Below are 56,145 nucleotides of genomic sequence, written 5' to 3' on the forward strand. Positions count from 1 at the left end.
CTTGCCCTTATGATGATGTAGCTGCTGTTTGACCTACTGTGAGTGACACTATAGTAACTCGCCTCCTTCAGGTATATACTGCTGGTCAGATATGAGATTTTCAGTTTGAGCTAGAAAAAAATAGAAGAGGAAGGATAATCCATTGTTAATAGTTGTGATAGACTATGAGAACTGTTATACATTGTTTCAGGATTCTCTGGTGAATAATGTTCAAAAGAACAGAATTTATTTTAAAATAGAGGTATTTTGTCACCCTATAAATGTCTTTACTGACAGTTTCGATCAATTTAGTGCATCCTTGCAGAATAAAAGTATTATTTTTAAACATTTTTTTTCTCCCAAAAAAATATTAGGCAAACCAACCATTTTCCAACTTTGATAAGAAAATACATTTTTACAGAGCAGAAAATTTGAATTAATTCTGCAGGATTACTGGCTGTAAGACCTGCCAAGAAAGCATTGCAATAGTCCAGCCTGGACAGAACAAGAGCTTGAACAAGGAGCTGTGCAGCATGTTCCGAAAGAAAGAGCCTGATCTTCTTGTTTAATGACAAATCTGCAGGATCGGACAGTTTTAGCAGTGCGGTCTGAGAAAGTCAGCTGATCATCAATCACAACTCCAAGGTTCTGGCTGTTTTTGGAAGAGTTATGGTTGATGTGCCTAACTGGATGGTGAAATTGTGATGAAACAAAGGTTTTGATGAAACCACAAGCAGTTCTGTCTTGCCAAGGTTGAGTTGAAGGTGATGGTCTTTCATCCAGCAAGAAATGTCTGTTAGACAAGTTGAGATGCGAGCAGCTACTCTCGGATCGTCAGGATGGAATGAGAGGTAGAGTTGCCTGTCCTCAACATAGCAGTGTTATGAAAAGCCATGTTTATGAATGACAGAACCTAATGATGCCATGAAAACAGAGAAGAGAATTGGTCCAAGAACTGAGCCCTAAGGCACCACAGTAGATAAATGTTGCGACTTGGATGCCTCACCTCTCCAAAATACTTTGAAGGACCTATCTGCCAGTAGGGTTGATCATAATCATTAAAGACTTCTTTCAAAAACATTAAAAAACGTATTTATTAAGTAAAATCTAATTTCATATAAATTAAGCATAACAAAACCTTTATTAAATGTACAAATGACAACGTTATGCACAAAATTCCAAGACCTGGATGCAAATAAAATGTTAGTTTTTGCAATAAGGCATTTGATTCCTTATGTTGTTCTAAATATTACTCTCACCTGTTGATTAAGAAATTGCAGCTCATTGACTCTTAAAGAAAGGGTGGCACCTTCATCCGGGCTTCTGGAGCTTCCATTATCTTTGGAATGGAGTAAAATATGACACAAAACAAAGCACACTTAAATTGAAATGTATAGCAAGTACATATACCATGAAATCAAGAAATCAAATCAGTACTAGAATAGATGTCAAGTTCTGTTTGTCTTACCTTCATGTGTCCATGTCTTACCAGAGTTTCATGTGAAAGGCTAGCATCTCCTCTAGCCTGGACATCGTCAGAGCATCCAGCCATTACTGAAACAATTCTGATAGCTTGTGTCTCTCTGTACATTTGTAATGAAACTCACCCTTTTCAAAGAGGCCAAAGAAAGAATCTCTCCTACAGTCTCTGAGAAACGTCTCTGCCAGCACGTGACTCTTCCATAATTCCATGTTCTGTGGTGACAATTCACCACCTCTTCACAATTAATATCACGGGCGGTCCCAGAGAACTCATTTCTGTCCAGATGTGGCGCAAATGGCATTAATTTCAAGTTATCCATAACCCATGATTTGTTTCCACTAATGTAGTCAGCGGGGTCGCGTTCTATTAATTTGTTCCGCTGCGGCTTCCGTAGTTAGCTACACACTGAGAGCGCTTACTAGGTTACATTGAGCATCTCGTCAAGTTTACCCTACAGTGAACGAACGTAAGTAGCCTTAAAAATTAACTATTAAACATGGATTTCTGGGTTGCATTATTAATATTTTAACAAATCGACGTTCGTTGTTTAGCTAGCGTGTGTGTTTGTTTGTTTTTTTCTGTTGTTGCTCATTCTCTTCGTCTCGTCTTTCGTCTTCTCTCTTTTTTTCAGTAGGCTGTGTTCTGAATGGCGAATGACAGGCTGAGAGCGTTAGAAGATGTGGAGAAGGAGATTGCTTTAGTGCTGCAGAGCGCCGGTTTGTCACTAAATGTGTACATGGGTTTAATTTCAGTAATGCTTAATATTAATTCAGACACTGGGATGTGGATTCTGAATGCGTTAGCTTAGAAATCCTGACATAATCGCATTCGCTATATGATAAAACGTACAGAACTGACGTCCCTGCCGACAAAAAGAAGCTTAAACCAGCTTAAGATAGTTTGTTGCTTATGGCCAAACTTGTATACGGTAAGCTGGTCTTACAAGGAAAAGCCAGTAAACCAGGGGTCACCAGACTCGAACCTGAAGGGATCCTGCAGAGTTTAGCTCCAGCTCTAATCAAAGACACCTGAATAAACTAATCAAGCTCTTACTAGGGATACTTGAAGCTTCCGGTCAGGTGTGTTGAGGTAAGTTGGAGCTAAGGCCCTCCAGGACTGAGTTTGGTGGCCCCTGCAGTAAACAGACCATCTGGGCCAGACCGGGAGACCAGCTTAATGATGTTGTTTTATTTAAAATTAAGGGTTTTGTATGTTTTGACATTACAAAACATGCATATTTAAATGTATCTAATCTACAAGTATTCAAGTAGACAAATTGAATAGTAACAATACGTCTTTCAGGAACGATCGTGCTGGAGCTTTCTAAAGAAAAGGCCAATGCCAGTTTATTAGACCGACAGCTGAACCAGTTCCAGACCTCCATCAACAGAGTGGAGAGTGAACTGAGTTCACAGATCCGATATCTGACACAGGTCTGTATGTGTTCACATCTATCTATCTATCTATCTATCTATCTAATCTTTCTGTCATTATATATATTGTTCTGTCATTCAATCTGTTGATCATTTTATCAATCTATCTATCTATGTGGTATATATGTATAAAACATAGAATTGGGGGAAACCTTTGATTATACATCTATGGTGTGATGCACTAACTTTCTTTTTTCTTTCTCTCATCCTTTGTTTTGAGTAAAGGTAGCAACAGGTCAGCCTCATGAGGGATCGACATACTCTGCCAGAAAGGATTGTCAGATGGCCCTAAACCGTTCAGAGTATGCCCGCGTCAAACTGGGAGAGCTGGGACGCACCTGTGAGATAATGCTTGATCCGCAGACGTAAAGACACATTAAATGGACCGTTGCAATATCTGCCAGCTGACTTCATAAGTATGAACATGCATCAAAAGCTTTTTGAATACTGTCTACAAGCCAACAACATTTTTTTTATTATTATTATTATACACAAAACTAGTGATTTCGCTTACAATATCACCAAAGCTTTTGTCTTATTAAGAATTGTTACATGTTTTCTTATTTTCTGTAATCACTTTTTTTATAGTTATGACGTAAGAACAATAAAATATTTTGTCACTAGTATTTTATTGAAGGAAATGTAAGACTTCTCCATTCACATATCTTGTTGATCACAGTTGTGATAATATCAAGTGTACAGCACAAGGGTTGCAGGATTTACTTCAATAAAACAACAGACATTTATTTTACCAAACAAACATTTAAACAATGAGAAAAAAAAAAAAAAGTCAAACAGTCACATTCTACATGAACACCAGCTACTATCATATGGACTCCTAGTGTTTAATAGTGTCTTTTAGGTTCATCAGAAGACAGCTGTTAAAGTAAAGACTTTCTGCTCATTTTGTTTATTTATATAATAGAGAATGTGGAGCCAAAGATCTGAATATTTGTGGAAAATATAATACATAGCATGCATATATATGCACATCGTGTGTCTATGTGCATATATATATATATATATATATATATATATATATTGATTTTCACTTTTTATTCATAATATCTTGTTTAGATTTTGACCCGAAGATGAACTACCAAATATATCCAATTCAGACAATCTGCATAAATCATGGAGAAGTCTTTTAGAAATAAATAATTCTGACTAATTGCAGTTGAATATGAAATTGTTTGGGTTTACGTGACCATGTACTCCTGGCGCTTGTTAAGGCGAACCTGACAGAGAGACACTGCGCCGACACCTACATAGATGGCAGCAGCAATGAAGCAGTTGATGCCAACTTGGTTGTAGAGTCCGTAAATAGTCTGCGGTGGATTCTTGCTGTTGAAGATAAGAAAATTAACCATTAAATATTTGCACATAGAAATGTCATACCTGCCATGTCTATTCAAAATAGGAGACTTCATTATACTTCAATTAATACAAATAAATATTCACTACCATTTAAAAGTTGGGTTTGGTAAAATGGTTTAAATGTTTTTTTTTTTTAAATAAGTATCTTGGGATTACAAAGGTTGCATTTATAGCAAAAAAATACGGTAAAACAGCAATATTGTGAAATATTACAATTGTTTTCCATTTGAATGCATTTCAAAAGTACAAGTGCATCTCAAAAATTAGAATATCATGGAAAACTTCTTCAAAAAAAGCTACTTATATTCTAGATTCGTTGCACACAAACTGACATATTTCAAGAGTTTTTTGTTACAATTCTGAAGGTCTGATGGCTTTTAAAAATCAGTATCAAATTTAAAAAAAAAAAAAAAATTCTCAAAGATCAATCAATAAAAGATTTACAAAACAGAAATGTTCAAGATGTCCAAAGCAGGTTTAATTATGCACTCAGTATTTGGTTTTGGCTCCTTTTGCACAAATTACTGCTTCAGTGCATCATGGCATGAAGGTGATCAACCTGTGGCACTGCTGAGGTGTTACTGAAGCCCAGGTTGCTTTGATAGCAGCCTTCAGCTCTTCTGTATTGTTTGTAAGATGTTACTTCACAATACCCCATAGATTCTCTGTGAGGTTCAGGTCAGGTGAGTTGGCTGGCCAATCAAGCTCATTAATATGGCGTTTATTTAAAACATTTGTTTAAACATTATAAATGCCTTTACAGTCACGTTAAAACGTTAATTGAATGTTTCCTTACTGAGAGAGAGAGAGAGAGAGAACCTTACTGACCCCAAAAAGGTAAATTATCTTAAAATATTTGATCAGATGAACTCACTCATCACGGATGTCTTCCTCAGTAAATGGAACATCTTCGATCAGCACAGCAGATTTTGCACTGAAGAAAATTCCTAGCATTGACTGAAAATAACAATAATAAATCGTATTAAGACATTAGGTGGAATTAAATATGGATAGAAGCTCAAAACACATACAGTATATGAACACACACACAAAGAAAAGAAAAGTAACGTTACTTAAAAACTTTTGAATTGTAAAGAATAGCTATGTGGCATTAACATCCCATTACCGTTACCCTAACACCTGCTGTTTTATACCTCATTTAAAGTTCCTTCTATATTCAGCTGATATATATATAAATAGGTGACTGAACAGATCTATTTATGCACATTTATTATAAATAGATGCATTTTCTAACAGTGAAGACCAAAAAAAAAAAAACTGCAATATTTACAATTATTATATCGGTAAAATATTCCTATCGTTTGGGGTGAATTCCATTAGCTACAGCTAGCAAGCAATGTCACGAAGACTCAAATCCTTACCAGCATAATGACACCCCAGATGCTTAACACGATTCCACATGCGGCCAATTTTGGCCCACAGAATAAAAGCGACGGCATTTTATCCGATTCTTCCTCTCAAAACTGGGGAAATGATTCTACATCCAGTCCGTATGACAGCCTGCCTCTAGCTTTCTCTCGACCCAATCGACGAGTCGAGATGTATATCGGCAGTACTCGGGTTTGTTCGACTAGTTCCGTAAGCCCATTCGACAGCGCTCGGCTATTTTCGTATGGATGTTGCGCAGATCGTGTAATGTCATTTGATTGGCTATTCACTGACCAACCACATGCTTCAGTTTCGAAGCGCATTGTACTCTGGGAATTTTTAGTTCATGTTGTTTATAGAGACTTACTATTAAAAAATAACACAGATAAAGATATTTTCATACAAAAGGTCACTGAATGACTGCAACCGTAATTTTAAACCGGATTGTTGACTGATACTCGACTGGGTTATTTCTGTGTTCGTGTAAGGTCAGCTCATCACTCCAGGATGACTTCAGCTTCCACGAAGGTAAACATTGGAATTTAGTTTTTTTGCATTATAAATATTTTAAGTAATTGGTAAATAAAAAAGCACACGTATAAATGTCAATCAGGTGGGCGAGATCTTCTCGGCTGCAGGCGCTGCTTTCTCTAAACTGGGAGAACTGACCATGCAGCTGCATCCCGTGGCGGACTCCTCTCCTGCGGGGTGAGTGAGACCTCCTTCCTGCTGAAACTGCGTCTCTGCAGTATTCCAGATGAACTGGTCTTGTTCAAGTGCAGTGGATGTTTTATAACTGACTCTCACTGCCTCTCTCAGTGCCAAATGGACCGACACGGAGATCGAGATGCTGCGCTCTGCAGTTCGTCGCTTCGGTGAAGATTTGAACAGCATCAGCTCCGTCATAAAGGAGCGAACGGTGTAAGTGTTTATGAAGCTGTTGGTGTGATAGGTATAGCTGGATAATTGTCAGCTTTTTGTTTTCAAACAAAAATACCAAAATTCTCTAATATTAGATTATTGTAACCTAATTTTGTGGATTATAAAATGCTGTTTTAAATTGTTTTGTGTGTGTGTGTGACAGGATCAGTTTAAGCATTGATATTTTACATTGTCATTCATTGTAACAATAGTTTATATCCCAAAAAATCTTGCCAGCATGTTTAGAATAAGATGACATTATTTAAGGATCACAGTTTGAGAGCTAATTAATTGTAATTTTAAATATTTACCAATCTTTGCCACTGTCCTTCAAATCGCTAGGTTTATCAGCAAGAAGCTTTTAATCATTTAATATATAGTACAGTTTTATATGATCATTTTTTATTTTATACATTTTATTGAATACAGTTTAGAATAAGTGTTTCAATTTTACAATGAATGGCCATGGAACATTATTTGACGCATTTTGAAATTTTATTTTCACAAAAGTTATTTGAAATATTGAACTAGACACTTTATTTGCATTTAATATGCTTTCTTCTATGTATATTATACATTTAATTTAATGTGGACCCCAAATTGTCCTTTGTGTCTTTTGAACCATATATAAAATGAATAAAAATGAAATCAGAAGTCATTTATACATTCTGTAAAAGTCGGGGCTTCTTTCCCAAGGTATGGGGCCAATTTACCACAGTAGTGGGACATTTTGTGCTCTAATAACTATATTAGCTAATGTTTCCGTTTATTTTCTATGATAACGTCTATGATGCATCATCACATGCTAAACTATATAAATATGTTATGAATTAAAAGCAAATGCACTTTTGCAATGTTCTTAACGAGTGCATCTTCTCTTATCTAACCCTAATGCACCACAAATCTGTTTCCTCATCATCTTGTAGTGCCCAGATTAAGACCACAGTGAAAAGGAAGCTGTATGAGGACAGCAGGGTTCCTCTCACCGCAGAGTCACCTAAAAAAATGATGAAGAAAACCACAGTGGCGCTACCGCCCCCTCCTGCATCAGTCGCCCCCACCGTTATCACTGTGCCAACCTCTCAGGTTGTCGTGACAACTGGATTGCAGAGTTCATCATCTTTACAACCAGCAATAAAGAACCCTAAACCAGCAGGTGACTCCGTTTGAATGAAAATTGATAAAAAATGAAACAAAAGAGCAATATTAGTATACAAGTGGTCTTTCAGCACACTTACACAGTTTGGCTGTCTATTATTAGATGTGACTCTGAGTGCTCTGAATGACTCTGATGTGAACAGTGATTTGGTGGATATTGAGGGGCTTGGAGAGGGTTCCACTAAAAAACCCAACTTTGACCAAGGTGAGTCACATTTTAAATGAAGTGAGGCATTTAATTGACCCAAAATTGAGAATTCTGTCATCATTTACCCTTGTGTCATTTATTTTTATTCTGAAGTTAGAAAACAGGGTTTCTGCAGGTCTTAAAAAGTATAAATGCATCCTTTCATAAATTTAGGACTTAAAGTTCTTAAATTGGAACAGAAAGTCTTAAATTCATAAAGAAATGGCATCAGATCATGCATGGGAATAATTTCCTCTGTATTTTGTGTTGTTTTCCAATACAATTATCTAAACATCCAGAAAGCAAGACATATTTACTTTATATGCAAAATGAAGATAGCTGAAGATTTGTTTTCTGAAAATGTGAACATTAATTGAATTTATTCTGAAAACAAGAACAAACATGTCATTGGGATCAGAAAATGTGTTTTCCCTTTAAATTTAGTGTTGTTTTTTTTATCTGAGCCCATTGGCAAGTATTTGTGTTTGTTTTAATCATAAACTCAATTCACGTTGATCGATTTCACAGAAAACAAGACTTCCTATCTTATGTGATATTGCTTTTCAGTGTATGTTGATTTAAGAATCTTTGTATATTTGCTCAAAAAAAAAAAAAAAAAGACGACCATACTGAGGAATAACATCCCTTTTTATGATCAGAAGGTGCAGTAGAAGTTATTGTATTAGTGTATTATTCAGAATTGTTCTACAGACTGTGATATCACAAATGACATGACAGAATTTTCATTTTTGGGTAAATTAATCCATATAGAAAAAGTGGGTTGAATTTTCTTGTGCGTTTTCTCTTGCAGAGAGCTTGAATCTGGACTCCAGTCTTATAATGAACTCCAGTGATCTGCCTCTGCTGTCCCGCTGATCTTCTCTTGTCAGTCAAAGTGTTATTCAGGGGTCTGCAGTTTGATCATTGCTGTAACCCCTTATACTTTTCCCACTGTGGGTTCAAGCAGCACCAGATAAAACCATCCATTTTCTACCCATGTCAGTGTAGATGAAGTACTCCATGAAAAATAACTGCATCCTTGCCTCTTGAAATGCAGCAAAAATCAATAATGGAATCAAATCACTTTTTTAGTGATCACGTTGTGTTGCCCACAGCTGAAAAGGGGTTTACAGGACTGTGTTGCAAGAGTCAAACTGTACTTCCTTTATTATTATTAATATTATTATTAGGCCCTTTTGGCTGAAGTAAAGCTTTGTGAAGTAAGATGCTTGTAATGAAAATGTGGCAGCACAATATCAAAAATAGTTTGAGAAAACCATTTTCTTTCACTGCCACTGTATGTTAGGTGCAGCTTCTATTGTATGTACATAGATATCATTTTTTACCATTACAGAATACTTAAACAGGTCATTTCAGTCATGCCTGCTTGAATTTTATATGAACAAAAGCTTTCGTCATGCAATTTCTTTGCTCTGCATAAAAAGACAGCATACAGATCAATGAAATGAGTTTTTAATTATGACTTTTTTCATAAGAATATATGGTATAATATACTTTTTTTTTTCTCGGATAATTGGACATTCATCTTGAGCAACTGAGAGGGAATAAATGTACTTTTGCTACCAATTTCAAAACAATATCCGTCTTTCCCTTAATTTTTCTGGATTCCAGAATATATTTACAATTTATGAACAACGGCTTTGGCATTTCTTTACAATGTTTTTCGTATGCTCACAACCCATTTAGTTTCTTCACAACACCACTCAGTCATTTAAGGAGAACAAGGGAAAAATCATGATTCTGTGTCTGACACACAGATACAACAGATCCCGTCATAGTAAGCATATGGCAAATCTGAAAAATAAATGACATCTAGATTATACAAATGATTCAGAACAAACAGCTGACAAGTCTTCCATTCAGGTTCTTAATAAATACCTGGTATCCCATTGATATGAACTGATTATCCAGATGAACTTGACATACTAATTCCAGCAACTTTAATGCATATTGCACATTTGTAATCACTTTTAAAGACCCATAAACATTGGTATCCATCTTTGAAATCCAAAGGACCCCAATAACTGGAAATCGCAGATGACACTGCAAAGTAACTTTGGAATGAAAACTTCAAGACTCAAAACCTGTAAAGCATTATCATTGAGTTTAAAACGAAATGATAATTTCAATAAACGAAGAATGAGCTGTATTCCTTCAGATACATGAATATGGAAACAGAGGAACGGCTTCAAATGTCTGTTGTGCAACTTTAGAGACCGACAAGCTGCCGGTGGGGATTCAATAAAGATTTTGGGAATCAAGAATTGTGATATATTTTAACATTGACACTGAAGTACATACGGCAACCAGAGCTTTTACACATTCATAAATAACAATGCAAAATGCGCCACAATCTAATAATTAGCATAATGCTGTGATGTATAATGGTAAATTTACTTTAGAAGGGCTTCCAGTTCAGTTAACTGCAGCATGTCACTTTTTGGATAATACATTTTCAATGAGCTTCATAAAATCCATCCAGCTCAGATGCCACAATTATAGCCGCAATCCAGAGTAAATATGTAAAGTAAAAGTAAATATGATCACACTCATGTTACCGCAACATTGACATCTAACACTGTGCAAATAGTACAAGAGGAGGAGTATGACATCTGCTGAAACGGTGATTGTAGAAACGTTTATCTTGTTTTGTAATGCAACAGCTCATCCCTTGCAAGTATTTTAACTCCTCAATTTCTGTACATAGTTCACAATATAAAAGTCTTGTTTAGGGTTTCATTAGGAAGGAAAAACAGTTTGACTAATGATTTTTCACCCTGCGGCGTTACTCAAAAGCATCTTCTTGCCTCAGACGGGATACATTGTAAGGCTCTTGGTCAGTTTTTGATATGGACATTTCACTGAAAGTGCTTTGTGTATACTCCAACATTGGATTGTAGATGTCAGGTGGGACATCTAGTCTTTACAGTACTTGTTTTAAAGGAATAGTTCACTCAAAAATAACATTTGCTGGAAATGTACTCACTCTCAGCCCATCCAAGATGTAGATGAGTTTTTCTTCATTAGAATAGATATGGCATTACATTTAGCTTTAGATCACTTACTCACCAATGGATCCTCTGCAGTGAATGGGTGCCGCCAGAATGAGAAACAAACTCATCTACATCTTGCATTCCTTTAGGGTAGATAAATTGTCAGCAAATTAAAATTTTTGGGTGGACTATTCCTTCAAGTAAGCGACAAGCGAATCAAAATGTGGGCGTTGCCTGAATTCGCTGGTAGCCTTTCCAATGATTTAAGGAATATTTTTCAAACTCAAAAGGTTCAGTCCAAACTTAAAGTTATATGGAAAAATAAACATATTTACAAACAACAGAATCCTCGGATAAACGCAAGAAAAAAACATGATTAATACCTACCAAAATAATATTCGATCATACACATTTTTATACACATTTATACAAAGAATTGACATCTATGGCCAACTGATTTTAATACTCGCAATCTATGCATTCTGGATGTCTTCCCAGACCGTTGGACCCTGTTAATGGAAGCTGAAGATGTGCCAAAATACAAAATACAAAGTTGAGGAAAACAAAGAAGAGCAAAACTGGTCTTTCTCTTGAACACTTCTGTACAATGAGGAAAGAGTCTTTGTGTCAATATTCGCCAGGTTTCAAACCTGAACACTTTCATTGCAATGTGCTATTGCAGATATTGTTTCATATCTATAACACACTATTCCATAGGCACTCAAGATCCATATTTATTCACACATCACATGATAGCCGGCAGCGTTCATGTTGTCATGTCAGATACATCCAGAACATTTTGTCTTCTTCTATTGCATCTTGATTTTTTCTTTGAGATCAAAGTCGCAACTAGGTCGAATTTCCTTCAGAAGTGATAGAGCTGAAATACTCTATTCAAAGCACCAAATTAAAAACAGGCAAACAAACAGGGACAGAACCGAGTTTAGGTCGAAGTTTGGTCTTCATTTTACAACACCTTGAGTCCGAAGCTCTACAAGGTGATGAATACTGGGGTTTAGATGCTGGGGTGGTGAGAGGTGAAGGGGGACGGAGAGGAGAGGCACAGGGGGGTGGCCTGGGGGATTGAATCGACAGGAGCAGTCCCAGAGGAAGAGTCCACTGACTGGGAAACACTGTATGTATGAAGAGATTCATTAAGCTCTCAACAAGATCCTAATGCGGCATGAGATTCTGTTGAGTTTATTATTTAAGCATCATTATAGGACTCACCTGACTGTGTAACTGGTTATGTGAGCAGGGTCTGTGACTCCAGCAACAAAGAGCTTTTTGGGAGGACCGTCCGATTCCACTCCTCCTGAGTGGAGAAGATGGGAAGAAAGACAAAATTATATGACAACAAAGTCACAGGAGAAACTGATTAAAAGATGAACATTTTAATATTGGAACTGAAGTACGCTGCGTGCAACAAACAAACAGCATCAACAGTTAAGCTCGATTCACAAACTAGTTGATTCTTTTGAATAAATCAGTCAAAATGACTCACCCAAGTTTCCAATGACATATTTTCACCATGTTACTAAAAAATTTACCAAGAACTTTTACTATGTAATATATTGCTTAAAAATTATAATAATATAGAAACATATATATAGAAAGCTAAATATTAGAATTACATACACTAACATTTAAAAGTTTGAGGTAAGATTCATTTTAAACAATTCAATACTTTTATTCAGCAAGAATGCATTAAATTGATAAAACATTTTTTTTACATTTTTACAAAAGATTTCTATTTTAAATAATTGCTGTTCATTCCAGCTTTCTATTCATGGAAGAGTCCTAAAAAACACTTGTCACTGTTTCAACAAAAACATTTGTTTTTTAACATAGCTAATAATAAATGTTTCTTTGCACCAAATTACAATGCATATTTTCATATAAGAATGGTTTCTGGGGGACCATGCGACACTGAAGACTTCAGTTAATTCAGCTTCGCCATCACATGAATAAATTACATTTTATTTTAAAGTGTTATATTTCAAAATGTTAGTTTTACTGTTTTTAATCAAATAAATACAGAAACATACTCGATAAGCATATGTTTTTCCCCCCAGTGCTGTTTAAAATTCTTACCAGCCCAAATGTTTGAATGGCAGTGTATTTTTACAACATACAAAAAAAAGATGCTACCAATAAAATATTAAAACCTGCTAGTAATAATAATTCTTTCATTGTATTCATTAGGATTCCTAAACTTTCTGATAATTTTCTAGTATTATTTTGCAAAAGCATTTAGAATAACGAACCAGAGTATCATTACCTTTCCTTTTCAAAGGTGCAACTGATGGCCATCTCACTCCAGAGCTCACAGATCCTCTGTTCAGTCAAAACCACACCAAAAGCTTCGTTCAGAATAGATATTTGTATCTCTTGTATTTTGAAACAACTAAATATTAGACCAAATTCCTGCTACTATCCACATTTGAAGGATATACATTCAAATACTGTAGTTTTATTCATGAACTTACCCTCGAAACCTTCGAATTGGACTGGGTGAGGAATTAGGAGTGACACCGCTGTCCTGGGAATGGAATCCCTGCATGGGACGTGCAGACAAGGGTGAATAACAAGAAAGAAAATGGATTGAAACTGATGACCTGAAACATGAACAGAGAGTGATAGCCTACTCACTGGAGACAGATGGTCATGCCAATGACTCGCAGGAGGGAAGGGAACAGCAGGCGAGGCGCTTAAATTAAAGTGAAAAAAAACAGCCCAGAAAATTAAGTTAAAATAAGTTAATATTTTGATAACATATACCTTTCATTTATGCATAATTCTGTATCAGGTTACCTTAGTCTCTGCAAGCTCCCCCTCAAGGTGAGCTCCATATTCTCAACCTGGAAGACAAACATTGTACAATAAAACATCACTTGACTGAATCAATGTTTTGAACTAGAAATATGAATTGTGCCTAAAATTAAATCTCTTGCTAGAAGTACAATGGCTTCTCTATGTCTTATAATTTTGATATATAAATTGTGCCTACTAATAAACGTATTGGCAAAACTACAATGGCTTCTCTATCTCTTCTAATTTTGAAGTCAAAGGCCACAAGTGCTCAACACGTTTGAGAACTCCTTCGCTGAAGTTCAGAAGCATCACTGAATCGATTCTTTAGTTCTCACCTGTCTCTTGTGTTCGGATCTTTCACATGGCAGGGAGAACGGGGACAGAGGAAGGATCTGTAACACAAACAAATTGCTTCAGATTTTGGAACACTAAACGTCCAAAACTGATATTCACAGGCCCTCTGAACAAACACTCACCCGTGAGGGACAGCTCGGGTTTACAGAAACGCTGCTTCGACGATACCGAGCCGAACTATTAGGGCTGAATACTGTCGTCCCGTCGCTGCAGTGCCAGCAATCAACAGTTGGGAGTTTAAAATAATATTCTGGTATTAAAATCATTCATCTATTTGATTTTTTAGTGTATATATCACTGTTTTAAATGAATCCACAAGGTAGTATTCCGTTCCAGTCACTCAGCAGAGTGCAGTTCTCTCACCTGACGTTCGTGATCATGGGGGCGCTGTTCGACCTTCGGAGGGCTCCTCCTGCGCCTGCGCACTGGTCCACCTCCATCCGCTCCATAGCTCTTCTTCTGGCAGCGAGACTGCGCGTCACTCACGGCCGGCCTGAAGGCGACCTGACGCGGCCTTACCCCCAAATCTCACCCGGCAAAAGCCCGACCAGCAGGCCTTACGCCAAAATACCCGGTCCAATTTAACAGAATGAACCGTTTTCTCGTGTCTATCGCATTTTGTTAAATTTTCTAAGCGAAACAGTGTCAGCTTGATACACTTATTTATTTAACAGCTGTGAGCTCGAGCTACAGCTGGTTTATCGGATAGCACACAAACTTAATATAAACTCCTCAGGTTGCTTTCGTCGGCGTAAACAGGAAGCAAATACAGTTATTTCTGAGCATTAAACATATTTTTCGTTTTCAGAGCACAAGTTATGTTTAGTCAGCACAATTTCCAAAGCAAAGCCACCAACTTGACAAGGTTCTTTGGCTTTTTAATCCAATCCAATTTATCCAAACAGAGCAAATAAAACATCGAAAAGCAAAAACAGCACATAAGCGAATAAATACCAATAAAATTGTTCATAAAATACGCTTTCGGATATTTTCGGTCAAATGTCGTGATAAAAGTGAAGCTTTCTGCCACGGCTTATTATATATATTTTTTTCAAGTTTACCTGCTAGTTTGTAAAGCAGTCGGAAAAATGACATAACACCATCCCGATCAAACATATGATCGTCGGCTCTGTCGGCGAAAACATCTTCATTTAAAAGTGTCTGCTGATACAGTCTGAAACACGGGATACATTAAAAGTTTTCGGTCATTTCTTAATTTAGAAAATAAAACATATTTCCCGCAACCAAATAGAGTATGCATCCCCTTGTACAACAGCGCCTCGTTCTGGTAGACAAGAGAACTGCACGCAGAGATAAAGCACAGTGCTCAAGAGACGTGAATATGTGGCGTACAGCTCCAGTATTTACTGCTTATTCTTCTCCCAATTACTCTGGCATTATTGCAGGATATATAAAGTTTGCTTTTCAGTTTAATCTGATTAAAAGGACGTAATACGATCAATGAAATAAAAAGGGTAAATATTTAGGTTTATTTTCATTGAGGATTAATTCAAGAGTCACCTTGGGATGATGACTCATACTAATACTAAACCATCATACATCATCAATGCACTACGAAACTGTGTTTGATCAAAGTAAATGTATTATAACAAATTGTAAATGTATAAGATGTAAAAAAAAAAAAACTTAAAAACAATTGCTGTAAAAGTATTGTTCATTTTTCATTCATGATTGCTAATGCATGACCTTCTTTTAACAAATCAAACCTCATTGTAAAATACTGCCAAATAAACTATGTCAATGCAAATTACATTCATATAACAAATACATTGAACATATTTTGCTTGAATTCTGAATTTGTATAAATTTTACACCATTACATATTCAAGATTAAACATTTACCAGTCGTATCTATAACTGTGTATATATTTAAGGTAAACATTTAACAAAAAATTAAAAAGGTAAGTTAATTCTATTATAGCATTCATTAAACAAATATCTACAGCTGTTTATGAATTCGTCATTTCTCTCGAATTTTAATCTCTTATACAGGTGCTGGTCATATAATTAGAATATAATCAAAAAGTTGATTTATTTCACTAATTACATTCAAAAAGTTAAACTTGTATATTATATTCATTCATTACACACAGACTGATATATTTCAAACATTTATTTCTTTTCATATGGATGATTATAACTGACAACTAAGGAAAATCCCAAATTCAGTATCTCAGAAAATTTGAATATTACTTAAGACCAATACAAAGAAAGGATTTTTATAAATCTTGAACAACTGAAAAGTATGAGCATGTACAGCACTCAATACTTAGTTGGGGCTCCTTTTTCCTGATTTACTGCAGCAATGTGGCGTGGCATGGAGTCGATCAGTCTGTGGCACTGCTCAGGTGTTATGAGAGCCCAGGTTGCTCTGATAGTGGCCTTCAGCTCTTCTGCATTCTAGGGTCTGGCATATCACATCTTCCTCTTACCAATACCCCTGGCCAATTAAGAAGAGGGACACCTTAAACCAGGTACTGGTAGCTTTGGCACTGCGTGCAGGTGACATGTCATAAAGTTGGTCAGCAGCAGGAAGCATGAAGTGTTATAAAACTTCCTGGTACGGCTGTGTTGACCTTGGACCTCAGAAAACACAATGGACCAACACCAGCAGATGACATGGCACCCAAAACCATCACTTACTGTGGATTGTGTGCCTCTCCTCTCTACCTCCAGACTCGGGGACCCTGATTTCCAAAGAAAATGCAAAATTGACTTTCATCAGAAAAGATAACTTTGGACCACTCAGCAGTCCAGTCCTTTGTGTCTTTAGCCCAGGCGAGACACTTCTGACGCTGTCTGTCGTTCAAGAGTGGTTTGACACAAGGAGTGCGACAGCTGAAACCCATGTCTTGCGTACGTCTGTTCATGGTGGTTCTTGAAGCACTGACTCCAGCTGCAGTCCACTCTTTGTGAATCTTTGTGAACCACATTTTTGAATGTTTTTTTTTTTTCACAGTCATCTCCAGGGTGCGGTTATCTCTACGGCTTATACACTTTTTTTCTACCACATCCTTTCCTTCCCTTCGCCTCTCTATTAATTTGCTTGGACACAGAGCTCTGTGAACAGCCAGCCTCTTTTGAAATGACCTTTTGTGTCTTGCCCTCCCTGTGTAAGGTGTCAATGGTCGTCTTTTGGACAACTGTCAAGTCAGCAGTCTTCCCCATGATTGTGTAGCCAACAAAACTAGACTGAGAGACCATTTAAAAGCTTTGCACCAGGTGTCTTCAATATTTAACCTTTTCACAATATTCACATTTTTTGAGATAATGAATTTGGGATATTCCTTAGTTGTCAGTTATAATCATGAAAATGAAAAGAAATAAACATCTGAAATATATCAGTCTGTGTGTAATGAATGAATATAATATACAAGTTTCACTTTTTGAATGGAATTAGTGAAATAAACTTTTTGATGATATTCTAATTATATGACCAGCACCTGTATATCCAAGCATGACCTCAGAGGTAGTCTGAACGTGTGTGTGTGTGTATTACTTCCAAAACCGTGTTTAACAAGGTAAACAATTTAAACAAAATAAAATTAAGTTATTGATAAAGTTAATTCTATCAGTTTGAACAATATTTATAAAAACAAATGTCTGGTGTTGCTTCTGAATTAGGGAATGCTTAGGAATTACAATTCAAGCATAAATAAAGCATGATCATTTACAATGAGCTGAAAGTGTGTGTGTTTCTGAGTTTCATTTGGAAAAAGTTTGTGCTTCAAAAAGTGTGATAGTATTACTCGAAAAAGTATGTATAGGTCATCTTTATTTTAAGCAATTTTTTATAGTATTAAAGCAAGGTTTGTTCTGATAAATCCACTGAAAATAGATCTAAATGAAATATCTTACCTGCTTAAAGGCCAAGAAAAAATGTAACTTCAATGTGCAGCCAAAATGGATTCATTTCTTCACGCATTTGATAAAAGGTCAGGTTGAAAAGGTCAGTGCCGGGTACTTTTTGCTGCACTTCTTGAACTACAGTCTCTGTTTACAAATTACTTTTTTAGTTCGGTATCCAGATCTGTTTGGTTTTACTAATCAGTTCTCAATCAGTAATTCTTTGTGGTTTCTTCTTTTCTCTCTGGTCTCTGTGTCCTCTTTCACTCCCTCGCCGTTCACTATGCATTACCCTTACCAGCAATACTCAGTAAATCCATAATGACACTTCTCCAAATATAAAAGATCATCCTATGTTGTCCTCATACATCCAAATTCATCAACATATTTGTTTTATAAACCGGGCTTGATCTGTGCATTTTTCTCTTCTGATTCATACAAGAAAATGTTTTCATTGAAGAAAGCAATATTATGGAATTAGTATTTTAGCTGGAAGCAACAGTGTGAATTTTGTGTGGATTATTGTGATGCTTTTATCAGCTGTTTCAACGCTCATTCTGACGGCACCCATTCACTGCAGAGGTTCCATTAGTGAGCAAGTAATGTGTTGCTAAAATCTCCAAATGTGTTCAGATGAAGAAACGACGGCCTGAGGGCGAGTACATTTTCAGTAAATTAACATTATTGGGTGAACTATTCCTGTAATATAATTAAAGAAAGTCAGCAAATTACACATTTATTCTGCTAAGTGTCATTCATAAAAATGCATAACATATAATATATACAATACACATAATATACAATGTGCATTATATCTTATTTATTATTTCTTTAAAAAGAAAAACCACAACATTAATTATGGCTTTAATCTAGAATTCCTTTCTGGGATATTTGAGGCACCTTCAAGAGGGTGTCTAGCAGTCCAAGGAAACACAAAAGCTTAAGTATCTTTTAATGCAGAGTATGCCATAACTGCTTTTCCAGTTCCACAAAAAGGCTAATGACTGTGTATAAGATAGAAAATAAATGATTTATTAAATCATTGTGAATATTTAGCACTGAGATATACTTCAGTCGCATGTTTAAGTTTGATACACAGGAACGTTGTAAGGCACATTCATAAGAATGCACACGTTTATATTTTCATGACGATTACATATAATGTATTTCAATGGAATGCTTAAAGTAGCCTAAATGATGATTAATACATCACAGTTATATCACAAATGGCTTTGACAGCAGCTTAATATATTCTCTATTTACAAAAGTAAAATTAAACCTTAAGTGACATATGAATCAGAGCCATTAGGGTTCGTTATAAGGCACTTTTTCCACAATAAAACTTGTGACTATAATCAATGTGACTCACATTTTAACAAAAGTTTCTGAGAGGGCTACATTTCTTCAAGAATAAACAGGACATTCTGGCCTTTGTTAGTCCACAGGATGAGTAACAGTAAATTACTGCTTTCAGAAAGGGCCAACGTTAAACTGCAGTGTTCAAAACAAAAATCGTTCATAGTGATGTCATATCCTGTACATCCAGGAGCAAAGCATCTTGCTTAGTCTGAAGGTGGTCCCGTACGACGAGATGTTTCACCAGCTCTGAGCTCAAATCTAAAAGCATGAATCGAATTAGTACATGAGTAAAACATTTTTTGGAAAACCGTTTAAAGCATGAAAATTGCAAGACATTAGCGAGTTGTATTACTTATTGAAAACGTGGTTGCTGCAGTTCAGTGGCTGCAAATTGTATCACTGAGGAAAGAGATACCTTGAATGTCCTCATTCAGCGAGGCCCTGAGCGCTCTCAGCTGCAGTAAAGAGCATGTCTGCAGATCATTGAGGCTAAGAATCTTTCTCCTTATGCTCATGTTACTGTGGGGGGCTTGCTGAAAATAAAATAAAAATATGCAAAAAATAAATACCAGAGAAATGACCACCACGAGAGTCACACACACATATGGGATTACATTCAGATAACGCTGAAATCTTACACTCCTTTGCCTTAAAGGCACAGAGTACATCACTAACATTCCAGAAGTAAAACCCCCTTTGAAATTGTAATATTTAACAATATTAGTTTTTACTGTAATTTTGATCAAACGAACCCAGCCTTGATGAGCATAATATAATTATTTTACATATTATAGATATGTTATTTTATACTTTAAACTAAAGTTTGTAATGTTGTGAATCATCCCAGAAGTTGGTTGAACTTTTTAGTGAAGAATTTTTTTAAATCCCTGAGGAGAAAATGAAAGGGAAAAGTACCGGAAACAAGTCCACTTTTCTGTCATCATTTACTCACCCTTATGTGATCTTGTCTAACTTCATTCTGTGGAACACAAAAGTAGATATCTTGAATTACACTTCCATGGTGTTTTATAATCCATTCTGAAACCTGAAAGCTTCAGTCCCCATTACAAGCTCCAATTCGGTTTTTTTTTGTAAATTGCATGTATAGACCACCAAATGCATTCTCCTTTTGTGGTCCAGAGAAGAAAGACTGCTGAGTGAACTATGTCTTTGAAACCGCTCACCTCTTTCTCCTTCTGTTCGGCCCATAGCTTGTCTCTGAGAGCCCTGAGTGCTGCTTTTACTTCCTGTTTTAGCCCCCGAGAGCAACTTCCACGTACCTCTGCCTCACATGAGCTCTGAGGATGACGAAAAACCTAATGCCTTTTGCAACCACATAAATCATGACCTGAGATACAACTGCGCCCACCTCTTTGCTAGATGCTCCTTCGTCATCCTCATCCTCACTCTCGCTGTTGTTGATGAAACACAGCTGAAGATTTTTAGGACTATTAAACCTGAAGGATGGAAACACACAGCACACATAAAAAAGAACATCAGAACAAAGTAGCTAAAAATGATGAACCTGCACATGCAGAATACCGTGACGTTATGACAGGGACACGGCAGGGACCGTAGTCATCCTCATCCGCCCCTGGAGCCCGGCGAAGTGAATGGTGTTTTGACTCTGTCCAGCATCTGTCAAGTATTCGGTCTCGCTCTGATAAACCCAGCCTCTGAAACATAAGGAGGTCTTTACTGCATTTTGAATATTTAAAATGTATTTTTTAATAAATACATGTATATAAAGTCTTGATAAAATGTTACCTCTGCTTTCTTCCTTCTTTCCTCTTCCTGCCTTTCTAACTCTGCAATTCGCAAACTTAAATCTTCCCATTGCATGATGGGTAGGTCGTGATCGCCCAGGGGGGACTCCTCACTCTGCTGTTTGGTCCCCTGGCCAGAGGGTGAGGGGTCATCAGTGGTCCCATCATAATGCCTGTCGCTGTCTGGATTCTCCTCCATCCGTTGGAGAGTGATGCTAGTCCAGCATAGACAGGCCACAAGTATTTAAGCCAGAAGTCAAAACATGTTAAGTATTTATAAAATATATAAAGACTTTAAACAACTTTTAAAACCTTTCATTATATGACATATATATATATATATATATATATATATATATATATATATATAAATATGTGTGTGTGTGTGTGTGTGTGTGTGTGTATACACGAATAAAATCCAGGGTGACTCAAGAAAATGAGTGATTTCTAGTCTGAGAAAGTGATTATTTTGAGCAAATGTTTTTTTGATTCTATTAGAATGTATTTAAGTGATAATAAAATGTTTTGGGGCAATCAAAATAATTTTGAAATGTAACTTACTATCATTCAAAATTTGGGGGTTGGTAAGACTTGTTTAAATATTTTATGCTCACCAAGTCTGCAGATCAAAATGCAGTAAACATTTTCAACATATTGTGAAACATTATAACAATTTAAAACAAGTTTTTTATATATATATATTTTAACAGTTTAACACAATCATAATGTGCATATTTCGTAACACACTTAGGAGAATTGGGAAACATGGCTGAGAACAGGCCAAAAGACATTCTCATGGAGGAACAATACATTCACCACATTTGTGTTTCTATTTACCGAAACATAAAGAATGAAGAAGCTACATAAGAAAATGCCTGTAGAAAGAGTAAAAACTGCTATCTGTTTTGTGCTGTTGGGGACAATATGAAATTAAATGACACTTCAGATAATACACAAGGGCATCTGATTTCTTTCCAGACCTTTAAGGAAATCCATGCTACATTAAAATTCCTGTTTTCAGAGAAAACAAGTCCAGCACACTCAAGTCACATTAAAATGAAGGAGCGTTTCTGTTTGCTTCATGACGTATGACTTATATACGAATCTTTAAAAAGTAACAACCAAAATGTTTTTCCTCTCTATTGTTCGTCAACTTTTTACTCAATTTTAGAAGTGACAAAGTTTAATCGTATCGTCACTGACTGAGCCCCTTTCGGTTCCTGTTTTCCTTTCTAGTAGTCGTCTACATGACATGAATTCACTCACCTTTTATCGCAAAACTGATGTCGACATCGCGACCCGAAGCTAAAAGTCTGTATTTATTTCACGCCGTTTAATGAAGTATTTCTTTCTACTTTAATCCTTCCTCTCGTGGAGAGAAAACACCCCTCTGGCTTTCCCTTTCCTCCCGCCCTCCCGTCCGAGTTTCTTCTCGTGTGTTTTCTTAAACGGAGACTTTTATCGATGTTGATCTTCTGAACTTGTGGAGTCAGTTGCTGCTGTTAAAGTTTGAATTGCGCGTGAATGTTTTGTATTGTGTTATAGTGACAGCTGGAAGTGCAGATAAGACTGTTTGAGACGGGCTGAGAAAGTGGGTGTCCGGTTTCACATGTTGGGAGATGAGGACTGCGAGCAGATGGGAAAGTCTGCGGGACTGTGGCGTGTTGTTCTCACTGCTGATGAAAGATGTGATGCAATGCTTCACTAATGTAGAAAATCGCATCTCCTTCAACCCTGACATAAACTTCACATCGCATCTCTGTGTAAATATTTGAATATTTCTGCAGGAGCTCGAGGTTGCCGAGCTGCCTTGAGTTCAGATGAAATTTGAAAGTGCACCAAAGTATTGAAAATGTTTATCAACACAATTAATCACTAAAATGAAGACGGAAAACGTTTGGAAAAAGAAATACATTAGTTTTGCAGGATCATACAGTATAAGAAAATAATAAAATTCAATGGGATATTAAACCATCTTTAAAATGAGGTTGAATGACTACAAAATGTCAAGTTGTAGATCTATTAAATAAATATAAATAGCATTATATTCTAAAGATAACTCTAATTTGCATTACAAAAAAAAATAGCAGAAGAAGAAAAAAGATTTTACCAAAATATATATGCCAACATTATTATTTTTTCCTAGGAATGTTTTGCATTTTAAAGAGAACCATTTCTTTTCCTAGACAGAAAATATTGTTATGTCAGTGGCCCATACATATTTATGCCACTATGTATATGGGTCAATGATTAAAAAAAAAGAAAACTGTATTACTTGTGGAGCTCACAGAGCTTGTATTTTGCTGTCATTCAAGCAAAATAAGAACATAACTAATAGTAAAATATTTTGTCAATCATGTAAATGTTTAAATCAAAATTGCAGTCATTATTTTTTTTTATTAAACAACTACACTGTAATATTTAATTTTTGTTATGCTAATGATTATTATTTTTTTAAATGTATTAAAATGCAAATCTTGACACAGTTGTGCTCAAAATGATTCATACCCTTGATAAGCACACTGAATAAAATTAGAAACGCAACACTTTTGTTTTTCCCCCCATATTTCATGAGCTGAACTCAAAGATCTAAGACTTTTTCTATGTACACAAAAGGTCTATTTCTCTCAAATATTGTTCACAAATCTGTCTAAATCTTTGTTAGTGAGCACCTCTCTTTTGCAGAGATAATCCATCCACCTCGCGGGTGTGGCATATCAAGATGCTGATTAGACAACATGATTATTGCACAGGTGTGCTTTAGGATGGCCACTATAAAAGGCCTCAGTTTTACTGTATTGGGGTGCTCCGAAAATCAAGGTGGGGGAGGGGCTGTCACAAAATATGCCTTTTGTGTACATTCAAAAAGTCTTAGATCTTTGAGTTCAGTTCATGAAAAATGTGGGCAAAAACTAAAGTGATTGTGTTTAGAATTTTGTTCAGTGTTTGGGGATTGTTTGGGGAGTGTTTGCATGGTGAGGAGGAGTGTTTGAGTGTCCAAAGACTCCAAGGATCACAGCTGGAGAACTGCAGGAAATAGTTAAGTCTTGGGGTCAGAAAGCCAAAAAAAAAAATACTGTTGTTTGGGAGGGAAAGGACTAGAAAAGAAAATGCTCTCATACAATAAACTCCAGCATATTTATTTGCTAGACATGACTGGCACTTTAAACGGGACTGGGTTCAATGGTCAGATGAAAAAACTTGCTTGTTAGCAGCAAATACTCAAGATGGGTTTGGTGCACACAGGAATAAAATATACCCCATGTGTACAATGAAATGAAAAAGAAAGTCATGACATTTACCAAGTATGGTATAACTAGGGCTGCACGTTCTCAAGTTTTTCATTAACCGTTAACCGAGGCCCTTAGCGGTTAATACTCGGTTAACCATAGAGTGCCATAGTAACCATAACCATAGTAATTTCCGGACATTGGCCGAAAAAAAAAAAAATGAATGTCCGACAAAATTTAATCTCTCCGGTCAAATTGTCCTATTAAAACTGCCTAATAATTCCGCCCATTAACACAATCTGAATTTGAGAATAAGCCTAAAATGTATAAGGCAAAAGGTAACAAGCAGACTCCGCGGCCGCCTCGCTAAGGCTATGACTATGACTATGTTTGACACGTACAATATTTGAAAAGCGATAATTATTTATTTATTTATTTAAATTACATTTATATCTGAATTTATGTCAACCTATAGACTTTCAAATATCAAAATGTCATGAATTAATATGTATTTTTGTACAAAATTACATATAAACATATTTTCCTATTATACTTTGCCTGGAAACGCTTCCAACAAGGCGTCGGTTCTATTTCTAGCATGCACGCGTCGAGCCGCGCCTGAGCCGCGCGTCTCACGCAGGCAGTCGGCAAGCTCTAACCTGTTAACATGGGAACCGAATTAAAAACAGACACGCTACGCAGCTGAGATGCTTTCGCCACGCATCCAGTGTGTCCTGACCGGCCTAATGATGCCCGGGTGTTGGCTGTTGAGATTACAACAACGAGGTTGTACTTGAAGTATATCTAAGCACTGTTTTGCAATACTTGCATTTTGCCCCGTCACTCGTATTAGCCCGCTTCATATTAGAAAAATGACTTCTTCTTGTGGACATTACAAATGTCTGGGAGCGCTCTGGCGGTCTCTGGTGGTGCAAAAATGTATTACAACTAAATTCAATGCACGCCATTGACGTCACTTAACCGAGCAAAATGTTTCACTCGGTTACACAATTTTTAACGGTTAATCGGTTAACCGGTTAACCATGGACACCCCTAGGTATAACCCATACTCGGAATTGGTACTCTGCATTTAACCCATCCAAGTGCACACTCACACCACGAACACACACCCGGATCAGTGGGCAGCCATTTGCTCCAGCACCCGGGGAACAATTGGGGGTTCAGTGCCTTGCTCAAGGGCACCTCAGCCATGGGTATTGAGGGTGTAAGAGAGCACTGTTCATTCACTGCCCCCACCTACAACTCCTTCCGACAACGAGACTCAAATCTGCAACCTGCGGGTTACAAGTCCGACTCTCTAACCATTAGAACAAAGCTGCCAATACTGCAAATATACTGCTGGATCTTTAGTGTTGTGGGTCCATTTTTCTGCTGGAGATCCTGGATATCTTGTTCAGATAGATGGCACAATGGATTCTATAAAATACCAATGTATAAAAAATGTAAAACTGACTGTCCATGCTAGAAATCTTATAATGGGCCATGGCTGTATCTTCCAACAGGACAATGATCCACACAGCCTTCTTTGATTATATTTACCAAGGGTATGAATAATTTTGAGTATAACTGTACATCTATAGACAACAATAAAGGTCTACATACACCTATGAAAAAAATAAAAAAAATAAAGCTTTGATCTCTAAAAACAAGTGATTACAAGTGATTACAAGAGGTGGAAATGACCAAAATTCAAATTGGAGGACTCTAAGGGTACGGAGGCGGGCTAATAATGTAAGCATTAATAATAAGCCCTTGTGTTGAATAAAAATAGAGAATTATTCAAAAACAAAATTAAAAAAATTAAGAAGCACCTTCTGATCAATGACAAAAATGTACCTTCACATTATTAGGAGATATTTGACTTCTTAATTTTTTTTCTTACCTTATTGAATGTGTCATCTTTTATGTCAAATTCATACATTTATATTCATACAGTATATACTTTTTATTGAAGACAATAAATTGTTTAAGAGGCTCAGAAGTGGCATGAATGCATTTCAATCCATAGCAGTGTTATGAGATTAATGCTTTAAATATAAATGTAACGGGGGTATTAAGCCCGTTGTGTAGGGGAAATGGATTATGGCTGCCCTGGAAGTTTGGACAACGAAAGGATCTTGGTCCCCGTTCCCCAACCTTTTAGTCTCGTTACACACTAATGTGGGTATGTGGTTTCTTACTCTATTGTGTTAGAACACTACTGATTGACAAGGGTAGGCTTCAGTTATAGTAGTGATACACGGTGGCTTCCTGAAGTGAAATTGCATATATGACAGTGCAGTGTTATATGCTCCTCCCTCCCCAGATCTAATAAAGTAAGTGAGACTTCCCCACTCCCTGACAGCTCCCAAGAGAAGAGTACACGTTCCAAGTTTAGAAATTAAACTATTTATTCTAGATTTCTTCTTCCTATGATTTTTATTTTTTTTGTCTGATTAAGAAAGCAATTAAATGAAAATATAAAGAATTTACAGTATTTGTGCCGTTGTTACAAATTTACATAATCACCTTCAACATATCAGTTGAAAGAAAAACTTTCACTTGTCAACTTTCACTTGTGATTTAACAAATACCTAATGAAACTTCAAAATGAAATCACATACAATTTTCAATTGGTAGACCCACAAATTCTCACCCTTCTCAAATGATCACTTTTAAACAATCACATTTGAAGAAAACAATACACAATTAAATCTTACTTTAGAATGAGCACTTATAAGAAATGTCCTTTGAAAGGTTTACTCACAGTATCTTCTGTTCTGTAGTGCACTTGAATTATCACAGTTCACTGTTTATCAGTTCAGTCACTGAATAAAATGGAAAAAAATGAGAAAAATACCAGTTCGTAGAACGATGAATTAGAGTGCGTTGTCTGGACGTAGGGTGCGTTGAAATAAACTGAACATCACAGTTTAATTTAAAAAAAAATCACTCAGTCTTGTAAAAAAAATAATAAATGAAAAAAAATATCCCACAGATAAACTGCCTCAAAAGGGTTCAAACTGCGATGAATCAACTGGAGATGTCCCTTGGATGGCAGGGTAACAACTCAATCTTCAAACTCTGATCGGAGGAAAAGTTAATTGCATTTCACAGCGGTCTCGGTCTCACGTGCGCTAATACGTGTGGGAAGCTTAATTACACGTGAACAGTCTCGTTGACATGTTAGATCTCGCCGATGCGTTTCAATCAAAACACGAGTGCAAAATGCAGCAAAAACACATAAAAGATATTTAAAAAAAAAAAATACAAGCAAACAGGGTTTTCACTCTAAGCTTACTCACAATCTCAGTGGCCTTCACGTTACGTAACTGCGTCACTCTAACAGCCAACATACATCACGAGAAAAAAAATCTATTTACTTCTATGAGCCGCGGGTCACTTTCCACACCTTCACTTAGTGCAGTTGTATTTTACTCGACGTAAGCCTCGATAATCTTCCGTTGAATCAACTTTATCGAACGAGCTTCTCGATCACAACGCTGCACTCACTTCTGTGTGCGACACACCCATACATCACGCTCTTCTTCGTCTACACCTGCTGCAATTACAGCATGCGCAAAAAGCGGACCACTCGCCAAAATAAAAGTATCCCAAAAATAAACTTCTTTCAAAATAATATATCCGTTACATTCCCCCCTGCTAGACCCTGCCACTCCATTGACATCTCCGGCAGATTCATCTCTGAAACACAAAACAACATGTTAAGAAACATGGCATTATAGATTAATAACTTATTATTACCCAAAGTTTCAGAAGACTCTGAACTCTTATTTCACAATATAGTCACTTCTGTACTTCACAGGTAAGATACCCTTGTTTTGCCTCTGAGAACGCCTAGGCTCAGAAATACTTTCCCTTTCAGTTTCGGAAACATCAGCATCATCTGAGTCACCTTGTACCCTCAACTCTGATTCTGCTATTACATTATGATTCTCGTAGTTGTCACACTGTCGTATTTCCTCTGACTCCCCTTGACCCACCCTTGTGTGTGCATGGTAAGTGGAGTGTTGCGGAGCTTCAGGATAGCAGACAAAGTCCGATATGTCTGTGACTGTCTCTGTTTTATCTCTCACACGATGCCGGCATGTACGCGGTGTTGTAGGTGATGGGAACGAACAGTGCCGAAGCTGATCTCGGTGTACTACTTTTGTAGGACCCCCCTTTTCTGGTTTGATGGTAAACACAGGTATGTCTGAGTGGTTTTGCTTTATCACTAAATAAGGTGTGTCTTCCCATTTGTCCTGAATTTTATTTCTACCCCTGTGATTGTGATTGCGCAGTAGCACCCGATCTCCAGGCCTCACAAGAGCTCCAAATGTCTTGCGATCATAAATCCTCTTTCTCCTTCTGGAAGCCTCTTGAGATGCTGCGTTTGCAACTTCCACAGCCGTCTTCAGTCTTGCATGATGAGCTTTCACCCAGTCATCTAGGTTATCCACCTCATCCTCTTTTAGATCCTTTTCTCCAAGGACATCCATTGGTAAACGTGCATCCCTTCCGAACATTAAATAGAACGGAGAATAACCAGTAGATGAATGGACATTACTGTTGTAGGCCATTACCAGCTCTGGCAGATGAGTCTTCCAATCTCTCTTCTTCTCTGGAGGCAAAGTTCTTAACAAGTCGTGCATGGTACGATTAAATCTCTCACACTGAGAGTTTCCCTGTGGATGGTATGGGCTCGTACGACTTTTACCTATACCATAGATCTTGCAAAGCTCTTTGATCACATTGGCCTCGAAACATCTGCCCTGGTCAGAATGCAAACGAGCCGGACAGCCATAATAAACAAACCAGTGCTTGAGCAGGGCCTTTGCAGTTGTATTTGCAGTCTGATTCCTGGTAGCAACAGCGACTGTGAATCTGGTAAACATATCAGTGAGAACGAGCACATTTTCATACCCTCCAGAAGATTGTTCAAGCTGTGTATAATCCATGGCTAGGACCTCTAATGGAGCTGAAACATTACTGCATGTCATAGGAGCTCGAAGCCTGGGGAAAACATCTTTGGCCAGTGTACATCTCTTGCACTGCCTTATCCAGCATGGAACATCTGCAGACATGGTAGGCCAGTAATAACTGCGTCTCATTCGAGTTAATGTACTTCTTTCACCGAAATGACCTCCGTGTTCATGTTGTCCCTCATACACTTCATGCTGTAGAGGCTCAGGAACGACCATCTGCCAGATCTCTTCCCCATCCCTAGGATCCAGGATGCGTCTGAACAGCACTCCCTGACGCAACTTAAGACGGTCAAACTCCTTGGCAAGCTTTTTCATTTTAGACTCCATACAATTGAGATTCATTCTACTTGGTCTCTTGTTCTCAGATACTGCTTTATAAATGGGGCCGATCAAAGGATCGTTCTTCTGTTGCTTTCCTATCTCGCTCCAGCTATACCCATTTATTTCTCCTCTTATTGATGCTTGAACCGCAGCTTTACCTTCAAGTTCCTCTCGGTCAATTCTCCTGCCTGGCCACAAGCATGCTCTCACCTCGTCAGCTCCTAGTCTGATGAAATCCTTTCCATCATCGTCCTCCTCTGGTTCCTCCCTTGAGGGGATCCTTGACAAGGCGTCTGCATTTGTGTTGTGTCGGCCAGGTTTATAACATACCTCAAAGTCATACTCTGCCAGCTGTGCTACCCAGCGCTGCTCAACTGCACCAAGATTAGCGGAGTAAAGGTACCGTAGTGGGTTATGGTCAGTAATCACCGTGAATTTTGAATACATGAGGTATTCTCTAAATTTTTCTGTGATCGCCCACTTTAATGCAAGCAGCTCCAACTTGAATGCACTATAGTTTTTATCATTCTTCTCTGAACCTCTTAGTCCTCTGCTTGCATATGCCACCACACGCTCAATCCCCTCCTGCTTCTGGCTAAGGACTGCTCCCAGTCCGTGATGACTTCCATCCGTGGTAAGTGTAAAGGGCTCACTGAAGTCAGGGTATGCCAGAATTGGTGGAGACATTAAACACCCTTTCAAATCATCCAATGCGGTCTGGCAGTCTTGAGTCCAAGTGAATGTTACTGGCGTCTTGCTTCTCTTTCCTCCACTTACCAGCGCATGTAGTGGTTTGGCCATTTGAGCAAACCTTGGGACGAATCTTCGGTAATAACTCATAAAACCGAGCACTTGCCTGACTTCTCTCACATTTCTGGGAACTGGCCAGGTGTCCAAAGCTTTAACTTTCTCGTTATCTACTTTTATGCCTTCTGAGCAAATCTGGTGCCCTAAAAACTTTACTTCAGGCCTTAGAAAGAAGCACTTGCTTGGCTTTAACTTCAGACCATGTTTTCTTAGCCGGTTAAAGACAAGTTCTAACCTCTCACAGTGACTTTCAAAATCTCTGGAGAAGATAATGACATCATCCAGATAGACCAGAAGAACATCAAAGGCCAAGTCACCTAGCACCACACCCATCAGACGCTGAAAGGTGGCCGGAGCATTGCACAACCCGAACGGCATCCTGGTCCACTCAAACAGCCCAAATGGGGTGGTGACGGCTGTCTTCTCCCTATCTTTCTCACTCACAGCCACCTGGAAATACCCAGCAGTCAAATCCAGTGTAGAGAACAGTTTAGCGTTGCCCAATGCATCCAAGGACTCGTCCACCCGTGGAAGCGGATAAGCATCCTTATACGTCACTTGGTTCAGCTTTCGATAATCGCAGCAAAAACGCACACTGCCATCTTTCTTCATTACGATAACTGCCGGTGATGCCCAGGGGCTACTGCTTTCTTTGAGGATTCCCTGAGACACCAGATTTTGGACATGCCTCTTGACTTCTTGAAATATCTGTGGTGGTACTCTACGATGACGCTGTTTTATCGGTGGTGCTTCGCCAGTAGGGATATCATGCACCACAGCTGTGGTGTAACCATAATCTCGGTCATCTCTGGAGAAGACATCTCTGTTTTTTGATAACAACTCAACGAGCCTTTCACATTGTGTTGGTGTGAGACCCTCATAATTTACTTCAACCGGAACTGGCGGCTGCAGAAGTAAGTTATTATCAGCATGAACATTATCTTCCTTTAATCCTTTGACATGAAGTACACCGTCATCTTCCTCCAGTTCAAGAACATCCTTTGTGACCACCTCTTTTGGCTTAAAAATAGAAGCCACTCTAGATCGGGGTGCAATTCTAACAGTCTTTCCACTCAAGTTCAGCATACGCACAGGAACCTTTCCACAGTTTGTTTTAGCAAGAACATGAGCCACTAAGAGTCCTTTTGGCAAACTAGTGCCATCTGCAGGTTCTACCAGCACATTACATTTCACCCTAGGTGACACTCCACAGAGGCCCTCAAGTACCTTCTCACAGCGGGGAGGAATAGTGACAGCTTGTCTTCCAGCAATCTTAACATACCCAATCCTTCCGCCAGGCCCTAGATGTCCTGCTTCCTTCTCAACTCTTGCAAGTACCCTCCGGACTTGAGCTTCATCTCGCTGACTATACTTGTCTACATTTTCCATCCCCTCTGCTGAGATGAACAAAGACTGCACTTCATTGAGTATATTCATACCGATGATCCCAGACACTCCTTTCATTTCCTTGACATCAGGACTTGTGTCAGTCAAAACGAATATGCACTTCCTAGGAAACACTTTTCCCATACATTCGACATCAGCCTGTAAGCAACCTAAGACAGGAATGTCTAGTCCATTGGCCGCTGTCAGTTTAACCCAACATGCAGAGGACAACTTTAGCTTTTGCTCCCCAAAATGCTGTCTGAAGTGGGATTCGGAGATGGTGGACACCTCTGACCCTGTATCTAAGAGGCACTTGGTCCTGACACCGGCTATCTTCACATCAACTGCAAGACAATCCCCAAAAGCACTATCCTTCAGTTTATCAGCAGCCTCATCCGCCAGCCATTCTGCAGTGTGACATCTAATCAATGAGGGCCCTGGGCTTTTCTGTACTGCACCTCCTGAGTCTTTCTCTGTAACTTCAGCAGACTCCACTATACACTGTGGTGGGGCTGGTCCCCTCCCAGACTTGCCTCCTTGTGGACAATAGCGGCTGGTGTGTCCAGGTTCACCACATGAATAACAAATATAACGTCCTTCACTGTCTTTTAACGGTTGTTTCTTTGGATGGTTCTGCTGTGGTCTATCCCTTTCTTTTGCATGAACGATTTGATATAATTCCTCTTGACGAGCAGCTATTTTCTGAATTGCTTCATGCAACTTCTCTAAAGACAGAGTGGAGGGAGCATCCTGTGCTGCAGCAGCATTTACTACCCCTCTAGCACGGATACTGGGCCTGAGATTACTAGAAGACTGTGCTTCTTCCTCCTCTGACCAGGTAATTGCCGCTTGCATCAACTCCACAAAACTCAAATCTGGCTCAGCCTTAATTCTGCGTTTCATCTCTCGGCGCAAGAAGTCATCTTTTAGGCCTAGCACCAGTTGCTCTTTCAAAACCTTTTCAGCATCTGCTACTCTAGCTGGCTCTCGGCGCTGAACACAATTAAGTCTTTCCCGAAGGTCATATGCATAGGAACGTATTGTTTCTCCTGTATTCTGAGCACGATCATAGAAGTCCTTCAGCCTTGTACCAATGGGCACTTTATCTCCATAGGTGTCAAGGAGAACAGTGAAGATGTTGTCAACAGACTCCTCTTTTCCATCCATCATGAACTTCACTGTGGCTCTGGCCTCATCTTTTAGGTGCTGTTTCACCAGCTCAACCCGATCCTCAGTGGGCACCCTCATGACTTGAAATGCAGACTTCATTGATGCCACCCATTCTTCAATACTCAGGTCACCTGGTTTTGAAACGCAACCAGTGAAATCAGGGAGCTTCCGGTCCCTAGGGATATAAATGGCAGCTGGGGTCGCTTGGGCAGAGGCCTGGCTCTCAATTACGACCTTTGCTAAGGATAGGGCTTCTCTCTGCTCTGTCCTGGCTTGGTCAAGTGCCCCCGCCTGCTCAGCAAACCTCCTCTGCATCTCTGCCATCTCTCTCTTTAGTTCCTCCAGCTCAGACATTTTCTTACTTGACAAAAATTTGTGGGCCTGGAGACGTGTGACTATCTAAATGTGCCTAATTCGATCCTGTTCGTGACGCCACTTTTGTAACGGGGGTATTAAGCCCGTTGTGTAGGGGAAATGGATTATGGCTGCCCTGGAAGTTTGGACAACGAAAGGATCTTGGTCCCCGTTCCCCAACCTTTTAGTCTCGTTACACACTAATGTGGGTATGTGGTTTCTTACTCTATTGTGTTAGAACACTACTGATTGACAAGGGTAGGCTTCAGTTATAGTAGTGATACACGGTGGCTTCCTGAAGTGAAATTGCATATATGACAGTGCAGTGTTATATGCTCCTCCCTCCCCAGATCTAATAAAGTAAGTGAGACTTCCCCACTCCCTGACAGCTCCCAAGAGAAGAGTACACGTTCCAAGTTTAGAAATTAAACTATTTATTCTAGATTTCTTCTTCCTATGATTTTTATTTTTTTTGTCTGATTAAGAAAGCAATTAAATGAAAATATAAAGAATTTACAGTATTTGTGCCGTTGTTACAAATTTACATAATCACCTTCAACATATCAGTTGAAAGAAAAACTTTCACTTGTCAACTTTCACTTGTGATTTAACAAATACCTAATGAAACTTCAAAATGAAATCACATACAATTTTCAATTGGTAGACCCACAAATTCTCACCCTTCTCAAATGATCACTTTTAAACAATCACATTTGAAGAAAACAATACACAATTAAATCTTACTTTAGAATGAGCACTTATAAGAAATGTCCTTTGAAAGGTTTACTCACAGTATCTTCTGTTCTGTAGTGCACTTGAATTATCACAGTTCACTGTTTATCAGTTCAGTCACTGAATAAAATGGAAAAAAATGAGAAAAATACCAGTTCGTAGAACGATGAATTAGAGTGCGTTGTCTGGACGTAGGGTGCGTTGAAATAAACTGAACATCACAGTTTAATTTAAAAAAAAATCACTCAGTCTTGTAAAAAAAATAATAAATGAAAAAAAATATCCCACAGATAAACTGCCTCAAAAGGGTTCAAACTGCGATGAATCAACTGGAGATGTCCCTTGGATGGCAGGGTAACAACTCAATCTTCAAACTCTGATCGGAGGAAAAGTTAATTGCATTTCACAGCGGTCTCGGTCTCACGTGCGCTAATACGTGTGGGAAGCTTAATTACACGTGAACAGTCTCGTTGACATGTTAGATCTCGCCGATGCGTTTCAATCAAAACACGAGTGCAAAATGCAGCAAAAACACATAAAAGATATTTAAAAAAAAAAAAATACAAGCAAACAGGGTTTTCACTCTAAGCTTACTCACAATCTCAGTGGCCTTCACGTTACGTAACTGCGTCACTCTAACAGCCAACATACATCACGAGAAAAAAAATCTATTTACTTCTATGAGCCGCGGGTCACTTTCCACACCTTCACTTAGTGCAGTTGTATTTTACTCGACGTAAGCCTCGATAATCTTCCGTTGAATCAACTTTATCGAACGAGCTTCTCGATCACAACGCTGCACTCACTTCTGTGTGCGACACACCCATACATCACGCTCTTCTTCGTCTACACCTGCTGCAATTACAGCATGCGCAAAAAGCGGACCACTCGCCAAAATAAAAGTATCCCAAAAATAAACTTCTTTCAAAATAATATATCCGTTACATAAAGATTAAATAGAAACATTTTAAATTTGAATACAGAAATATTAAACGATTTGGAGTACTGAAATGATACTTAAATGAAAATAAAAGGGCCAGTAGGTGGCGGCAGGTCACTGTTTTTGTCACAGAATCATTTATTCAATCGATTCATTCAGAAACTAAGAAAGTGGCTGTCCTTGTGAACACAGATATGTATAGGTAGATCATTTAACAGCTCCAAGCACGTAGACACGACCACTAATCTTGCAGTGGTCAACTTGATGTCATTCACCATAATAATTAATTAATATTTAATGATTTTCCACATTCCTGCCCTGCCAGTTGTTGTAAAAACCTCTGGGATTAAAATCCTGAAGAAACAGGATAACCTTTCACAGGTGAGAATACGAGAGAGAGGCGGTGTTCTGTTTATTTGTCCTACCCTGTCAGATTTTGCTACGTCCCATTAAAACAGTGGGTAGTATATTTCGACAACAAAAAAAACCTGTAAAGTTATGGTTTATTAACGTCTACACCCACCACAACCCTAAACCTACCCTAACAGTAATGCAAATACAGTAATTATGTTTTATATTCACGGTTGTAGTTAGAACGGATAAAGCTACAGGAAACCATCAGTAAATACATTTTTCCTACCTATTAGATAGTGTTTATAAAAGTCTACACCTACCCCAACCCTAAACATACCCTTACAGTAATGCAGATATATTAAATATTGTTGTTCAGCATGAGAAAAAGGACGCAATATTAATGTGCGCATGTGCAGTCCCTGGTAGAAAAATCTGACGAGTAGGATAATGTCAGGACAGTGGAACCATAGATATGTAAGGATTGTGGCATCTTCGAATATTGATTGACAATTATGGTGAATGATGTCAAGTTGACCCTTCCAATATGGTGCCGGACAGCTTACATATAGTGGGTTATAGAAACAGTTGCTAATGAGGCATTTAGGTATACATATCCAAGCGTGTGAATGAGTGACTGAATCATTTACTCACTAGATTCGTTCAAAAGTGCAGACTGATCCATAAACCAAACACTTCTGTGTTTGAATGGAGATGCGCAGCAGTTTAGCTGTTACTTTGGAACTATTTTTGCTGATGAAATAGAGCAAAATCAGACAACAGTAATTCTAAAATGTAATTTTTGTAAGAGTTGTAAGAGTTTTTATTTTTTTTTCTTCCACATTTCTACAGATTTTTGTCCCTAGAAAAATAAATCAAAACAGTGTAAATATCATTCATTTAGCCTCAAGACTGTAGCTAAACTCTGTTCTGGACTGTAACACCAGTCTGTTCTGGTGGAGCTTCCAAAATCTCCCACTGTGTGGCATCAATGAGCTTATAGTTGATCTGTCTGTATTTCTGTGGGTCTTTCTGCCTCTGTCTGCGCACCTCTTCATAGAGACTCTGAAATACTGGCTGAGGAGGTGTGAATCGGCCCACCTTGGCCAGATCCTTGTAATAATCCCACTGATCTTTGTCCAAATTGAGCAGGTGCTTCACCTGCACACCTGTTTCTTGTTTTCGTTGCACCTCCTTCTGCACCTCCTTCTCCATCTCTTCCTGGGTGGGCAGCTCGACTGAGCCCTCCAGGACAGCAACAGCGAACTTAACCTATTGATAAAAACAGGAACATTAAAGTGAGAATAAATCACAATCAGTATTCAAACTGTATTCAAACCTTACCGTGATTAATCTCTGCTCACCTGACAGTCAAAATGTATGAAAGGGCAAATAAGTTTGCAAATGCCTATAAAGAAAATTGAAGGGAAACCAGGGGGCAGCAAGTACTTGTACAGTGGAGTCACAAAAAAATCCTGTACATCCAGTCCTAGGTCTGATGGACAAAGGAAATGGAAGTTAAGTTTGTATCCTGTACAGAACAGAAGAATATCAGCCTGGGTCACTGATCCGTCCTGGAACTGTAAAGATCCATCCTCTGAAACCCCAATGACAGCACTAGCCTGCTGGATACCCAGATGTGGAGGTAAGGACATGGGTGGTGTGCAATGACTTAGAATCACCTAGATTGAGAAAAACATTTGTGGATGAGAAATAGAGAAAACATTAACTCAATCTCAGTCACTTATCAGTGAGGCCAAGCATCACTTTTCACTCCACTCAGATACTAGAGACTAATCGGAAGTGATTAAGAATTTAAATTTTTACCACTGAGATGGATAGAAGGATAGAATTAATCCAAAGCCATGGCGACTTTCTTTTGCGAAACCCAAAAGGAGAATATTCAAATAACTTTTTGAGACAATAAAAATGGATTGGTGGGAAGGTTTAGTGTCACAATGATATGGAAGTAGTGACAGATCTTTTCTTCCATATTGTTCATCCGAGTGAAACAAAATATGGAGAAAAAAGAAAAGAAAAAAAAGTAGGGTGTAGATTTGGTTTTGTCCATTGGTTGTTTCAGAGATTCATGTTGCACTCAAAAGTGGAGGCAGATGAACGTGAGCTTGCAGGCGTGGTATTTAAGCAAATTCAATTATTGGATCTATAATATGCATTATAAAATAGAATAGGGTGAATTTTCACTCCATGTCAACTTTAAATATGGGACTGTTATACTTTTATGGCTTCAGAAGTCCTTGAATCAGTGTTATTATTGTTAAATAAATTATACTTGTGATTTTTATATATATATTTTATATATATATATATATATATATATATATATATATATATATATATATATATATATAAAAGCGTCAACTTAAAAAGACAAAATTAAATAAATAATAAAATAAAATAAAAATAATAATAATTATAATATATATATATATATATATATATATATATATATATATATATATATATATATATATATATATATATAAACTTAAACTTGTTTTATTTCAGCTATTTGCTAATGCAACATATCATTAATATTTATTTAAAATAAAAAAGTATTTTCATCCATGCTTATTTTCTAAAGCAATAAGTAATAAAATACATATGTACAGTAAAATACAATATATAGCTATAGAAAAAAAGGGAAATATTAAAATCTAACCAAATTAATAAAATATTAATAAAACCTATAATAGCATATGAAGAATACTGAAACTTCACTGTTTTGAATATTGCACATCACTTTTATGTGCTCTTTTGTGTTCCACAGAGGAATGAAAGTCATTTGGCTCTGGAACAACATGAAGGGTGAGTAAATAATGATAGATGTTCGTTTTCAGGTGACCAACCCTTTAATTTACAACCAAATAAAGCTGTGGCATGCACTTAAAGTAGTATGTGACATTGTAAAAAAGGAAGCTAAGCCACAAACCTGAGAATTAACTTGGGCTATCTCAATGGAAATATCCACACCGGATGCTCTGGCCCCCAACACCACAACGGACTTGTTGGCGAAGGGCTCTGGATAGCGGTACCAGTGGCTGTGTAAGACTTTCCCTGCAAAACAGCAGTGGAAGAAGGTAAAGATAAATGTAGGAAGATGAGAGACAGAGAGATAAAAGGGGAGATGTAGGGGTGTAATGAGACTAATGGTTGGGGCTTTCAAGGTTATGCATTTGTTGTGATCAGTGATCATTTGTTGTACCTTTAAAATGCTCTATTCCAGGAATGTAGGGCAGGTGGGGGTCGGAGTAATGCCTGCAGAAAGAGCAAGGAAATATGAGTCAGCGCTGAGACGCTAAAGGGCTCCTGTGGTCTTCTGAATTCCCTCACAGAAATGCCACATGAATGCATAACATAATACCCATTCACATCACCTCAGCGAGAATTCAGCCAGATAAAAGCCTCTGGGTATATTATGGGGTAAATGAACATGCCACTATTTGAATAATGCTATGCATTTAGAACATCACCGCAGAGATTAGATGCTGTTATGTCCATTTGAGCATGTCTGGGAGATAAAAGGACTCTTTAAGATGGCATCCCTCACCCGTTACAGACAAACACGAGTCGAATGTCTGCTTGTTCTGGTCTCCACATGTGCTGCGTGAAATTACCTCCCACGTCACAGCTCCCCCCGTCTCCGTCTCCATGGAGATGGGCTTCACCTTTTCCACCACGGTGTTGAACTGTGAGGGACAAAGCAGTCTGTCATAAGCAATATTCTTGCTTCCGTTGGTAAGAAAAATACTTAGTAACACTGAGAATGTTTCTACTGTGGTCTTGAAACACACTTGATGGGTCCTTGGATTTTGTACTGACATTGATGCCAGTGATGTCAGTGACCCCTAGATACCCTATCAAAGAGACAATCCATAATTATCTACATTTTTTTGGCCACAAGCGGTTCTATAACAATATTCCCCCAATAGCCATTTTTATTTGACTAATACGGTTTATTTAAAGTTTTATATAGGTGGTGGACTAAGAGATGTCAGTAAATTACAGATTTACTGAGTGATGCATTGGTTTCTCAGATTTAAATTAATAGGACACATGCCAAATAGCATTTGTAACATGATGATTTACCCTCAATTTCAAAGACAATGATAATATAAAATGTGTGAAATCAAGTCAATATATATTTTTTTATACTATCTCTCATACATGCACAATTTCCAATTCTATCAGTTTCTCTCATTATTATGATTTTTTTTTCTGTTCCAATCCTCAAATATCTAAAGACATTTGGTTTTGCAGAATTTACAGTGATAGTGATGGGCTGGTTTTTAGTAATAGTTTAACGATCGAGTCGTGTCGATTACTTTTGTGATGCTTTTATGCATTATTTTGTGATGACTCTCATGAAGTGATGTGACATACAGCCAAGTATGGTGATCAATATTCAGAATTCGTGCTCTGCATTTAACCCATCCAAAGTGCACACACACAGTAGTGAACACATGCTCGTAGCAGTGGGCAGTCATATCCACTGATAAGATATTATTTAATGCTACATTCCTCCAAACTTGTTCAGCAATTTTTCATTTTTTCAATTTTTCAAATGTTCTAGTTTATTCCAAACACAGAATTTAGAATTAAGACAGACATATATACCTTGATATGACGAGCAATGTCATGTCTCTCACAGTATTTTTCCAAATACTGCTGAACTGACATATGGTGCAAAAAAGAAGGAAGGTGGTCATCAAAGGGAAAATCAGGGAACATCATAATCTCCTTAGGCAAATTGGTTCTTGAAACAGATATGAGTTTTTATAGTACATAAAGTTATAAAATGTATACAAATTTACATTCATAAATCCCCTGCTCAAAAACAACAAAAACAAACAACTTAAACATCCAGCTTGAAAGTCACAAAAACATCTTAAAGGCAGGTTTAATAAGTTGTTTTTATAGACCCCTTAAAAGTTTGTAAACATTGCAACGTGTCCGTGTGGGTGGGGCTTAGCTGGAGGCAAAAAGAGGCACGGACGCAATGTTGACATGCGTAAACTAGCACGTTTTAGGAGGGATTTATTAAACATGGATGCAGAAGAAAGTTCATAACTGTCCAAATATGTACAGTCCCTGACTCTGCGGGACCGTGACAGCTATTTTTGTAAATTAACTCTCAAGGATGGAAGCAGGCTACCTGACTCCTATGCCATACGGCCATATGAATTACTTTTGGGTGGTTTGGGGAATTTTGTCAAGGCTTATTTTCTAATGTAACCTATCGCTGGGTTAACTATGTTTAGCAATGTGTGTTATTTTAAGAGACCATTCAAAGGATGGCGCACACATCTATCGCTGTATCTTTGTTTAACATTTAAACTAGCTAGTGCGCTGAAGGTTGGCGACTTTTCACCAAATATGAGAATGAGGAGTTGTCGTCCCAGCACAGAGCCCCTCCCCTCGATATCCCAGTCTCCGCCATGTTGGCAGGACACTGGCGGCGAAACATTACGTGTGTTGTTAACTCGGTAGTAGAGGAGGTTCTCGCAATTCTGCACTGTTTTACCATGCCTGTAAGTTACTGCTGCGTTAAACACTGCTCCAGTACCTCACACGATACATATGGAACACATAGGAACAATGGAATACATTTTTTTTTAGGTTACACCAAACGCAAAATGGCGGACTATAGACCCGTACGAGCATCCCATTTACCTCCACGCACATATATGGTCGTTGTGAATAAAGTAAGTTTATTCACATGCGTTTTAGCGTGTTGTAATTACATATTGCATTTAGCAGACACTTCTTGACAAAAATGACAAAGCAACTTAAATAACTGCGACTGTTTCGTAAACACTAGATTGTAAGGAGATGTTCAATGTACACAAACGTTTTCAACATGTTTTGATGTAGGCTAAAGCTGTGTATGTTTAGTTATAATTTGATTTTAGCCCAATGACACATATTGTACCAGGTTTTTGTGTTGGGGGCTGCAAAGTGGACAAACCAGTTCTGGGTTGGCTAGTTAAATGTGTGATTGCAAGATGTAAGATGTGATTGCAAGCCAGTAACAGTGTGAATGCAAGGTGACTTACATCGTAAACAATATAATTCACAATGTCCATATGTGAGCATGGAGGTAAATGGTCCAGGTCTCTGTGCCGCTGCAGGGAGCTCGTATGGGTCGATATTTTGGATGCCTGAGAGCTCCTCCAAATACCGCTGTTTTGCGATTGGTGTGAGCTTGTTCCTGTAAGGTCCCCTTTCTTTCGCCTTATCTTTTTGCATTGCTTTACTTTCTCCCTTTTCTTTCTTGTATTCGTAGATCCGTCTCGATCTGTTCCGCCTACATAATGCGCAAAAATGAAAGCGCTCTGAAATGTTTAGTGGCGCCTCTGTGCAGTTCTGAAGGCGTTGACCCTGGCAACCGATAGCGTGTCCTACCATCATGGCCGACCGGCTCAGACCCCTTCCAAATCAACCCAAATCGGCATGTGACTCACTCTCAATAAAACTGAAACTTGCTGATGTACTAGATAAAACCAATTCTCTATTCTAGTCTATTCTCAGCAGGGATAGGAACAACTTTTGGCTCTTTACCTGAGATCTCTATACATACTGCTGTGGATGGGATATCCATTGTCATATGTACCCATTCGTTCCTCATATAACCACGTCCCACCCAAATGATCGGTCATTTCATACACCACGGGTGTATCAAAGGCCTCGGGCCTAGACAGGATATGTCGAGCAGCACAAAGGCCCACTGGCCCGCCTCCTATCACCGCTACACGAGCTTTACTCCTCTGCTCCATGCTCCAGAGCTACAAGAAAAAAACGAACCCGATACAGAAAAAACAGAGAACGATAAATAAAGTTTCAGAATGACAAAGCAAAAATTCCATTCCGATTTCATAATTCCTTGTAATTTATGTAGCTAAATAAAGAATGACCCCCCCCCCCCCCCCCTTGACAAACATGCACACTGATTGTCTTTATCAGCACACTTGCAGGTTTCATATGAGTCAGAAGCAATTACGTGTTCTGGATCGGAAAACTCACTGCCGGTAATCACTCACACACACTACACACAAAGCTGTTTACTGCGGAGATTTAGCGAGCATAATCCCCCATTTTGAAGGCCTTTCGAAAAGAAATGCTTGGTCACCAAAACAGTTGAATAATGTGTCACTAATATGAACTTCGGTCATGTCTTTGAGTCAGCTGCCTCCAATCAATATGGATTTCTCCTCTGTTGTTTGCTGTGGGACGGCTGTAATGGCTGAAACTGTCAGTTCTGATAAGAACTATCAGTATTGGCTGAAACTGTCAGTTCTTATCAGTAACGAGACACACACTCTCACTGTATACGCCACTGCCAATTCTTTCAAAGTTTCATGATACCAACACATTTCCCTTGTTTCTTTTCCTAAGAAATGATCTGAATGGCTGTGAAGGGGGCGGATGGGTCAGGGTAGGTCAGGGTATATTCTGGCAAACTGTTTACCCATCCTGTTTTGCAATCGGCAAAGCAAACTGTGGCACACGTGTACGCCACTACCAACACGCGATGGGTAACTCGCAAAGCACAATGTTCTTTCGTGTTTTCCCCGAATGACACCATAGAAAGTACTTGGTTTGAGGAGTAGAGGGCGGGGCAACAGTTAAAAGTTTCAAAGTTAAAGGTTCAAAGTTAAAGTTCATGCAAACAGATATTAATAGACAAGTTTCAGTCGAATATTTATGGTTTAGGTCTATAACAAAACCCAGTGTTAAAGCAGAGCTCAAACACGATATAAGAAAAATCAGAGATGGTTTAAATGTTCTTTGAAATAACGCTAACCACTTTAAGTAGATCATTAATTAAATACATTTACATTAGGTCATCCGTGTTTTCCTTTTTTTAAATAAATAAATAAATTAAAATCGAAAAAATATCTAAGAATAGAATAGAATAGAGAGTGCTAGAGTTCGAGGGTCAAATAAAGATGGAATATGTTTGCAATATAACAATTTTAAAGGTAACAATGCAATTAAAAAGGCAATGGTGGAAAAACTGTAATGTCTGTAATTGTATTTTACCTGACAATTAATCAAATATATTGCACACTTTCACTATACTGAATTTATAGAATAGATCAGCTTTATTGCACAGCTGTACTTTTAAATGTAAGATCTTTTTGCGATACAAACTTACAAACAGTTCTGGTGCATGTCAACAAATATGTACAGAACTATGAAATTACATTTGCATTATTTTTACAGTTACATTTATTAATATTAATTTATTCCTTGTGTTATGTCTAATCCTTAGCATGGCTTTATCAGATATTGCCTGAATTGGCTAGAGGAGGGTGAGCAGAATTCAGCTGCCTATTTCTTTAGGTTGGAAAGGCGGCAAGATAAAAATTATATTCAGCAACTCTGTGTTTATAGGAAAATAACTTTAATTGCAGATTTTTGAAAGAAGTTCTTTAATAATTTATATTCTTCCAAATTATCCCAGCAGATTTTTTGATTCTTAATCCTCACATAAAATAAATGAATAGACTAAAGAAGAATGTTGTCTTTGTGATGAATCAGCATATAAAGTGTTTCATCCTAATCGATTTTTTTATTTAATATTGAAATATCCATTTATCTCATGAAGTTATGTCATACCTACACTCACTAACTGGAAATAAACCAGAGATGATTCTATCTTTATGATTTTATCTAAATTTACTTTCCCATTAGGGGCAACTGATTTTTATTAACGATTTAAACAGAATTTCATATTAGGCCTAAATATGTATGTCAACCTTAATGTTAAATTATTAAATGTTACTGTTAAATTAGAATACATGTAATATGACAATAGGCTGTTACCAATTAAATCAGTATTAATCAAGCTTTCAGAGATAGAAACTGTATCTGAAGTTGCTTTTAGATGTAGGCCTGTGTACATGCTTTTACATAGCAATTACAGCTGTGTAATGAAAATAGATTTAATGTTTTATACATCATTTTAACACAAAAATATGTAATGACAAAATGAGATTATAAAAATAGTTGGTTTACTTCTGTAGCTCTTCACCAAATAGAACTATTTACTTGCTCAGGGTACTGACCCACCAAAGACTGTCCGATTAGAGATGAAACGAAGATGCACTAGGTTTATAAGACTAACCCATTTATTGTCACCACTCAACAGACTGTTGTGTCGTGGCTGTGGGTTTTCCACAAAAAAATAAAACAAAGGCATAAACATGAATATACATAATATACATGATAACAGTAAAAATGAACCACAACAAACTGGCAACAACACAGGACAATAAATTTAACTTGATAATTAAACATTAATATGAACATTATTTGCAAAAGATATGTAGAATACAAGGCAGGCTGTAATTCTTATATTATAAGCAGCGCACAGCTGTAACTTCACACCTTATGTTTATAATAGTTTAACCATTTGATTTAAAGAAATGCAGCGGACCCTGTTTCAAACGGGAACTTACCTTGTACTAATAACAACAAATGTTACTCAAGCACTCACCAGATATGTATATAAGCATATAAACAACAGGGTTACAATGTTTACAATGTAATACACTAATTATGAATGCACGCATACATATATAGATATTGTTACCTCATGGACATTATAACTTGTATACAAAGGTGAATAAGTCTCTCATCGACTATATAATTAGCGATTCAAACTTACTTTTGCATTCACGCACAACACTTTGTCCAAAAGCCGATCTATGTCAAACAATAATGTTGCAGAAACTTAAGCATCCACCCGTATCCCACTGCACTGAACTTTAGTTTCTGGGAAGGTGGGGGGAATCACATGGTCAAGGTTTCTGGACGCTGATTCGCTCAGGTGAAATGGTCTGTGTATGTACTTGTCTCAACATGTAGAAGGAGAGATTTAAAATAGAGTTAGAATAATAGAAACCCATAGCCTTTTTATAGCCACCCCCAGATTTCCATAAGGAAATATGTACTTATACAAAAAGGCTTATTTTACGAGAGGGTCGCTTCCCTGCGGGGATAGGTCTCTCACTGTCGTTTGTGCATACGGGCCGAACGGCAGTGCGGACTACCCGGCCTTCTTGGAGTCTCTGGGAGGGGTGCTGGAAAGTGCTCCGACTGGAGACTCCGTCGTTCTACTGGGGGACTTCAACGCTCACGTGGGCAGTGACAGTGACACCTGGAGGGGCGTGATTGGGAGGAACGGCCCCCCTGACCTGAACCCGAGTGGTGTTCTGTTATTGGATTTCTGTGCTAACCACGGTTTGTCCATAACGAACACCATGTTCAAGCATAAGGGTGTCCATCAGTGCACGTGGCACCAGGACACCCTAGGCCGGAGGTCGATGATTGACTTTGTGGTCGTGTCATCAGACCTTCGGCCATATGTCTTGGACACTCGGGTGAAGAGAGGGGCGGAGCTGTCAACTGATCACCACCTGGTGGTGAGTTGGATCCGATGGCGGGGGAGGAAGCTGGACAGACTCGGCAGACCCAAACGTACTGTGAGGGTCTGTTGGGAACGTTTGGCCGAGCCCCCTGTCAGAGAGATCTTCAACTCCCACCTCCGGCAGAGCTTCGACCAGATCCAGAGGGAGTTTGGAAATATTGAGTCCGAGTGGACCATGTTCTCCACCTCCATTGTTGCTGCGGCTGCTCGGAGCTGTGGCCGTAAGGTCTCCGGTGCCTGTCGAGGCGGCAATCCCCGAACCCGGTGGTGGACACCGGAAGTAAGGGATGCTGTCAAGCTGAAGAAGGAGTCCTATCAGGCCTGGATGGCTTGTGGGACTCCTGAGGCAGCTGACAGGTACCGGCAGGCCAAGCGGACTGCAGCCCGGGTAGTTGTGGAGGCAAAAACTCGGGCCTGGGAGGAGTTCGGTGAGGCCATGGAGAAAGACTATCGGTTGGCCTCGAAGAGATTCTGGCAAACTGTTCGACGCCTCAGGAGGGGGAAGCAGTGCCCTACCAACACTGTTTACAGTAGAGATGGGCACCTGTTGACCTCGGTAGAAGGAATACTTTGAGGATCTCCTCAATCCCACCGACTTGTGTTCCGTTGAGGAAGCAGTGGCAGGAGACTCGGAGGGGCACTCGTCCATCACCCGGGCTGAAGTCATCAAGGTAGTTAAAAAGCTCCTTGGTGGCAAGGCACCGGGGGGTGGATGAGATCTGCCCCGAATACCTCAAGTCGCTGGATGTTGTGGGGCTGTCTTGGCTGAAACGTCTCTGCAACATCACATGGCGGTTGGGGACAGTACCTCTGGACTGGCAGACCGGGGTGGTGGTCCCTCTTTTCAAGAAGGGGGACCGGAGAGTGTGTTCCAACTATAGGGGGATCACACTTCTCAGCCTCCCTGGGAAAGTCTATGCCAGGGTACTGGAGAGGAGAATTCGGCCGATAGTGGAACCTCGGATTCAGGAGGAACAGTGTGGTTTTCGTCCCGGTCGTGGAACACTGGACCAGCTCTATACTCTTTCCAGGGTGCTTGAGGGTTCATGGGAGTTTGCCCAACCAGTCCACATGTGTTTTGTGGACTTGGAGAAGGCATTCGACCGTGTTTCTCGTGACATCCTGTGGAGGGTGCTCCGGGAGTATGGGGTCGGCGGCTCCCTACTTAGGGCTGTTCGGTCCCTGCACGACCGGAGCAAGAGCTTGGTTCGCATTGCCGGCAGTAAGTCAGACCTGTTCCCGGTGCATGTTGGACTCCGGCAGGGCTGCCCTTTGTCACCGGTTCTGTTCATAATTTTTATGGACAGAATTTCTAGGCGCAGCCAAGGGCCGGAGAGTGTCTGGTTTGGGGACCATACGATTTCGTCGCTGCTTTTTGTGGATGATGTTGTCGTGTTGGCCTCCTCAGACCAGGACCTTCAGCGTGCACTGGGACGGTTTGCAGCCGAGTGTGAATCGGCTGGGATGAGAATCAGCACCTCCAAGTCCGAGGCCATGGTTCTCAGTCGGAAAAGGGTGGATTGCTCACTTCAGGTTGGTGGAGAGTTCCTGCCTCAAGTGGAGGAGTTCAGGTATCTTGGGGTCTTGTTCACGAGTGAGGGAAGGATGGAACGTGAGATTGACAGAGGGATCGGTGCAGCTTCTGCAGTAATGCGGTCGCTGTACCGGTCTGTCGTGGTGAAGAAGGAGCTGAGCTGTAAGGCAAAGCTCTCGATTTACCGGTCAATCTACGTTCCTACTCTCACCTATGGTCATGAGCTGTGGGTCATGACGGAAAGGACAAGATCCCGGATACAGGCGGCCGAAATGAGCTTTCTCCGTCGGGTGGCTGGGCGCACCCTTAGAGATAGGGTGAGAAGCTCGGTCACTCGGGAGGAGCTCAGAGTAGAACCGTTGCTCCTCCACATCGAGAGGAGCCAGCTGAGGTTGCCCGGGCATCTATTTCGGATGCCTCCTGGACCCCTTCCCAGGGAGGTGTTCCAGGCACGTCTCACCGGGAGGAGGCCCCGGGGAAGACCTAGGACACGCTGGAGGGACTATGTCTCCCGGCTGGCCTGGGAACGCCTCGGGGTCCTCCCGGAAGAGCTGGAAGAAGTGGCTAGGGAGAGGGAAGTCTGGGTGTCTCTGCTTAGACTGTTGCCCCCGCGACCTGGCCCCGGATAAGCGGAAGATGATGGATGGATGGATGGATGGAATTTACAATTACTTTAATCAGAAATAGCAGGTAATTGTATAAGGCATGCAACCTGTCTAGTGTAAGCCTTTTCTCCCACCTGAACTTTGCCTGTCCTCACTCTGGTGTCAGCTCCAGGTTATAATTCCGACACTTTCCCCACGGGCCAGAGAGCTCTGGGTAGCTGTGGATCGTTGATCAGCACCGTAGTGCGAACCTGGATGTGTGAAGTATCCTTTTGCCATTTTTGATGACCTAGGAGACCAGGGAGGTGGAATTTGACCATGTCTCCAAAATTGGTCAGCAAGGATTTGGCTGTGGCGCCATTGACGCCGACTGATCAGTTCCAATTGCGGGTATACTGTCAGGGGGAGTGATGCATCCGGCCGCCCCATTAGGAGATAATTTGGAGTTATAGGGTAAGGATCGGAAGCATAACATGACGTATATTCCAGTAGTTTGGAGTTCAAGTGCCTTTTTGTGCTGAGTTTGTGTCTTGGTCTGACAAAAGTTAATGGTGTTTTCCCCGTCTAGTCGTGAACCGCCTGGAGTCAGTTTCCAGACTGTGGAGGATGTCGATATATACTGCTCTTGTAGTGAGGCATTTGAATATTATTCCCCATTTCTTCTCACTATGCTGAACTGTTCTGATAGTATAATGACTGAAGCAGTCCACGCCAGTGGAGAAAAAGGCAGGCTTGAAAAGAAGAGGGGAAGGCCCACCATTTTAGGCACCTTTGGTTTCTTTATCCATCTCTGACACTTCACACATTCTCGTTGAAAATGCTTGATGGCCTCTCTTCCACGCAGAACCCAGTTTTGTACCGCAGAGTTCAGCAAACACCCTCTCAGGACCTGGATGACAAAGTTGAGAATCACAACTTTGGATGATAAGTTTTGTGATGGGGTGTCTTGGATCCAGTACAATAGGGTGCATGTTATTGGGCTCCAGGTAGAGACTATGTTGTAAACGTCCACCGACTCAGATTAATTGGGATTCGCCATCAAGTTCTGGGGCTAGTGCTCTTAGTCTGCTGTTGCACGCAAGTGGTTTACCAGTCCTCAATTGCTCTAAGTCTGGTCAAACATTCCTGCTGTGCTTGCTGCAAAACACTAATCTCAGCTCTTCTGTAGTCACTGGCTGTGGGATTACTATCAGTAGACCCTTGAAGAGCTGTGGACTCAATTAGCTCCTCTAGAGTCTTAAACTGACTGAAATCAGAATATGTAAAACATACAAGAGAGCAGGTACCAACCTTACAGATACCAAGTTCATTACTGTCTAGTTCATTTGAACTGGGGCATTCAGGCCACAGATTGGGTGGATCTTTCAGGAAGAGTGGTCCTTGGTACCAGTGACTTTCCGGGCCAAGCTCTCAAAGACTCCTTCTCCGAGTGATGTAATCAGCTGGATTGGGGTACATATTTCTAGCTGTGTTTCTCTGTGAGATCCTGGATCTCTGCGACCGAGTCCCCACAAATACTAATGTTACAGAGGACTTATTTTGTTTCTTTATTCCAACTTCCAAGTGGCCTAGTCAAGTCGTTAGTTATGAATAAGTTGTTAAAACGTGTAAATTACTCATTCTTGACACAAGGAAAAAGAGCTGTGTGCGTGCACACATTTGAATAATGTCGGGCTGTAAACGTGTTTGGGCTCTTAAAAAGCTGTTAATCAAACTTTACTTGTCAGGCTCAGGCCGAAACCTGTTGGGCTCGGGTCCTGTTAGGCCTAACTTTTAATGCCTGATTACAGCTCTAGTCCACAAGATCGTTTGGTGTATGGTTAGGTTTAACTTGGTTTGGAGTACTTTGGCAAGTTGATCTCCAGTCAGTGCAGCGCATAATTCCAGTCGTGGAACAGATTGTTATTTTCTTGGTTCTACATGGGATCTTGCTGTTAGGAAAGCCACCTCTGTTTGCCCATGTTGGTCCTCTGTTCAAAGATATGCCACGGAGCCATATGCACGTTCGGAGGCATCACAGAAAACATGAATGTCTCTTAGGCTCATTGCTGTGTCTTTGATGGGGCTATAGTAACACAGAGGAAGAATGATTTTGTAGGGCTGGTAACTCCTCCTCCCACTTAGTCCAGGTTTGTAACAGATCTGCAGGCAAGTGTGGATCATCCCAATCCTGTTTGTTATTCCACAGATGTTGTACAATGATCTTGGTGTGAGTGGTATACGGGATGAGGTAACCTAACAGGTCGTACTCTACGTACACTCTATATATGCTGCGCATGGTGGTCTCACAACTGTCCTTAGCACGGTATTTGTAGGAGATTGTGTCAGACTGATGGTTCCAGAGGATCCCCAATGTTGATTCATGGATGTGTTTTCGGCCTTGCGCAATCAAGGGGTCCGCACAGTCTGATTTGGAATTGTGGAGGGCCAGCAGGTTCCTGATTGTGTCGACAAAGCACTTTGCCTCTTCTGCTGAATTGAAGCCTTCTAATCAGTTATCTACATCAAAGGATTTCAGCACAGAAATATGGACATGCAAAGACGGCGCAGCAGGGACTGCAGGTGGTGCTGAAAGGAAGGATCTGCCATTCGTACACACTGGGTAGTTCCTGTGTGTTTAGATCTCTCCTGAGGAAACACAGGAGTGGTTTGTCTTCTGGGAGCAGTCTAACTTGGTGGAACATCCCCTTGATCTCGCTGCTGACTGCCACTGAATGTTCCCTGAATCTGAGTAGCACAGCATGTAGAGATGGCCCCAACACTGTTCCTGGGAGCAGAAGCTCATTCAGGTTTTGTCCATGATATTGGAACGAGCAGTTGAAAACTATCCTGTTTTTCCCATTGTGCTGCACCATGTGGTGTGGGATGTACCAAGAGCCAGACGTGTCTGTTACAAAATCTTGAGGTAAATTGTTAACATATCCTGCTTGCAGCAGTTTTGCAATCTCTTTGGTACAAGCGGCTGCTTGCTGTGAATTTCTGGCCAGTCTCCTTTCAGTGGCCCTCGGCTGCGATAAGATGGCTTCTTTAGGTGCTTTGAGTTTGGGTATGTTCTTTACATGCAGCAGAGGGGTTGCATATCATTTGACACCCTCCACTTCAACTCTTATTGTCTTCCTTTCCAGAAGTTCCACTGCCTCTTGGTCCTTCTGAGCTGTACTGTGGAAGAGGATAGTTCTCTCCTATCCAAACCCGGATCTCAGGTCATGGGGAAGCTTCCCAAGCAGCTGAGAGACATGATAACCACATTGTAACTTGTGAGTGCCCTTCCTGCCTAACTGCTCCAGCATGCCAACCAGTGAATGGACTTTAAGTGCAAAAAGACGAAAGGCCTTCTGGTTTCCACTAGCTATGCTTGGGCCATCCATTAACTCTGCAATGCGCTGGAGAGCCAGTTGATGTGGCTGGTCATACTGTTGGTCTAAAGCAGCCATTGTCCTTGTGTAAGGATGTTGAAAATGGCAGTATAAGTCAGCAATTAGTAAAGCCTCCTCTAACTTCAGATAGTCCATCAGTATCTGAAATTTTAACCTTTCCATTATATTAGCTGGGAGGACATTCTCCAGAGCAATTTTCAGCTGTGAGAACTCTCTTGGGTTGGGATTTATGAAGTAAGAGTTTGTAGAAGTTTGACCCTCGATACATTAGTTCTTGCTCAGGCAGAGGTGGTGGAGTAAGTGACCAGCATGGCATTTGTGGATGCCTGGCAGTGTCTTGAGAGTCCCTATATGGAGAATTGGAAGGGTCCTGTCTATGGGAATATTGCACATCAGATTTCTGACCCATTGTGGCATATAATGGAAGGAGACGCTCTGTTTGGTAAGGGGGGCGGATACTGGAGTTGGGCTTCGAAACTTGTTCTCAGTCTGATGCTCAATTTGTAGTCTGAGGCGTTGAGCTGGTACAGGTTTGCTACTCATTTCTACAGAATGTGCCTGTGGCTGGATACATGGTGCAGTTATAGGACGACTGGAGCTATGCTGGCTTGGAAGGGCAACAGGTGAAGGTGGCTGATTTCCTGATCATTGATGATCCATCTGAATTTGTAGCTGCTTCATCTGTTGCATTAGCTGAGAAAGCTCCTTTACCTATTGGTCCTTTGCATTCTGGAATGTGTTTCTTTCCTGCTGTATCATCTGCAGGGCTATGAGGAGATCCTTATTCTCTCTCCTTATGATGTCTGAAGCAAATTAATGCTCGTCACCAGACCACTGTAGCAGACTGTCTACTTCATAACCTGGTAACAATGGAGTAAAGCCAGTTGTGCTTTCCAAAATGCGATATTGTCTTAGGACAATTTTGATGAACTTTCTGATCCACAAATGTTGACTGATATATATACACACACACATTTATTTATAATTTAAAAAAAAAAACTTGCTGCGTTGGACTAACCAAGACTTGTCATAGCATTTGCATTTTAACAAGTTGTGAACAAGTTATTATCTGGCTCAGCTCAGTGTTCATCTTCAGTTCTCTCTTCACAGCAGTTCAGTCAGTGAACTGTTTGAGTACATGAATTACTCCGGGATATTGGTTTGTTTTAACTCAGAGGGAGTGCCAGCCACATTAAAAAAGTTAACAGCTTAATGTGTATTGGAAACGCGAACTGTTTAAAACGATTCAGTTCAATTTGGTGAACTGGTTCAAAAAGATCCAGTTACATCGAATGATTTGTTTGCCAACCGGATATCACAAACTGCTTTGTTTCTCTCACAACAGACACGGAAGAGAAGACAATTCTGAATAAAGTTGTAGTTTTTGCTATTTTTGGACCAAAATTTATTTTCGATGCTTCAAAAAAATTCTAACTGACCCTCTGATGTCACATGGACTACTTTGATGATGTTTTTCTTACCTTTCTGGACATGAACAGAAACCAGGAAAATGGCTCTAGTGGAAAATTTAGATCTCAGGAGATCGACCTGGTGGCTAGTTCCAATAACCGAGCTCCTATATCACATAAAAACAATTAAACTGTGTTAGCCCACTTTAGACATCTCTTCCATTCCAAGTGGGAATTGTTTGCCCAGGATAAGTTATTTTGTGGGCCTTATGCCAAAGATCTAAAGGGATCTTATGTGTGATTATGTCACGTTCATGAACTTTGTTTCCTTTTTTGGTGCCCTTCCTAGCTTTGTTAATTGATTCCTCCCACCTGTTTCCAGTTCCCTCATCACCTCCTGATTGTTTAAATACCCGTCCTGTTGAGTTCTCCCTCGTCCGTGATTGTTTGCATGTTTGAATGTAGATGTTTCCTAAATGTGTAAATGCTATATGTAATCGAGTCTATAGTCTGTATTCTCCTTCGTCTTCCAGTAAACTCCTTATTTGTTCCCGATCATCCTCTTGTTCCTTATTTTACGTTTAACACTACCTTAGTTTGTAACAGAATCACAGACCTAAACAGTTGAGTTAATTTAGCGGCGTTTTTCTTTCTTTTTTTTTTTTATATATTTTTTTTCTCCTCTCCCGGAATGGCCATCCCAGCAGTCTGTCTCCTATGCCTGGAGCAACTGGACCGTTCGCTGGAGGACCACACCAGGGACTTTTTAGATCTGGCGTGCCTTACTCACTTCCCCGACCGACCGCTCGCTCTCTAACTTTTTCTATACCGGCCTGAGCGAGCGTAGTAAGGCACGCCTGTCAGCGAACGGTCCCCGAGAGGATTTCGCCGCTTTTGTGAAGTGGGGGCTGGAGAAAAACGGATCTTCATGGACCGTCAGCACCGCCGAGGGTGAGCTGTATGCAGTCTCGGGAAATCTAATGGAGCAAGTTCTGGACCTTATGGACTGGTCTATGGAGGTAATCCCTAATTTTCCTATTTCCCCGCTGGTTCCGTCCAGCCCTGATCCCCCTGTATACCCTCTCAGTCTCCCACTCCTACCTCCTCCAGTCATTTCCTCTGCTCCATTTCCGCTGGTTGCGTCCAGCCATGAATTTTCTGTTTCTCCGCTTGTTCCCTCCAGCCATGAATTTTCTGTTTCTCCGCTGGTTCTGCCCAGCCCTGAATTTTCTTTTTCTCCGCTGGTTCCGCCCAGCTCTGAATCTTCTGTCTCTCCGCTGGTTCCGCTCAGCTCTGAATCTTCTGTCTCTCCACTGGTTCCGCCCAGCTCTGAATCTCCTGTGTCTCCGCTGGTTCCGCCCAGCCCTGAGTTTCCTGTGTCTCCGCTGGTTCTGCTCAGCCCTGAGTTTCCTGTGTCTCTGCTGGTTCCGCCAAGCCCTGAGTTTCCTGTGTCTCCGCTGGTTCCGCCCAGCCCTGAGTTTCCTGTGTCTCCGCTGGTTCCGCCCAGCCCTGAGTTTCCTGTGTCTCCGCTGGTTCTGCCCAGCTCTGAATCTTCTGTGTCTCCCGTGTTCTCTCCCGGCCTCCCTCTCCCACCTCCTCCAGGACCTGCTGGTCCCTCTGCTCCACTTCCACTGGTTCCGTCCAGCCCTGATCCTCCTGTCCTTCCTTCCATCCTTCCTCTCTCTCCTCCTCCTAGACCAGCCAGTTCCTCGTCATCCCTGCTGGTGCCAGTCAGTCCCGCAGCTCACCCACAGTCCACGCCATCGGAGCGCGATGGTTCGCCGCTGGACTGCCAGTCTCCAGCTCCGCCTTGGCGCGTTAAGGCCCTGTCTCCGCCTCCAGCCTCCGAGCCCTGGACGCCTCCTCGGTCCTTCGACCCAGCGGCTCTGCCTTGGCTCTTAGCTCCCTAGTCTCCACCATGGCCTGGCATCCCACCTGCTCCACCGGGCTCCCTCGTCCCTCCGGCTCCACCTTGGTCAGTCGTCGACCATCCGACGCCTCGATACTCCACTTCTCTGGTTCCACCTCGTCACTCCATCTGTCAGGCTCCTCCTTCCCTCCGGTTCCACCTCCATCCTCGGTCACTCCGGCTCCACAGCGGTCTGCCAGAACCCCGCCTCCGCCTTGGTCGCCTGAGCCTTCTGCTCCACCTAGGCCCTCCGGACCCTCGACGTCACCCTGGCTCTGCGGCTGTGCTGCTCCATCTTGGGCTCCTCACCCACCGGTGCAGTCTCCGCCTGTCAGCCCCCTGGTGTCGTCGACCCCTCCTTCACCTTGGCTCCTCCTGCCGTCGACTCCACCATGGATCTCCGTCCTGGCTGGTCTCTGGTGGACCATCTGGCTCCTCCTGCTCCAGGCTCCTCCCTGGCTCCTCTTTCCATCCACTCCGCCCTGGTCCCTACCTCCATGCTCCCTCGTCACCTGCTCCTGGCCTGCTCCTCGCCCGCCTCCAGAACCTCCACCCTCCCTCCGCTGGTATTCCTCTTGCGGTGCGAGGACGCACCGTTCCGGGAGGGGGCTAACTGTCACGTGCATGAACTTTGTTTCCTTTTTTGGTCCCCTTCCCAGTTTTGTTAATTGATTCCTCCCACCTGTTTCCAGTTTCCTCAACACCTCCTGATTGTTTAAATACCCGTCCTGTTGAGTTCTCCCTCGTCCGTGATTGTTTGCATGTTTGAATGTAGATGTTTCCTAAATGTGTAAATGCTAAATGTAATCGAGTCTATAGTCTGTATTCTCCTTCGTCTTCCAGTAAACTCCTTATTTGTTCCTGATCCTCCTCTTGTTCCTTATTTTACGTTTAGCACTACCTTAGTTTGTAACAGATTAGTACATTATCACTATAACTTCTTAATATTGTGTCAGTATTAATGCAGAAGGCTTCTTGTCACCAGTTCATGGATCACTCCTACTGTACCACTGTACAGAATTATCCTTCCATACTTGTGTCAGCAGCCCACATCCTTAACCATTCAGCCACCACAATGAAAAAATGTCCATACACATATATTCATTTATAACATGTTTATTTTAGAAGATGCCATGAAATTTGCATTCGTCTCAGAGCTTTTGTTCAAGGGGTTGTTGATCAGTCACATCCGATGGAGTATTAAAAAAACCTCAGGAAGATGAGGAGTCCTGTCCCACAGGCACGTGGGATGGGAAAATAAAATGAGTTTTAAACCAGATAACATTCTTGTCATATTACTGGTTTGCATTTTGTTTCTGAAGCATTAATCTTTCATATATTAATAAAGATAATGTCCTTAGATTAGGCAGAATTAGCATCACGCACACATGACAACATTGTACTTAAACTGATTAACCCTACCGGGAAAGACAAACCTCCTGCATCCACCTCCTCAGTCAATTATGTACTCGACA

At 40.0% G+C, this 56,145-nt stretch overlaps 5 protein-coding genes and 1 pseudogene across 8 annotated transcripts; 2 read left to right on the forward strand and 4 right to left on the reverse strand.

The window, feature by feature from the left end:
* Positions 1–1,796: 1,796 nt before the first annotated feature.
* On the forward strand, positions 1,797–3,669 carry LOC113054215 (mediator of RNA polymerase II transcription subunit 11). 2 transcript variants are annotated; one of them, XM_026219587.1, is made up of 4 exons: positions 1,797–1,928; positions 2,094–2,178; positions 2,765–2,895; positions 3,121–3,669. In XM_026219587.1, exons 2-4 carry the CDS (start codon positions 2,109–2,111, stop codon positions 3,262–3,264), a joined length of 345 nt encoding a protein of 114 aa, XP_026075372.1. In that variant the 5' UTR covers positions 1,797–1,928; positions 2,094–2,108; the 3' UTR covers positions 3,265–3,669. The 2 variants fall into 2 exon arrangements, with proteins under 2 accessions (XP_026075372.1, XP_026075373.1); XM_026219588.1 differs by having other exon boundaries at positions 1,814–1,928; positions 2,097–2,178.
* Positions 3,506–5,831, reverse strand: LOC113054216 (ribonuclease kappa-B). The gene is made up of 3 exons (XM_026219589.1): positions 5,655–5,831; positions 5,147–5,229; positions 3,506–4,239 (listed from the first exon to the last, which is right to left on the reverse strand). Exons 1-3 carry the CDS (start codon positions 5,730–5,732, stop codon positions 4,095–4,097), a joined length of 306 nt encoding a protein of 101 aa, XP_026075374.1. The 5' UTR covers positions 5,733–5,831; the 3' UTR covers positions 3,506–4,094.
* A 171-nt stretch (positions 5,832–6,002) lies between these two features.
* On the forward strand, positions 6,003–9,525 carry LOC113054214 (chromatin complexes subunit BAP18-like). Its single transcript, XM_026219586.1, has 6 exons — positions 6,003–6,189; positions 6,275–6,369; positions 6,481–6,582; positions 7,509–7,738; positions 7,844–7,945; positions 8,739–9,525. Exons 1-6 carry the CDS (start codon positions 6,169–6,171, stop codon positions 8,801–8,803), a joined length of 615 nt encoding a protein of 204 aa, XP_026075371.1. The 5' UTR covers positions 6,003–6,168; the 3' UTR covers positions 8,804–9,525.
* LOC113054213 (protein FAM122A-like) lies at positions 9,385–15,392 on the reverse strand. Its single transcript, XM_026219585.1, has 9 exons — positions 14,473–15,392; positions 14,232–14,316; positions 14,091–14,147; positions 13,756–13,802; positions 13,594–13,651; positions 13,431–13,498; positions 13,223–13,278; positions 12,172–12,256; positions 9,385–12,074 (listed from the first exon to the last, which is right to left on the reverse strand). Exons 1-9 carry the CDS (start codon positions 14,556–14,558, stop codon positions 11,957–11,959), a joined length of 660 nt encoding a protein of 219 aa, XP_026075370.1. The 5' UTR covers positions 14,559–15,392; the 3' UTR covers positions 9,385–11,956.
* Positions 15,393–18,987: 3,595 nt separating this feature from the next.
* Positions 18,988–22,733, reverse strand: LOC113054218 (schwannomin-interacting protein 1-like). 3 transcript variants are annotated; one of them, XM_026219590.1, is made up of 8 exons: positions 22,368–22,732; positions 21,103–21,316; positions 20,878–21,011; positions 20,705–20,792; positions 20,520–20,633; positions 20,288–20,314; positions 19,751–19,868; positions 18,988–19,593 (listed from the first exon to the last, which is right to left on the reverse strand). In XM_026219590.1, the coding sequence occupies exons 2-8, from the start codon at positions 21,298–21,300 to the stop codon at positions 19,493–19,495; spliced, it is 780 nt and encodes a 259-aa protein (XP_026075375.1). In that variant the 5' UTR covers positions 21,301–21,316; positions 22,368–22,732; the 3' UTR covers positions 18,988–19,492. The 3 variants fall into 3 exon arrangements, with proteins under 3 accessions (XP_026075375.1, XP_026075377.1, XP_026075378.1); XM_026219592.1 differs by lacking the exon at positions 20,288–20,314 and having other exon boundaries at positions 22,368–22,733; XM_026219593.1 differs by lacking the exon at positions 22,368–22,732 and having other exon boundaries at positions 20,878–21,028; positions 21,103–21,243.
* An 11,203-nt stretch (positions 22,734–33,936) lies between these two features.
* On the reverse strand, positions 33,937–45,149 carry LOC113054219 (flavin-containing monooxygenase FMO GS-OX-like 2; annotated as a pseudogene).
* Positions 45,150–56,145: the final 10,996 nt, after the last annotated feature.

This window comes from Carassius auratus, chromosome 35 (assembly GCF_003368295.1).
Source record: "Carassius auratus strain Wakin chromosome 35, ASM336829v1, whole genome shotgun sequence".
Lineage (NCBI taxonomy): Eukaryota > Metazoa > Chordata > Actinopteri > Cypriniformes > Cyprinidae > Carassius > Carassius auratus.

Coding starts and splice junctions, on each gene's coding strand:
- LOC113054216 (XM_026219589.1), bottom strand. CDS start 5,732: ATGCCGTCGCTTTTATTCTGTGGGCCAAAATTGGCCGCATGTGGAATC. Junction 5,230..5,654: donor TCTGGGGTGTCATTATGCTG/GTAAGGATTTGA, acceptor TGTTATTTTCAG/TCAATGCTAGGAATTTTCTT. Junction 4,240..5,146: donor GAGGAAGACATCCGTGATGA/GTGAGTTCATCT, acceptor TATCTTCAACAG/CAAGAATCCACCGCAGACTA.
- LOC113054214 (XM_026219586.1), top strand. CDS start 6,169: ATGACTTCAGCTTCCACGAAG. Junction 6,370..6,480: donor GCGGACTCCTCTCCTGCGGG/GTGAGTGAGACC, acceptor TGCCTCTCTCAG/TGCCAAATGGACCGACACGG. Junction 6,583..7,508: donor GTCATAAAGGAGCGAACGGT/GTAAGTGTTTAT, acceptor ATCATCTTGTAG/TGCCCAGATTAAGACCACAG.
- LOC113054213 (XM_026219585.1), bottom strand. CDS start 14,558: ATGGAGCGGATGGAGGTGGACCAGTGCGCAGGCGCAGGAGGAGCCCTC. Junction 13,652..13,755: donor GGGAGCTTGCAGAGACTAAG/GTAACCTGATAC, acceptor CTTTAATTTAAG/CGCCTCGCCTGCTGTTCCCT. Junction 12,075..12,171: donor ATAACCAGTTACACAGTCAG/GTGAGTCCTATA, acceptor TCATACATACAG/TGTTTCCCAGTCAGTGGACT.
- LOC113054215 (XM_026219587.1), top strand. CDS start 2,109: ATGGCGAATGACAGGCTGAGAGCGTTAGAAGATGTGGAGAAGGAGATT. Junction 2,179..2,764: donor TTTAGTGCTGCAGAGCGCCG/GTTTGTCACTAA, acceptor TACGTCTTTCAG/GAACGATCGTGCTGGAGCTT. Junction 2,896..3,120: donor AGATCCGATATCTGACACAG/GTCTGTATGTGT, acceptor TTTTGAGTAAAG/GTAGCAACAGGTCAGCCTCA.
- LOC113054218 (XM_026219590.1), bottom strand. CDS start 21,300: ATGGAGGAGAATCCAGACAGCGACAGGCATTATGATGGGACCACTGAT. Junction 20,634..20,704: donor AAGGAGCATCTAGCAAAGAG/GTGGGCGCAGTT, acceptor CGTCATCCTCAG/AGCTCATGTGAGGCAGAGGT. Junction 19,869..20,287: donor TTAGACAAGATCACATAAGG/GTGAGTAAATGA, acceptor TTTTATTTTCAG/CAAGCCCCCCACAGTAACAT.